Source organism: Arachis hypogaea, chromosome 17 (genome assembly GCF_003086295.3).
Source record: "Arachis hypogaea cultivar Tifrunner chromosome 17, arahy.Tifrunner.gnm2.J5K5, whole genome shotgun sequence".
In the NCBI taxonomy this organism is placed as follows: Eukaryota; Viridiplantae; Streptophyta; class Magnoliopsida; order Fabales; family Fabaceae; genus Arachis; species Arachis hypogaea.
The window spans coordinates 56,809,089-56,881,177 of record NC_092052.1 but is presented as its reverse complement, the minus strand read 5'-3'; the positions used below and the strand labels follow the sequence as shown (position 1 = coordinate 56,881,177).

General features: G+C 37.1%; 1 protein-coding gene, 2 long non-coding RNA genes and 1 other non-coding gene across 5 annotated transcripts; 1 reads left to right on the top strand and 3 right to left on the bottom strand.

Annotated features, from left to right (window-relative positions):
• Positions 1-16,845: 16,845 nt before the first annotated feature.
• Positions 16,846-20,048, bottom strand: LOC112762434 (uncharacterized). Of its 2 annotated transcripts, XR_011875262.1 has the most exons (5): positions 19,866-20,048; positions 18,778-19,519; positions 18,346-18,397; positions 18,079-18,110; positions 16,846-17,104 (listed from the first exon to the last, which is right to left on the bottom strand). It is a non-coding gene; the product is annotated as an uncharacterized lncRNA (long non-coding RNA). The 2 variants fall into 2 exon arrangements; XR_011875261.1 differs by lacking the exons at positions 18,079-18,110; positions 18,346-18,397.
• A 3,168-nt stretch (positions 20,049-23,216) lies between these two features.
• LOC112768331 (small nucleolar RNA R71) lies at positions 23,217-23,324 on the bottom strand. The gene has a single exon (XR_003185766.1). It is a non-coding gene; the product is annotated as a small nucleolar RNA R71 (small nucleolar RNA).
• Positions 23,325-42,883: 19,559 nt separating this feature from the next.
• LOC140180801 (uncharacterized) lies at positions 42,884-45,166 on the bottom strand. The gene is made up of 3 exons (XR_011874768.1): positions 44,533-45,166; positions 43,130-43,301; positions 42,884-43,013 (listed from the first exon to the last, which is right to left on the bottom strand). It is a non-coding gene; the product is annotated as an uncharacterized lncRNA (long non-coding RNA).
• A 3,317-nt stretch (positions 45,167-48,483) lies between these two features.
• Positions 48,484-49,242, top strand: LOC112766018 (NDR1/HIN1-like protein 13). The gene has a single exon (XM_025811870.3). It carries the CDS (start codon positions 48,484-48,486, stop codon positions 49,240-49,242), a length of 759 nt encoding a protein of 252 aa, XP_025667655.1.
• Positions 49,243-72,089: the final 22,847 nt, after the last annotated feature.

The following is a 72,089-nucleotide window of genomic DNA, read 5'->3' as shown; positions in this document are numbered from 1 at the left end:
TGCATCTTAGAAATAAATCAAACACGGATCGAAGAAGAAATAGTAATACTTTTATTAATTCATAGGACTCAGCAGGGCTCCTCCCCACAATCTAGGAGGTTTAGAAAATCATACTGAAAGAAAAATACAATGTGAAACTTGAAATAATGCTGAATGATGGGTGAAACATCTTTAACAAAGTGTGATCTTCTACTTTAAACAATAAACTAATGACTAGTAAGGGTAAAACATTTTTTCTAGTGATAAAATCCACTTCTGGGGCCCACTTGGTGAGTGTTTGGGCTGAGCTTTGATGAGATCCACGTGCTATGAGGCTCCTAGGGTGTTGAACGTTGGCTAGGGGTTCTCTTTGGGCGTTTGGATGCTGGTCTCTGCTCTGTGGGCGTTGGACACCTGGAAGGGGGTAGGAAGCTGGTGTTGGACGCTAGTTTTGGGCCTTCTAATCAGAAGCATAGTATGGACTATTATACATTGCTGGAAAGCTCTGAAAAACAGCTTTCCATAGCCTTTGCGAGCGCTCTATTTGGACTTCTGCAGCGCCAGAAAGCTCTTCCAAATGCAAGGGGGTCAGATCCGGACAGCATCTACAATGCTTTCTCTGTCTTTGAATCAGACTTTTGCTCTAGCTCCTTAATTTCACCCAGAAATTACCTGAAATTGCATAAAAACACCCAAACTCAAAGTAGAATCAAAAAATGAGATTTTAACACTAAAACCTACAAAAACGTAATAAAAACTAAACAAAACATACTAAAAACTATATGAAAATGATGCCAAAAAGCGTATAAAATATCCGCTTATCATCTACCATTGCGTACCTCATGGTATTAGGTTTGGCCAAGTTAATACTAATGATTTATGTATATGAGAAAACTAACGGGTTATCATAGACGAAATAGAAGTAATAGATAATGCGATTCATAGGGATTGGGAGCGTTAGAGGTTATTAAGATAGCTTTGATTCTACGTATAATCTTTATTCGTGCTACAGGAACTTGTGCCATCTCTTTGTTTGCTATTTTCATTTGAATTCTTTATTTTGAATTTCCTCATCAGCCTGTGAATTTCTTGTTTCCCGACCATACTTTGTCATTCTTGTATACCTTTGCTTGCTTGTTGGTGCACGAATCCCAACACCTTCGTACAGCTGTACCAGCAAGTGCACTGGGTCGTGCAAGTAATACCTGAGCGAGTCAGGGACGATCCCACGAGGATTATGGTTTGAAGCAAGCTATGGTTATCTTGCAGGTCTTAGTTAAGCAAAATCAGAATTCAAGGGCAAACTATTCATGATTTGTATTTGTGAGATTCAGTAATAAGAATATGGTTAAGCATTGGAGTTGCGTTGTCTTTCTGAATTAACTCTGGTTTTACTGCCTTCTTTGCTTGAGAGTGATCTCTTCAATGGCAGGCTGTAAGTGATTAACACCTTTATTGAGAGGTCGTCAATACTCCTCTGGATCTGAACCCCAGGGTTAGTGTGGATCCATCTCTGCTTGAGGGTGAAGCTCGTACAGTCCATTCTCCTTAATGATGCTACTCAAAACGCCACAGACAAGGTCGGATCTTCTGGATCAGAGAATGTTGCATTCTTGGGTTCTAGCCTCTACCACAGAGAACCTAATCTCCCCATAAATTGGCTGAACTGGTGTCTCGAGAAGTTTCCAACGAAGTCGTAGATTAGCTGTCTGAGAGATGTATAATCAAGCTGGTGGTTTGTGCTTTCCACTGAAGTATTCACACGAACCCAAGTAGACGCAGGTATTTTTCTGGCACGTTCGTCTTAGTATGATGAACAGAGCTGATTGTCACTGATCATCCTATTCACCATGTTGAAGTACGAATATACATCTTAGAATTAATCACACACAGATCGAAGAGAAATAGTAATACTTTTATTAATTCATAGGACTCAGCAGGTCTCTTCCCCTCAAGCTAGGAGGTTTAGAAACTCATACTGATAGAAAATACAATGAGGTAAACAAAAATATGGTGTAAAGTGGCTGAAGATGTTCGAATAACATTAATCTAATCCCTTAAATACTAAACAAATGACTAGTAAGGGTAAAACAGTCTTTTTAGTGCTAAAATCCACTTCCGGGGCCCACTTGGTGAGTGTTTGTGCTGAGCTTTGATGAGATCTACGTGCTAGGAGGCCTCTAGGGCATTGAACGCTAGCTAGGGGGTACTCTTTGGGCGTTTGGATGCTGGTCTTTACTCCATGGGTGCTGGACGCCTAGAAGAGGGGTAGGAAGCTGGCGTTGGAAGCCCGTTTTGGGCCTTTTAATCTGAAGCAAAGTATGCACTATTACACAATGCTGGAAAGCTCTGAAAGTCAGCTTTCCATAGCCGTTGAGAAGGATCCATTTGAACTTCTAAAGCTCCAGAAAAGCTCTTCTGAATGCAAGGAGGTCAAATCCAGACAGCATCTGCAGTGCTTTCTCTGTCTCTGAATCAGACTTTTGCTCCAGCTCCTCAATTTCAGCCAGAAATTACCTGAAATTGCACAAAAACACAAATACTCAAATTAGAATCCAAAAATGTGAATTTAACACTAAAACCTATAATTTTTTAATAAAAAATAAACAAAACATACTAAAAACTATATGAAAATGATGCCAAAAGTGTATAAAATATATGCTCTTCACTTGTAAATCTATTTGCTTACTTGACTCTTTTCAAATCTTTATTCTTGTCCATGTCTATACTTCTGTCCTTATATTCTGTTTTCAATTATTTAAGTTCGAATTTATTTTATTATAACAATTTTCGAGGACGAAACTTTTCTAAGGTGGGTAGAATGTAACATCCCGAGTTTTTGAATAGTTAAATTTATTATATTTGTTGAGGATTTTATTTTAAGAAAATTATTTTACTGAAAGTAATTAAATAAAGCTTTATGTTACTATGAATTTAAAAAAAAATTAGGAGCTATATGTAATTTTTATAATAATTGGAGTTTAAATTAATTAGAATTTTTATATATAATCTTTATTGGATATTTGGTATAATTGAAATTATAATTTTAATAATTGTAAAATAAGAAAGAATTGTATAATTTAATTTAAATAAATTCTATTATGAATGAATTATGTTATTAATTTGAACTCTTAGAAATTAATTTATTAGAAATGATCAGATTAATTTTAATAAATGCTTTAGTTTAAGTCAATTAATATTTTTGTACAATTTTTATTCTAATTAGTTATTTTATAATTTGAAATTAAAGTTCCGGTGATAGAAAAATAATTAAAAGTTATATCAATTAATTTAAATAGTTAATATTTTGAGTTTAAACTATATTTGAACTTGCCAAGTCGCCGTCGACACTGTCACAAGAGGAAGGAAGAACCGCGCGAGAGCCAGTGGAGGAAGGAGCCTCTGCTGCGTTACTGCCATGCCTCCATCATCATCGAATCGCCTTGCCGTCGCTACTAGGGCTCATTGTGGGAGGTGTCGCCATCGCCCTCGTGCCCTGGTGCCGTCGAGTGAAGCCACCATCGTCACTTGGGAAGAACCCGAAGAGTGAGAGGGAGCCCGTAGCGAGAACGCGACAACCAGGGAGGAAAATAGTGTTGCTGCCATCACCGTCGTCACCGTGGTTGTCGCCGTCTCTGTCACGTGATGGAGGCGCAAGTTGCCCTGCCACCATCCGAGCTTGCTAGTGCAGTCGTTCGTACTGCTGCCGCTGCTTCTTTGTTCTGTTATTACTTTCTAATTATTGTAAGACATTTGCGTTCTAAATCTTCACTTGACATTTTTGTTTATTCCACTGCCATGTTTTTAGCCTTCCTCTTGTTCCAATTTGATTTTGCCCTGAATTTCTAGAATTGTTACCTTTATCCGATTCGAATTCATCGTTTCTGCTTGTTGCCGTGGCCACCTCACATTGTTGTTGCTCTGTCAAAGCTGTTGGGAATGCTGCTAACATTGGTAGATAAGGGATGAAGGAGTTGCTTCATTTTGGGTACAAACCAACTTATCATCGCACCACAATTCCGTCTTCAATTTCGACAATTTTGATATTCTGAGGTAGGGGATTTATTTTAAAATTAACTTCTATATTTATGAATGCCATTGAAGTCTAGTGAATGATTGCAGATAATTATTAAATGTCTTGCGTGATTAATTGATGAATTAATTTTGGGTTTATGACGGTAAAAGTGACTAATTTTATGAATATACGTTTGATTTTTTGATTGTTTGTGAATGCTAAAAAATTCGAATTGTTAGTTGGTTGTAATCGAAATTGTTGAGTTGAGGCTTTGAAAAGTGATGATTTAATGACTAGACTAATTTTCTGTGTCATAATTTATAGATTCTAATTGTGGCTGTAAGCTGTGATTACTTTTGAGGTCATTATGATAATGATCAATGGTTTGATTATTTTACTGAACCCTATTTAATTGGACTGGCTGTGAATACGTATCTTTATGCTTTGGTTAAAGTGATGTATGAGTTGAGAATTGCTTGATGGGCGTTTGCCGGAAATTTTGATTTTTGCTTGTTGGCAGTATATTGGTTGTTGAATTGATTTTGATAAGTCAGGTTTAAACTTTTGGTTTGTAAAGGGATCGTAAATTGATTGTTAAACTGATTTCTTAAAAAATTGGTTTCTTGACTAAAGCTGTAACTTGATGATTCACGAATAATTTTATAAATGACTAAGGAAAGCAAAATAATTAATTAAGAATCTTCTATTTGATAAGTGCTGATAAAAGACTGATGTATTGTTGAAGTTTGGAAGGGATAATGAAAAATGATAAAAAGTGAGAAAACCCCACGAATTGCTAGTTGTTAAACTACGGGGAAAACTCACGAACTGATAATTGGTTGATTATGTCAGAATTAAGAATTATGACTGAATTTTTAATAATTACGAATTGTTAAATTTCTGATTAATTTAGAATCTGTTGTGATCATTGTTGAGAAAGGTTTGATGAGATGTTGAGAAAGAAGGAACCCGTGAGGGTGGCTAAGTCCGAGTTTTAGGGGAGGTGTTGCCAAAATTTTTATTAAAGAAAGAATTATACTATTTTAAGTTCAATTTATGTATAAAATAATTATGTTTTGATTTCGATTTATTTAAGAAAAAGGATTTCGTTAAAGAGTTGATTTTAATATGAAAAGAGTTATGTTTTGTGCTTGAAATAGAGGATTACCTTTTGAGGAGTTTGGTGAATTTATAATATTTTAATTTAAATGGTAAAGAGAGATGATATTTGAGTCTTTAGGAAGTTAGTAAACTTGAGAAAGAGTTTTATTTGATTTCCTTTAATGAGAGGGTTATGTTTTGAAAAGTATTTAATAAATTAAAAAAAATAATTTTCTTGAGTCTTTTGATAGAGAATTAAACTGAAAAATAATTTTAAAGTTGGTTTGAGTTAAAATTGCTACAGTAGAAATTATGAACTGATTAAGATTTTTAAGGACAAATGCCTGAGGAAGTTAAGAAAGGTTTAAGAAAATATGTTAAGAATTCAAAGGAAAAATAAAATAGAGAACTGATAATTGGTTAAATACGCGTGGTACCCACGAACTAAATGATCATTGGTCCCGGAGAAACCTACGAACTGTTAACTATTTTATATGCGGGAAAGACCCACAAATTGATAATCATTGATTACAGGAATAACTTATTGACTGTTGTGTGTTGATCCCAGGGATAACTCATGAACTGAGGATCTTTCTTTCATTGTGTACTCATCTCGGGGGAACCCACAAACTTAGGATCTCTGTTTTGTTGTATATTTATCTCGGGAAAACCCACGAACTGAGGATCTTTGTTTTGTTTGTGTGTTGATCTCGGGGACACCCACGAATTGAGGATCACTATTTTCCCTTGTGCGTATATTATGGGGTCGAGCTTTGCGCTGACTGCCAGTAGTCACGAAGGAGTGGTATTCTTAACCACCGACGCGTATGCACTATGGACATAAAGGGAAACCATATCTGGGACATGTTCCTAGGTAATGTCGGGCTGTAGGGTGTAAACTGACACGTGAGCTCATGGCCTGCTTAGGACAGACATGCATCATAATATTTGCGCATTTGTATTTGGTTGTGTTTACTTGTATTACTTCTCTATGATTGTGTTGCTTGTGTTATTGTGACTTGTTTGTGTGTTGAATTGAATCTCTTACTTGTGCTAGTAGTTTGTGAATGTATTGAGATGATTAATAACTGTTGTTGTGACTGAGAATCAATTATGTGGCTGAGAGATATTTAATATGACAAGTTTTATGATTGAGATCTGTTTTGGCTTTAGAAATTTAAAGAAAGTAATTAATTATTTAAAATAAGATTAAAAAGTATTTTCAAAGGTTCGACAAAAATGGTTTTATTAAGTAAAGTTAATTATTTGCATGTTAATCATTACTTTTACGACATTCCCATTCTCTACTGAGAACGTGTGGTTTGTTCTCACCCCAAAATTTTCCACCCTTTCAGTGACACAGGTTCGAAGACTCAGTTTGAAGCTACTAGCGATTGTTAGACTTTATGTATGAGTGAAGTTACATTCATAGAATTCCCTCGCCTTTGTTGACTTAGAATTCTATTTTATACAAAGGGATAGGAGTTGTATCTGAGTTTTCATTAAAACTCTTTTGTATAATATTATTATTAATAGTAATTATGTGGTTATTATTACTTGGTGAACTTTGATATATGACTTTGATAAATAAAAACAAAATTTTCTCGTATTTTCTTAAAAACTTAAATGCAATATCGAACTAAAGGCTCAATATTAAATAGTTGATTTTAGGAAAACAGGTTAGTAACGCCTTACTTTTGGTACGATCATGACGTACTGGAAGTTGGGTTGTTACAAAAACCACTCTTTTGAGCTTTAGATAAGTTTTGACCCTCCTAACCATTGATGCTCAAAACCTTGCACCTTTTCTTTTGATTTTCCTTTTCTTTATCAATTCTTTCTACTGTTTATTTTTTTTCAAGAATCAATCTTTTTCTTATTTCAGAGAATCAATAATACTTCTCTAAGTTCCTTTTCCTAACCAATATTCTCAACTCCAATATCAAATATGCACAGTTAATGCATACATTCAGAATTAAAGATAATGTCACCACATCAAAGTACTTGAAAACTCATAATATATAACTCAAAATCTCATGCATTTCACTACTTCTTTTTCTTTTGATAAATCTTTAAACTCGGTGCATAATACATGAGACATATTTTTTTTAAAATAAATATAAAATACTAAAATAAAAAACTAAACTAGAAAGCAAGGAAATCCTAATGGTGATCATACAAAAACTAGAATAGAAAATAGGAAATAGAATGAAATACTGAAAAATAGAAATAAGATAAAGGAAGGGTGAATAAAACTCAACCACCTCAGTGATGGTGGCTACTGCTCCCTCCAAAAAATCCTCTAGAGTGCTTAAACTCCTCTATATAACCCCTACCTCCTCTGCTCCTCTATCATCTGATGGATGAGTGCAGCGTGATCCTAATGCTCTAGCCTCAACTGATCAACTGATGATGTCAGCTCCCCTATAGATATGGTCAACTGATTTCAGTAGTCACGAAAATGGAAGTAAACTCCCTGAGGCATCTCCGGAAGATTCTATGGAAGCGGTGGAACTGGCTCCTGCTGTGGTCCTGCCCAAGCTCTCTAGCATGCTCTATATCCTTCTTTGTGATTGGTCTCTTAATGGAAATTGGGATATCTCCATCGACGTGAGCTCCAGCTGTTGCACATAGGCGGTAGGAGAGATGAAGGAAAGCCAGTCTCGCAGTGGTGGAGAACTTGTCAGCTATCTTGTAGAACTCCTGAGGGATCACCTCGTGCACCTTCACCTCATTGCCGAGCATAATACAGTGAATCATCACTGCTTGCTCAATTGTAACCTTGGAATAGTTACTCGTGGGAAGGATGCAGCGTTGGATGAACTCCAACCATCCTCGAGCAACTGGCTTGAGGTCATGCATACCTAGCTTGTACGGCTGATGGAGGGCAGAAATTGGCCGATTAAGAAATCAATATAGAAATACGTTGCGAGTATAATTCTTAACCAGCAAAAATTCACTCATCAATTTAGAAAGGTTGTCACAAAATTAGAATAAAAATACTGGGAGTATGAATACCAGGTCGTCTCCTAACGAGTTGACAAAAGGGTGTTATCTTATTAATCAGGAGTTTTCCGAGAATTTTTTAGAGTTGAATAACAGGAAATAAATAATTGTAAATTAACGCAATGAAAATTAAAAGAGATTTATATATTCTAATTAAAAAGCCTTGACTGGGGGAATGATTAATTGGAAGTTCTGTCCTTGTTGAAATTCTCTCATGTGTAGTATAAAGAGGTTGTTATTTTCACTTAGTTAACCCTTACTAAATAAAGAAAAGTCAAGTAATTGAGCTAACTCTTATTCGCAAATCCTAGTCCTCTTCCTTGGGAAGGTCTAGCATTAGTGAATAGAGAATTAGCCAACAACTTCCAATTTAACTAATCACTTGAGCATTCTAACTCTAGTGTCTCTATTTAATCAACCCCCAAGTCAAGTTGGGAGTCTACTCCATTGACATGAATATAACTTGCACAGAATTAAAAAGAGAATAAAAGGAAGACATGATAAACAATAACTGAGAATTAATTAAAGGTAAAAATAATCCTTTGCATTAATAAATTCTAAAAATAATCCAATTGTAACTCTGAACAAAGATTAAGGATATGGAAGAGTAAGGGGATAAAAAAACAAACTGGGATAATAGTAACTTCAACGGAGGTAATGGCTCTTCTCAATATCCAAAGCAAAAGCAAAAAACTAAAGATATGAATGTGAAAGAAAACCTAGAGGAAGAGTAATTTCTCTCTAAGATTTCGATCTAAAACTAAAACTACGCTAATGAGAATGTATCTTGAGTCTCTGTTCGTTCCCTGGCTCTAGTCTGTGTTTCTGGGCTGGAAACTGGGTCCAAACTTGGCCCGAAATCGCCCCTAGCATTTTCTGTTATTTCTGCAGATCGCGCATGTCACGCGTACGCGTCAGTCACGCGTACGCGTCAAGCACGCACACGCGTCGTCTACCAGAACTTCAATCCACGCGTACGCGTCAGGTACGCACACGCGTCACTGTAAAAATCTCCAGATCATATGCACGCGTGAGCTATGCATGCGCGTCGATGCTCACTGGTTGTCTCCTTTATTTCTTGTACTCCTTCCATTTTTGCAAGCTTCCTCTCCATTCTCTAAGCCATTCCTGCCTTACAAAGCCTGAAACACTGAACACACAGATCACGGCATCGAATGGTAAAAAGGGGAATTAAAATATACAAATTAAAGCCTTAGGAAACAAGTTTTCAATCATAGAACAGAACTAGGAAGGAATTATAAAATCATGCAAATCATATGAATAAGTGAGTAAGGACTTGATAAAAACCACTCAATTGATCACAAGATAAACCATAAAATAGTGGTCTATCAACCTTCTCACACTTAAACATTAGCATGTCCTCATGCTTAGCTCAAGGAGATCAAAAGAATAGATAGTGAAAAGTAAGACTCATGAAATGCAACCTATGTATGAATGCAACTATATGCTAGGATGATTCCGTATACTTGGTTAAAAGTAAATCAGTTCTTTAAGGCAAACGTAAATCAGATATCACTAATTTAAATCATACAGTAAACACAAGTAGACTTGTAAGTAGACAGCTCATGAAAGCAGGAAACATAAAATCAAGCATTGAACCCTCACTGGTAGTGTATATACAGTCTAATCACTCAAGTGTATAGGGTAATCCACTCTAGTCTTCTCTAGTCATCCTTTCTAAACTTTGTTCTTCACCTAACCAATCAACAAATATTTAATGTACCAATACAAATATCATGAGGTCTTTTCAAGGTTGTAATGGGGCTAAGGTAAGGGTGAGGGTATATATATGGCTGAGTGAGCTATAAATTAAATCCTTGACTAACCTAAGCTCTCACCTATATACACTCTATATTCTTCTTAAATCATGCCTAGCTACCCAAAATTCCAATTTTTTCATCTCATACTCATGCATCAGCTTTTCTTTAATTGTATCACATATGCATTGATCTTTCATTAACTTAATATTGGGGTAATTTTGTCCCCTTATTTATTTATTTATTTATTGAAATTTTTTTTATTAAAAGTACAAAAGTAAACATAACATATCAATGCACATGGATTTTTAATTTTTCTAGTCTCACATGAGTAGGTACCCAAATTCTTAATATTTTATCATAACACATTCCCTATTAACCCATGTTCCCATAGTTTTCCCATACTTAGTTGATACACAATCTCTATCTTAAGCTAACCAAAGATTCAATTTGGGATAATTAATTTGTTTTTCTGCTTAAGACTAGTGATGTGGTGAAATTACAGAATAAATGGGGATTAAAAGGCTCAAAGTGGCTAACAAAGGTAATTGAAGGGGTAGGCTATTTGGCTACCCATTATTTGAAAAGAATTCTAATACTTTAACCAAGCAAACATACATGCAAACAATTATTATCATGTAATATATTCTACCTAACAAAAGAAAAACTAAAATATTAGTGTTAAGAAAAAGAGGTTACCTCCAGAAGTCAGGTACTGACCGACCTCCCCACATTTAAAGCTTGGCACCATTTTCGGTGCCATCAGTTAGGATCAAAGGGGGGCTTGTAACAGCATCTCCACCGTCGGGGTTGTCATGGCTCCCGGTGCTGGTAGGTGAGGTGGAGTACGGAGTGTCTGGTTCTTCTTCAGGTGGTGGTTGCCAACAATCAGCTCTTTGAGGTACGTAAATTGGCGCTTGTTACGGTGCTCCATTCGTTTTGCCTGCCGGTCAAGCCGGTCCAACCTCTGAAGTATCTGTAGGAGTAGCTGATTTGTTGAAGGTGCTTGTGATGTGGAAGGAGAAGGGGTGTCTCCGGCCGGGTCTGCGGTCCGGCTGATAGTGGCTGCTGGAGGTCTGATGTACTTCCCATTGGGGACAATCTGATCTTCCCGCGAAAGTATAGTGTTGGTGTCCCCAGCTCTGTAGGAGATTCCGGCTGTCGAGACTAGATCTGAAACCAAGGCGGAAAAGGGTAGGTTGCCTGTAATCTGTACGTGTCCTATGGCGTCCCGGAGGTGTCTTGGTAGGTTGAGAGGCTGGTCTGTAAGGACTCACCAGAGGAGAACAGCCATATCTGCAGTGAAGGAGGACTCGTGAGTGCTCAGAAAGACGTAGTGAGACATAATCTGTGCCCACACTCGAGCCTCCAAGGTGAGTACTGAAGCCAATATTTCCTTAGGTCGGGATCGATGGTATCCATAGATCCATCTGCTGCCAGGTTGTGCTATAACTTTGAGAACGACGTCCCACTCAAATTGGTATGTCTGGCATTTGAAAGAGGCTTCTTGATATGTGTCCAATCCTTCTGGAGTATGGGGGAGATCAAAAGCTCGCTGAATGGCCTCTTCGGAAATAGGGATATTCTTATGACGAACATAGACAGACTGTAGGGTTGGCATGTGGAAATTGGAGTAGAATTCAACTACCCATGAAAGGTTGACCTGCCGTGGCTGTCTCCGTAAGAATCTTCATTGTCTGCGCTCAATACGGGGCTCTACAAACTCAATAATGTGGGTAGGGAGGATGAGTAGGTGCTCATTGTTGTAGTTTCACTCAGCCAGGATGGGAAACATCTGCTCACAGTAACGGTTAGTGAACTGCGCAGTGTCCTTTGCTAGAAAGGCTTTCTCTTTTTCATCGACCTTGATGATCCTCTTGACTCGCTTTGTGGGTGGCTTGACTGATGTTGAGGGTGGTTCCTCAGCTAGCACTCTTTTTGTTCCTCTCCTTGCTGGTGGTTTGGGAGCAGCTTTCTCTTTACCCTTCTTGGTGGCCATCCTGAAAAGAGAAAAGGAAAGTAACATGTAAAGCCAAGGGTTAAAGCAAGGAGGAGGATAGTACGAGTGATAAGCACTGCATAGTAAAGAAGGATGTCGTTAACACGTGGTCGCAACTACATGTGATAAGTTCATCAATGGAAATATAGCATGTGCATGTTATGGCAAGTAGATGCAAGATGTTTATTAGCATGCCGGCAAAGGCATGAGTAGCATAGATCAAGCATCAAAAGTAAAATTGTATTATCACTCATAACAGACTAACCATCACGTTTGTATTGACAATTATATTCAATTAATAAAATATTGAAAGGGTTTTGTGAAAAACAGGCATTAGAGTAGAAGGGTAGAATAAGTAAAAATGCACAATGCCATACGGGCTTTTTCACAAACACTTAGTATGCATGGTAGATATATTATTGAAAGTATTAAAGTTGAACATGCAAACAACCTAATAATTAGTGATAATTGTCAAATAACTCCTTAATAATCCACAAGCAATTATGGAAGAAAACAATCACCCAATTAGATTTCTAACACCAAGTAAAATAATGCAAAAATAAATAAATAATAAGAAGAGAAGAAAGAAAATAGAAAGAAAGAACCTTGAGAAGGAGGTGGCAAAGAGATGTAATGGAGAATGTGAGGTGAAGAAAATATGATGGAATGGGAAAGAGGAAGAAAAGAATAAAGAAAGAAGAATGAGAAAAAGAATGGAGAATAAAGAGGAAAGAGGAGAAAGAAAGAAGAAAGAAGAAAGAAATTAGGATTGGAAAAGAAAAGATATGAAAAAGTGGCGGCGTAGGGATTTGGTGTTGTTGCGCGAGTGACGCGCACACGTACTCCACACGGACGCGTGGGTCGCGTAAATGGGGAGGCGACGCGTGAGCATCGGTTACGCGTACGCGTGACCGTGTTTGTGCTACTCGCGTGAAGGCAGCCTTGCGCGCGCACAACTCTCTGTTTGTCTCAGGATGTGTGCCAAAATAACATACGATGCGTGTGCGTCATTGATGCGTACGCATGAGTGGTCAGAATCTGAAATGACGCGCACGCGTCAGGGACACGTACACGTGAGTGACTTTGTGCCATGGGCATAGTTCCCGCACCAGGCCAGCACAACTTTCAGCCTGGCACCCTTTTACGTCGATTTTCCTAGGTCACGCGTGTGCGTCATTGACTTGTACGCGTGAGGTGCCAAAGATCCAAATGACGCGCACGCGTGAGGGACACCTGCGCGTGGCGATGCTTGTGCAATTGGCACACTTTCTGCATTGCTCCCACGCAACTTTCTGCCACTTTTTTTTATGCAGAATGCAGATGCAAATGCAGACTATATGCAGAAATTATGAGAAGAGGCACTAAACAAAACTAAAAAGAGAAAAGAACGATCATTCCATGGTGGGTTGTTCCCATCTAGCACTTTGCTTTAACGTCCTTAAGTTGGACGGTCCACAAGCTTATTCTGCTTCTGTTGGTGGATCCTCTAAGAGAAAGACCTCTAGCTCTTTGTGTTCCTTCATCTTCTCACCATGATAAAGCTTTAAGTGATGTCCATTGACCTTGATGAAATTGGAACTTGAAGGATGACTCAGGTGGAAGACTCCATATGGCTCTGCTTTCTCCACTCTGTAGAGACCTTCCCATATGGATCTCAGCTTGCCTGGCATGAGTCTCAGCCTGGAGTTGTAGAGAAGAACCAGATCCCCGGGTCTGAACTCTCTTCTTTTGATATGCTTGTCATGTACAGCCTTCACCTTCTCTTTGTATAATCTAGAGTTATCATAAACTTCAAGTCGAAGGGTCTCCAGTTCTGCCAGTTGCAGCTTCCTTTCAGCACCAGCTTTCTCAAATCCCATGTTGTATTCCCGCACAGCCCAGAAAGCCTTGTGTTCCACCTCTACTGGAAGGTGGCAAGCCTTTTCGTACACTAAGCGGAAGGGACTCATCCCAATGGTGTCTTGTACACTGTTCGATATGCCCAGAGCGCATCAACAAGTCTGGTGCTCCAGTCCTTCCTATGAGGCTTTACTATCTTCTCCAGAATGCGCTTTATTTCTCTGTTAGACACCTCTGCTTGCCCATTGGTCTGGGATGGTAAGCTGTTGCTATTTTGTGAATGATCCCATGCTTCTTTAGTAGTCCTGCTAGTCTCCTGTTACAAAAGTGAGTGCCTTGATCACTCAGGTGATCCAAAGCAACAGATAATATGGTTTCTAACAAAGGAGATAACAGTGTTAGTGTCATCAGTGTGGGTAGGAATTGCTTCCACCTATTTAGAAACATAATCCACAGCTAGCATTATATAAAGGTAACCACTAGAGTTTGAAAATGGACCCATGAAGTCAATGCCCCAAACATCAAAAATTTCACAGAAAAGCATAATCTGTTGGGGCATCTCATCCCTCTTGGATATATTACCAAACCTTTGGCATAGGGGACAAGATTTACAGAAGGTAGTAGCATCTTTAAAAAGAGTAGGCCACCAGAATCCACAGTCTAAAATTTTTCTAGCTGTTCTTTGAGGGACCAAATGTCCTCCACTCTTAGAAGCGTGGCAGCCTCTAAAATGGACTGGAATTCTGATTGGGGCACACACCTTCTAATTACCTGGTCAGCACCATACCTCAATAAATATGGGTCATCCCATATATAATATTTAGACTCGCTTTTCAGCTTGTCCCTTTGATGCTTAGTAAAATTAGGAGGGAAAGTATGGCTAACTAGATAATTAGCTACAGGTGCATACCAAGGAAGTACTTCAGATACTGCGTGCAAGCTATCAAATGGAAAAGCATCATTGATAGGGGTGGAGTCAGTCTTAATGTGCTCAAGGCGACTCAAGTGGTCTGCCACTAAATTCTGGTTACCACTCCTATCCTTAATTTCTAAATCAAATTCTTGTAGCAACAGTATCCAACATATTAACCTTGGTTTGGACTCCTTTTTAGCTAATAAATATTTTGGAGTTGCATGGTCTGAGTACACTACCACCTTAGTACCAAGTAAATAGGCTCGGAATTTATCTAGAGCAAAAACAATAGCCAGAAGCTCTTTTTCAGTGGTAGTGTAATTAGACTGAGCAGCGTCTAAGGTTTTAGAAGCATAAGCAATTACGAAAGGATCCTTACCTTCGCGCTGAGCCAGCACCGCTCCTACTGCATCGTTGGAAGCATCACACATAATCTCAAATGGCTGGCTCCAGTCTGGTCCTCTCACAATTGGGGCTTGAGTTAAGGTGATCTTCAGCTGATCGAATGCATTCATGCAGTCCTTACTCAACTCGAACTCAACATCTTTCTGCAGCAGTCTGGATAAAGGCAATGCTACCTTACTGAAATCCTTGATAAATCTCCTGTAGAAACCTGCATGGCCAAGGAACGAACGAACTTCCCTCACGGAGGAGGGGTAAGGTAAACTAGAAATGACATCTACATTTGCTGGATCTGCAGAAATACTAGTACTAGAGACAACATGTCCTAGAACAATCCCTTGTTTTACCATAAAGTGACATTTTTTCAAAATTTAAAATAAGGTTTGAACTAACACACCTGTTTAATACTCTAGCTAAACTATCCAAGCAAAGGCTAAATGAATCACCATATACGCTGAAATCATCCATGAAAATTTCCATACAGTTCTCAATAAGATCTCAGAAGATATTCATCATGCATCTTTGGAAGGTAGCTGGTGCATTACAAAAGCCAAAAGGCATCCTTTTGTATGCATACGTTCCAAAGGGACATGTGAAAGTAATCTTCTCCTGATCTTCAGGAGCTATATGAATTTGAAAATAGCCTGTATAACCATCTAAAAAGCAGTAATGTGATTTACCTGACAGGCGATCAAGCATCTGATCAATAAATGGCAAGGGGTAATGATCCTTGCGAGTAGCTTGGTTGAGACGTCTGTAATCAATGAAAACTCTCCATGAATTCTGCACTCTAGTTGTCAGGATCATTCCATGCTCATTCTTTACTGTTGTGACTCCAGACTTCTTGGGCACCACTTGTACTGGACTGACCCATTCACTGTTTGAGATGGGGTAAATGATATCTGCTTCAAGTAGCCTAGTCACTTCTTTCTTGACAACTTCTAAGATGGTGGGATTCAGTCTTCTTTGGGGTTGACGGACAGGTCTTGCTCCCTCTTCTAAGAATATTCTGTGCTCACAAACTTGTGGGCTGATGCCTACTATATCCGCCAAGGTCCACCCAATTACTTTCTTGTGACTCCTCAGCACACTGAGCAGTTGCTCCTCCTGTTGGGGAGTGAGTTCCCTTACACTACAAAAAAAAGGGTTAAAATGGCAGTTTTTTAAGGTAATTACGGCGGTTACAACCGCTATTATTACCGAAAACGGCGCTTCCAAGAAACGCCGGAATTCTGGGCGCCATTCTGGTTATTACGGCGGTTTTCTGAAAACCGCCGTAATAACCAGTGGATAATACGGCGGTTTTCTGGCGGTTAAAATGGCGATTTTAACTGCCATTTTAACCAGATAAAATGGCGGTTTTGTTGTTGTTTAAAATGGCGGTTTGTAACCGCCATTTTTACCCGGATTTAATGGCACCCTTCTCGTTTAAAATGGCACTTCTAACCACCGTTTTTACCTGGGTTTAATGGCATCCTTCTCGTTTAAAATGGCGTTTCTAACCGCCGTTTTTACCAGGGTTTAATGACATCCTTTTTGTTTAAAATGGCGTTTCTAACCGCCGTTTTTACCAGGATTTAATGGCATCCTTTTCATTTAAAATGGCATTTCTAACCGCCGTTTTTACCAAGGTTTAATGGCATCCTTTTCGTTTAAAATGGCATTTTTTAACTGCCGTTTTTACCAGGATATAATGGCACCATTTTTGTTTAAAATGACATTTTTAGCCGTCGTTTTTACCTAATTGCAATTTTATACTTTTTAAAATGAGATTGAAACTATGTATTTAAAGTGACATTTTTAGAACTTAAACTTTAAAATCTCATAATAACCAAAAAGTATAACCTTAAATCAAACATCATAACAAGATTTTTAATTCATACAGTCTCTGAAAATAAAAAATCATAATCCAAAAACAAAAATATCAAAGATAACATTTTTCAATAATTTCAAAAATAATACTTAATACATAAAATCTTTATCATACAAGATCATGCTTCTTTGTTGCTCGCTCCAAAAGACCTACTTCTTAACTCTCTTGGTGATGGAATGTCACTCTCTTGATCCAATCCCTACAACAAAAATATAATTATGAGCACAATAAAAAAAAGATATAAAACTGAATCTGAAACTATTAATATGAAATTATTCAATCAAAAAAGAAAACTCACATACACTAACTATTTGCACAATAAATCCTCTGTTTTCTGCAAATTAGGAAAAGGAAACTCACACTAATTTAACTCTATTTCAACTATCGATCTCTCTCTGTTTTGTCAAATAAATATCCATGTAGCTACCCTCCAAATTATATCTTATCTTAAAACTGCCATATACCACATGCACCATCACCACCACCACTTCCAATATATATATATATATATATATATACAATCACACAAACTGCACTTTTATACAGTACTACTTGAATTCAGAGCTACTACTTCATTCTACTCTTTATCATAATCATAATGGCCAAGTTAAGTGCTAGAAGCATGAAGAAGAGTGCTACTAGTAACAGTTTCAGGTTTGTGGTGGAGAAACTAATTCATAAGAGTTTGTTAATGGGGAACAACAACAACAATAATGTTACTATAATTAGATATTAAAAAATCTATTCATTAAAAATCTATATATATTCTAAGGGCAAGAAATTTATTCTTTTATATGCAAATTAGATATTAAAAACTTACTTAAATAGTATTTAAAAGAAAATATAAAAAAATTATAATTACCTCTTTCAAATGATAATTTCTCTTCTTTTTTCTTTCCCAGCAAATATTAAAACTTGAAGCTTTCAAAGTAAAGTAGCTAACAGCAAAAGTTGAAGAAGATCTTTTTTTTTAAATTTATTTCTTGCTTGATAACTATTTTGACTAGTTGATCATAGTTAGCATGTCCGTAAAAGAATGGCTTTGCAATGAGAAAATGATACATCATGGTTATGGACAAGAAACAAATGTCAAGGTTACCAATGCAATGTAAGAATCAGAACTAAATCCTAAATAACAATCAAATTACATTTTAATGAAAGTGGATAACTTACCATTCCAGCAATTTCAATCCAGACTTCAGGTTCTGAAAAATCATATATATATATATATATATATAGTTAATAATATGAAGAGAAGAAAAATGCTCAAGTAAACGATACTATACCATAATCACTAAATAAATAAACCATGAAAATTCTGAAATTGCATGGCACGGTTAAGATCAATTCAGTTTTGCAAATTGTATCACATATTATAATATAATTGAAACTATTGTTGCCACGTATTCTCATAACATTATAGCAAATAATAAATATTACCTTTACTTAATCACATGTTTGTTCCTCTTTAATTTCTTGCAGTCAGGACCACCTTACAAATAAAACAATAATTCTTTCTTCAACTTTAATTTAATTCCCTCTAGCTATTTATCTATTTTCAGAATCCTTATTTACTATCGTGTGTTAATTATTCGTTGTATTCATATGGTAATTGTAACAGAGGTTATTAACGTGATTTTCAATTTGTTGACCAATTTTATAGTTATGACTTATGACACTCAAGTCTACAGCTTCCACTCTTTGATTAGAGGTATATTTATTAATTAAGACTTAAGAGTCCATATATAATTAAATTAATTCTTGTGAAAAAACTAATTAATGAACCAAATATATATATATATATATATATATATATATATATATATATATATATATATATATATATATATATATATATATATATATATATACCTGCCAAGGAACTTTCTGATGAATATTTCACTACAATATTGCATGTTCTTTAAACCTTAGCCAATGAATTCAACTTGCAATACCCTTCCCTTGCTGTGAACAAATCTTGATATCACCATCTACACACAAAAAAAGAATATATCACCATCTACACACAAATAAATATTCATGTAGCTACCCTCCATGTACGTATGAAAGTAAATGATTTGCTTTCTGTTATCATCCCTTGATTTCTTCTTAATGTTTCTTACTTTTACAAGATTTAGAAAAGCATAATAAAAACAGATTTAATGATTTCAACTTTTGTTTTTACAAAATCTTGAAAACAAGAGATACTATTTTGTTAAAAATCAAAGAAATAATGTTCAAGTAAATTTGATCTGTTGCACTTATTTAATCCTAAACCTGTTTTAGATTCCAACTATGAACCTTTCAGCAAATTTAGTCTTCAATAAAACAATTGAACGAGCTCATCAATTTAAAAAGTAAAATGTCTTGTACAAACAATCCTCATGCCACTTGTTGTCACTGCCCACTGGAGATTCAAAGAAGCAAAAAAGTTAGAGCTTCAAATTATCTATTAGAAATTTTCATCCCACTTGAGATTATTATTTATTTTTAATTAAAAAAATAGATGATAAAAACTACAATTCAAAGGAAGCTAAGTAATTGGAAATTGAAACAGAGAGAAAGAGACACAAGTTCAGAGAAGCTTAGCTTACTGAGAGTTGAGTCACATGTCCTGCATATATATATATATATATATATATATATATATATATATATATATATATATATATATATATATATATATATATATATATTTAACCATAGATAAGAAATTGAAGTTAGATGAAAAGAAATCCTCAACGAAGATAACAGCCAAAGGAAATATTATAACAAGGCTTTTCAATGATTTTTTTGTTTTGGGATTAAAGAGAAAATTAGACAGCAGAGGAGGAATACAAAGGACAACAAATTCTCTTTACAAAAATGAGCAATCAGAAGAAAGGGTCATCTAAGAAGTAAACAGCAAAGAGCAAAAATCAAAATTGAACAAGTAACATCAGATCTAGAAAAGCAAGGACCTTTTTAAGTCTTGCAACTTCTTCAAGGGTCTGTGAATTCACAATGGCAGCCTGCATACAGCACAAAAGTAGTATATTTAAAATGTTTATAATTTATTTTTTAAGCAGTATATTCACAATGTTTATTACACAGTAAATGGAATGGCCCTCTAATATGGTTGTTGCTAAGATCACTGCACAAGAAACAGAAAGTTTAATTTCTAGTTCAAATAATTACACAAGAAATAGAAAGTTTAATTTCTAGTTTAACAATCTCTTGAAATTTTGGTCCCTATTTCTAGTTTCAAGAAAGAACCACAACAAACCAAAATACAAAGGGTAACTTAAACCGCATTAGCATGAATGAAGATTGGTAATTGATGAGCAGATAATTTATACGTTTTTTGGCATTGTTTTTAGTATGTTTTTAATAGAATATAGTTACTTTTAGGAATGTTTTTATTAGTTTTTATGTTAAATTCATATTTCTGGACATTACTATGAGTTTGTGTGTTTTTCTGTGATTTCAGGTATTTTCTGGCTAAAATTGAGGGACTTGAGCAAAAATCAGATTCAGAGGTTGAAGAAGGACTGCTGATGCTGTTGGATTCTGACCTCCCTGCACTCAAAGTGGATTTTCTGGAGCTACAGAAATCCAAATGGCGAGCTTCCAATTGCGTTGGAAAGTAGACATCCAGGACTTTCCAGCAATATATAATAGTCCATACTTTGCCCGAGTTTAGACGATGCAAAAGGGCGTTGAAGACCAGTTCTACGCTGTAGTCTGGAGTTAAACGCCAGAAACACGTCACGAACTAGAAGAATTACATAAGTATTTCTATCTTTATTTTCTGTTTATTTATTATTATTATTCGAAAACTCCATAACCATTTGATATCCCCGTGACTGAGATTTACAAAATGACCATAGCTTGCTTCATACCAACAATCTCCGTGGGATCGACCCTTACTCACGTAAGATTTTATTACTTGGACGACCCAGTGCACTTGCTGGTTTGTTGTATCGAAGTTGTGACAAATTATGAATTAAGATTAGAGCACCAAGTTTTTGGAGCCATTACCAGGGATCACAATTTCGTGCACCAAGTTTTTGGCGCCGTTGCCGGGGATTGTTAGAGTTTGGACAACTGACAGTTCATCTTGTTGCTCAGATTAGGTAATTTTCTTTTTGTTTTATTTTCAAAAAAAAAAAATTTTCAAAAATCTTTCAAAAAAATTTTTCCTTTGTTTTCGAAAATTATTTTAAAATTTTTAAGAATGAATTCTAAAGTTTCAAAATGGTATGCTGAAGTTTGGCTAGCCATCAAGCTTTAGACTAACCTGGTATGATTCCTGGAATCTTGATTGAGGACTGTGAATTCATTGCTTCCTTTTCCCTATATGTTTTCAAAAAAATAAAAATACACAAAAATCCAAAAAAAAAAAATTTAATAAAATCATAAAAATCAAAAATATTTCATGTTGGTTGTTTGAGTCTTGAGTCAATTTTTAAGTTTGGTGTCAATTGCATGTTTTTATTTTTTCAAAAATATTTTCGAAAATTCATGCATTCATAGTATTCTTCATGATCTTCAAGTTGTTCTTGGTAAGTCTTCTTGTTTGATCTTCATATCTTCTTGTTTTGTGTCTTTTCTTGTTTTTCATATGCATTTTTAACTTGTTAGTGTCTAATTATTGAAAATCTCTAAGTTTGTTGTCTTGCATGTTTTTCTTTCATTGAAAATTTTCAAAAATAAGTCTTGATGTTCATCTTGATCTTCAAAGTGTTCTTGGTGTTCATCTTGACATTCATAGTGTTCTTGCATGCATTCATTGTTTTGATCTAAAAATTCTCATGCATTGAGTCTTTTTCATATTTTTCTCTTCATTAAAATTTCAAAAATCAAAAAAATATATTTCCCTTTTTCACTCATAAATTTTCGAAAATTTGGATTGAATTTTTCAAAAAATTTTAAAATTTAGTTGTTTCTTATGAGTCAAATCAAATTTTCAATTTGAAAATCCTATCTTTTTCAAAATCTTTCTTAAAAATCAAATCTTTTTCATTTTTCATATTTATTTTCGAAAATTTTAAAAATATTTTTCAAAAATATTTTTCTTAATTTTATATCATATTTTCGAAAATATCATCAACAATTAATGTTTTGGTTCAAAAATTTCAAGTTTGTTACTTGCTTGTTAAGAAAGATTCAAACTTTAAGTTCTAGAATCATATCTTGTAATTACTTGTGAGTCAAGTCATTAATTTTGATTTTTAAAATCAAATCTTTTTCAAAACTAATTTTAATCATATCTTTCTATCATATCTTTTTAAATCATATTTCTTTTTTCAAAAATTTGATTTTAAAATATCTTTTCTAACTTCTTATCTTCTTATCTTTTCAAAATTGATTTTCAAATATTTTTCAACTAACTAATTGACTTTTTGTTTCTTTCTTATCTTTTTCAAAACTACCTAACCAACTATCCCTCTCTAATTTTCGAAAATACCTCCCTCTTTTTCAAAAATTCTTTTTAATTAATTAATTGTTTCAATTTTTAATTTTAATTTTAATTTTATATTAATTTTCGAAAATCATTAACTCTTTTTCAAAATTAATTTTCGAAATTCCCTCTCCCTCATCTTCTTCTATTTATTTAATTACTTACTAACACCTCTCTTCATCTCATATCTCTGCTCTCCTCACCCTTGTGTTTGGATTCTCCTCCCTTTTCTTTCCTTACATTACATTCTTTTCTTCTTCTACTCACACAAAGGAATCTCTATACTGTGACATAGAGGATTCCATATTTTCTTTGTTATTCCCTCCTTTGTCATATGAGCAGGAGCAAGGACAAGAACATTCTTGTTAAAGCAGATCCTGAACCTGAAAGGACTCTAAAAAGGAAACTAAGAGAAGCTAAAATACAACAATCCAGAGACAACCTTACAGGAATTTTCAAACAGGAAGAGGAGATGGCAGCCGAAAATAATAATAATGCAAGGAGGATGTTTGGTGGCTTTACTTCACCTAATTCCAATTTACATGGAAGAAGCATCTCCATCCCTACCATTGGAGCAAACAATTTTGAGCTGAAACCTCAATTAGTTTCTCTGATGCAGTAGAACTGCAAGTTTCATGGACTTTCATCTGAAGATCCTTTTCAGTTCTTAACTGAATTCTTACAGATCTGTGATACTGTTAAGACCAATGGGGTTGATCCCGAGGTCTACAGGCTTATGCTTTTCCCGTTTGCTGTAAGAGACATAGCTAGAGTATGGTTGGATTATCAACCCAAAGATAGCCTGAACTCTTGGGATAAGCTGGTCACGGCTTTCTTAGCCAAGTTCTTTCCTCCTCAAAAGCTTAGTAAGCTTAGAGTGGATGTTCAAACCTTCAGACAGAAAGAAGGAGAATCCATCTATGAAGCTTGAGAGAGGTACAAGCAACTGACCAAAAAGTGTCCTTCTGACATGCTTTCAGAATGGACCATTCTGGATATATTCTATGATGGTCTGTCTGAGTTATCAAAGATTTCAATGGACCATTCTGCAGGTGGATCCATTCACCTAAAGAAAACGCCTGCAGAAGCTCAAGAACTTATTGACATGGTTGCTAATTACCAGTTCATGTACACTTCTGAGAGGAATCCTGTAAGTAATGGGACGCCTCAGAAGAAGGGAGTTCTTGAAATTAATACTCTGAATGCTATATTGGCTCAGAATAAAATATTGACTCAGCAAGTCAATATGATTTCTCAGAGTCTGAATGGAATGCAAGCTGCATCCAACAGTACTCAAGGGGCATCTTCTGAAGAAGAAGCTTATGATCCTGAGAACCCTGCAATAGCAGAGGTGAATTACATGGTTGAACCCTATGGAAACACCTATAATCCCTCATGGAGAAATCACCCAAATCTTTCATGGAAGGATCAACAAAAGCCTCAACAAGGCTTTAATAATGGTGGAAGAAATAGGTTTAGCAATAGCAAGCCTTTTCCATCATCCACTCAGCAAAAGACAGAGAGTTCTGAGCAGAATCCATCTAGCTTAGCAAATTTAGTCTCTGATCTATCTAAGGCCATTGTGAGTTTCATGAATGAAACAAGGTCTTCCATTAGAAATTTGGAAGCACAAGTGGGCCAGCTGAGTAAAGGAATCACTGAAACCCCTCCTAGTACTCTCCCAAGCAATACAGAAGAAAACCCAAAAGGAGAGTGTAAGGCCATTGAATTAATCACCATGGCTGAACCTACAAGGGAGGGAGAGGACATGAATCCCAGTGAGGAAGACCTCCTAGGACGTCCAGTGATCAACAAGGAGTTTTCCTCTGAGGAACCAAAGGAATCTGAGACTCATCTAGAGACCATAGAGATTCCATTGAACCTCCTTGTGCCATTCATGAGCTCTGATGAGTATTCTTCTTCTGAAGAGAATGAAGATGTTACTGAAGAGCAAGTTGCCAAGTACCTTGGTGCTATCATGAAGCTGAATGCCAAATTATTTGGTAATGAGACTTGGGAAGATGAACCTCCCTTGGTCACCAATGAACTGAGTGATCTGGATCAACTGAGATTGCCTCAAAAGAAATAGGATCCGGAAAAATTCTTAATACCTTGTACCATAGGCACCATGACCTTTGAGAAGGCTCTATGTGACCTTGGGTCATGGATAAACCTCATGCCACTCTCTGTAATGGAGAAACTGAGAATCTTTGAGGTGCAAGCTGCCAGAATCTCACTAGAGATGGCAGACAATTCCAGAAAACAGGCTTATGGACAAGTAGAGGACATGTTAGTAAAGGTTGAAGGTCTTTACATCCCTGCTGATTTCATAATCCTAGATACTGGGAAGGAAGAGGATGAATCCATCATCCTTGGAAGACCCTTCCTAGCCACAGCAAGAGTTGTGATTGATGTAGACAGAGGAGAATTGATCCTTCAACTGAATGAGGACAACCTTATGTTTAAAACTCAAGGATCTCCTTCTGTAACCATGGAGAGGAAGCATGAAAAGCTTCTCTCACTACAGAGTCAAATAAAGCCCCCACAATCAAACTCTAAATTTGGTGTTGGGAGGCCTCATCCAAACTCTAAGTTTGGTGTTGGGAGTCTATAAAATTGACCTGATCACCTGTGTGGCTCCATGAGAGCCCACTGTCAAGCTATTGACATTAAAGAAGTGCTTGTTAGGAGGCAACCCAATGTTATTTAATCATTTTTATTTTATTTTCTCTTTGTTATTTCATGTTTTATTAGGTTGATGATCATGTGGAGTCACAAAAACTACTGAAAAATTAAAAACAGAATGAAAAATAGCATTAAAAATAGAACACCCTGGAGGAAGAGCCTACTGGCGTTTAAACGCCAGTAAGGAGCATCTAGCTGGCGTTTAACGCCATAACAGAGCATGAAACTGGCGTTAAATGGCAGAAACAAGCAGTAGTCTGGCATTTAAACGCCAGGATTGCACCCAGAGGAAAGCTGGCGCTGAACGCCAGAAACATGCTGCATCTGGGCGCTGAACGCCCAGAACAAGCACCAATTCGGCATTTAAACGCCAGAATTGCATGCAAAGGCATTTTACATGCCTCAATGGTGCAGGGATGTAAATCCTTGACACCTCAGGATCTGTGGACCCCACAGGATCATCTCAGCATCTGTGGATCCCACAAGATCCCCACCTACCTCCACTCATACTCTTCACCACTCACATCCATCCACTCTTCCCCATAAACCTACCTCATAAACCCCACCTACCTTCAAAATTCAAAATCACTTTCCCAGTCAAACCCACCCCATATGGCCGAACCTTAACCCCCCTCCCTCCACTATATAAACCCCTCCATTCTTCTTCATTTTCACACAACACAACTCTCTCTCCCTCTCCTCCATTTCTTCTTCTTCTTCTTTTCTTTCTTCTCTTGCTCGAGGGCGAGCAATATCCTAAGTTTGGTGTGGTAAAAGCATAAGCTTTTTGTTTTTCCATTACCATAGATGGCACTTAAGACCGGAGAATCCTCTAGAAAAGGGAAAGGGAAGACAAAAGCTTCCACCTCCGATTCATGGGAGATGGAAAGATTCATCTCCAAAGCCCATCAAGACCACTTCTATGATGTTGTGGCCAAGAAGAAGGTGATCCCCGAGGTCCCCTTCAAACTCAAGAAAAATGAGTATCCAGAGATCCGACATGAGATCCAAAGAAGAGGTTAGGAAGTTCTAACAAACCCCATCCAACAAGTTGGAATTCTAATGGTTCAAGAGTTCTATGCTTATGTATGGATCACTAGGAACCATGATCAAAGTAAGAACCTGAACCCAAAGAATTATCTCACCATGGTTCGGGGGAAATACTTAGATTTTAGTTCGAAAAATGTGAGGTTGGCGTTCAACTTGCCAATGATGGAAGAGAACGCACGCCCTTACACAAGGAGAGTCAACTTTGATCAAAGGTTGGACCAAGTCCTCATGGACATATGTGTGGAAGGAGCTCAATGGAAGATTGACTCAAAAGGCAAATCGGTTCAACTGAGAAGACTGGACCTTAAGCCTGTAGCTAGAGGATGGTTGGAGTTCATTCAACGCTCAATCATTCCCACTAGCAACCGGTCTGAAGTTACTATAGACCGGGCCATTATGATCCATAGCATCATGATTGGAGAAGAGGTGGAGGTTCATGAGATTATACCTCAAGAACTCTACAAGGTGGCTGACAAGTCCTCCACTATGGCAAGGTTAGCTTTTCCTCACCTCATTTGCCATCTATGCAATTCGGCTGGAATTGACATAGAGGGAGATATCCTCATTGATGAGGACAAGCCCATCACTAAGAAAAGGATGGAGCAAACAAGAGAGCCTATTCATGGATCTCAAGAGACGCATGAAGAAGCTCATCACCAAGAAATCCCTGAGATGCCTCAAGGGATGCACTTTCCTCCACAGAATTTTTGGGAGCAAATCAACACCTCCCTAGGAGAACTGAGTTCCAACATGGGACAACTAAGGGTGGAACATCAAGAGCACTCCATCATCCTTCATGAAATTAGAAAAGATCAAAGAGCTATGAGGGAGGAGCAATAAAGACAGGAAGAGACATAGAAGAGCTCAAGGAAATCATTAGTTCCTCAAGAAGAAAACGCCACCATCACTAAGGTGGACTCATTCCTTGTTCTCAAATTTTCTGTTTTTCATTTTCTTTATGTTAAGTGCTTATCTATGTTAGTGTCTTATTACATGATCATTAGTATTTAGTAACTTTGTCTTAAAGTTATGAATATCCTATGAATCCATCACCTCTCTTAAATGGAAAAATGTTTTTAATTCAAAAGAACAAGAAGTACATGAGTTTAGAATTTATCCTTGAACTTAGTTTAATTATATTGATGTGGTGACAATACTTTTTGTTTTCTGAATGAATGCTTGAACAGTGCATATATCTTTTGAAGTTGTTATTTATGAATGTTAAATATGTTGGCTCTTGAAAGAATGATGACAAGGAGACATGTTATTTGATAATCTGAAAAATCATAAAAATGATTCTTGAAGAAAGAAAAAGCAGTGAATACAAAGCTTGCAGAAAAAAAATTTAGAAAAAGAAAAAGCAAGCAGAAAAAGCCAAAAGCTCTTAAAACCAAAAGGCAAGAGCAAAAAGCCAATAACCTTTAAAACCAAAAGGCAAGGGTAAATAAAAAGGATCCTAAGGCTTTGAGCATCAGTGGATAGGAGGGCCTAAAGGAATAAAATCCTGGCCTAAGCGGCTAAACCAAGCTGTCCCTAACCATGTGCTTGTGGCGTGAAGGTGTCAAGTGAAAACTTGAGACTGAGCGGTTAAAGTCAAGGTCCAAAGCAAAAAAAATAGTGTGCTTAAGAACCCTGGACACCCAGTTATGTGTCTGTGGCATTTATGTATCCGGTGGTAATACTGGAAAATAAAGTGCTTAGGGCCACGGCCAAGACTCATAAAGTAGCTGTGTTCAAGAATCAACATATTGAACTAGGAGAATCAATAACACTATCTGAACTCTGAGTTCCTATAGATGCCAATCATTCTGAACCTCAATGGATAAAGTGAGATGCCAAAACTATTCAAGAGGCAAAAAGCTATAAGTCCCACTCATCTAATTGGAGCTATGTTTCATTGATATTTTGGAATTTATAGTATATTCTCTTTTTTTTATCCTATTTGATTTTCAGTTTCTTGGGAACAAGCAACAATTTAAGTTTGGTGTTGTGATAAGCGGATAATTTATACGCTTTTTGGCATTGTTTTTAGTATATTTTTAATAGAATCTAGTTACTTTTAGGGATGTTTTTATTAGTTTTTATGTTAAATTCACATTTCTGGACTTTACTATGATTTTGTGTATTTTTCTGTGATTTCAGGTATTTTCTGGCTGAAATTGAGGGACTTGAGCAAAAATCAGATTCAGAGGTTGAAGAAAGACTGCTGATGCTGTTGGATTCTGACCTCCCTGCACTCAAAGTGGATTTTCTGGAGCTACAAAACTCCAAATGGCGCGCTTCTAATTGCGTTGGAAAGTAGACATCCAGGACTTTTCAGCAATATATAATAGTCCATACTTTGCCCGAGTTTAGACGACGAAAAAGGGCGTTGAACGCCAGTTCTATGCTGCAGTCTCGAGTTAAATGCCAGAAACACGTCAGGAACCAGAGTTGAACGCCAAAAACACGTTACAACTTGGCGTTCAACTCCAAAAGAAGCCTCTGCACGTATAGACTTCAAGCTCAGCCCAAGCACACACCAAGTGGGCCCCGGAAGTGGATTTATGCATCAATTACTTACTTCTGTAAACCCTAGTAGCTAGTTTAGTATAAATAGGACTTTTTATTTAGATCTTCGGATCATCTTTGATTAGTTTTATGCTATCTTAGACGTTTGGGGGCTGGCCATTCGGCCATGCCTGAACCTTTCACTTATGTATTTTTCAACGGTAGAGTTTCGGCACTCCAAAGATTAAGGTGTGGAGCTCTGCTGTTCCTCATGTTTTAATGCAAAGTACCACTGTTTTATATTCAATTCAACTTATTCTGCTTCTAAGATATCCATTCGCACCCAAGAACATGATGAATGTGATGATTATGTGATGCTCATCATCATTCTCACTTCTGAACGCGTGCCTGACAAACACTTCCATTCTACATGCAAACAAGCTAGACTGAGTATCTCTTAGATATCTAATACAGGGGACCGAGTTCGAGATATTAGAATCTTCGTGGTATAAGTTGGAACCCATGGATGGCCATTCCTGAGATCCGGAAAGTCTAAACCTTGTCTGTGGTATTCCGAGTAGGATCTGGGAAGGGATGGCTGTGACGAACTTCAAACTCGCGACTGCTGGGCGTAGTGACAGACACAAAAAGAGGGTGAATCCTATTCCAGTATGATCGAGAACCTCCAGATGATTAGCCGTGCCGTGACAGAGCATTTGGACCTTTTTCACAGAGAGGATGGGATGTAGCCATTGACAACGGTGATGCCCTACATAAAGCTTGCCATGGAAAGGAGTAGGAATGATTGGATGAAGACAGCAGGAAAGCAGAGGTTCAGAGGAACGAAAGCATCTTTATACACTTATCTGAAATTCTCACTAATAAATTACATAAGTATTTCTATCTTTATTTTCTATTTATTTATTATTATTATTCAAAAACTCCATAACCATTTGATATCCGCCTGACTGAGATTTACAAGATGACCATAGCTTGCTTCTTACCAACAATCTCCGTGGGATCGACCCTTACTCACGTAAAGTTTTATTACTTGGACGACCCAGTGCACTTGCTGGTTAGTTGTATCGAAGTTGTGACAAATTATGAATTAAGATTAGAGCACCAAGTTTTTGGAGCCATTACCAGGGATCACAATTTCGTGCACCAATAATTCCCTTAGAGACAAAGAATATGCATTAAATTAGCTAGTCAACATCCATGCTTAGCTAATCACTACTGAGTCCCATATTCTCATAGTTAAGCACGTTTATATCATACAAATTGACTGTCCTATCAAATCAAACACAAAGTAGCTTGGAATGAAGTCACCAAATGATCTATCTCAATGCAGCCAGAAACTGAATCACATACTCTTATGTAATAAGTTTCAAAAAAAATAAAATAAAAAATTAAGATCATCAAGCAGAGATTAAACCACCAATTTAGAAGCACACTAGAAGCTGATATACAAAAGTACCAATTTAGATACATTAACCATCACACACACATAAAAACAAACACATGGTGCTCAAAACACAATAAGATACAATTCCTGTCTCTCAAAACCCTAACAATCATATAATTAAGATGTCATGCCTAAACCTTAATTATTAATCAATTTGAACCAGCAACAGAAGAACAAATAGTAATTAATTATATTGTTATACCGCAAAAATAAAATAAAAAATTAAAGAAGGGACAAGAGAAAGGATGAGAGAGATCTATAGTACTTACAGAAGAATAGAGGAAGCAGGGGAGAGTTGTGCTTGTTCTGTTTGTGATGGCTTGGATTTAGAGATCTTTAATAGAGAGATGTCATCGGAGAAGACGCTGAAGATTTTGGCAGAGAAGGCGCAGAGCTAGGATGGAAAGGAGAGGAAGCTGGAGGTGACATCACCGGAGAAGATTACCACGGGAAGAGATATCGCCGAAGGAGGTCGTTGCTGGTGGAGATGTCACCGGAGATGATCCGAGATCAGAAAGAAGATCCGCAATCGTCGCACAACGGGGAAACAACGTGTGTGTGGCTTGGAATCTTCGATTCTGTTGAAGAGAAGCAATGGTGGAGGGTGAAAGAGGCGGTATAGCGATGGATTGAACAGGAGGAAGAGGGAGATATAGAAGGGAGATTCAGTGAGCCATCGTATGCATATGTATAGTGTTTCAGTTAGGGATTGCATTTTTCATTTTATATACGTATGATAAAGGTGGTTCAAAACCGCCATAATCACCAAAACCGCCACCAAACACATAGTCAATTATGGCAACAACTAAAAGTGCCATTATGTCTGAATATTATGGCGGTTCTTCAAAACCGCCGCCGTAATATAAATGCCATTTTAAACCTCCTTTTTTGTAGTGTTGCAATGATAACTGGGAGCTTCTGATTATCCTCAAGGTAAGTATACTTGAGGTGGGGTGGAAGGGGCTTTAATTTCAATTTCTGCTCATGGCTAGGCACTTGATCATCTGGAGCCAGTGATGATTGTAATGTGTCTTCATCTTGTCCAGGGGGTGTCCCCACACTTGCATCTTGCTCCGTGTAGCTCTCTTCTACTTCCTCCTGGTGAATTGCAGCTACTGTCTCATCAATGATGTCGCACTAGAAGATAGAATGATCTTCAGGGGGTGCTTCATAGCTTTATCCAGATTGAAGCTCACTGCTCTGCCATCTATCTCAAAGGAGTAAGTTCCTGAGAAGGCATCCAGCTTGAATTTTGAAGTCTTCAGGAATGGTCTTCCAAGCAGGATGGATGATGGTCTTCCTGAGTCATTAAGGGGCATTTCCAAAATATAGAAGTCAATAGGAAATGTGATCCCCTTAATGCTCACCAGCATGTCTTCAGCAATTCCAACCACAGAGATAATGCTTTTATCTGCTAAAACAAAACGAGCTACCGACCTTTTTAAGGGAGGGAGCCTCAAAGCATCATATACAGACAATGGCATTATACTAACACACACTCCTAAATCACACATACATTCAGGAAATTTCACACCACCTATAGTAATAGTAACCATGCATGTACCTGGGTCACTACATTTTTCAGGTATATCACCTACTAATGCAGAAATGGAACTACCTAGAGGAATAGTTTTTAAATTCTGTAATTTATCTTTATGCATGCACAAATCCTTTAGAAATTTAGCATATTTAGGTACTTGCTGAATGACATCAAAAAGTGGAATTGTTACCTCAACCTTTTTGAATATTTCTACCATTTTAGGGTCTAGTTCCATCTGCTTTCTGGATTTCCTAGCAAGGTGTGGAAATGAGATAGGAATGGCGCCACTTGTAGCTTCTGCATCCCTTGGTGCTCTATTCCTTGGCCGTGCTGCTTCTTCTTCAACCAAGTCTTGTACTACATCCTCTTCTTCAGCATCCTCTGCCTCCACAACGCCTTCAACTTGTATGTTTTCCTTTGAGCTTGGCTCTTCATGGTTCTTCTTTTGTAGTGTGGTTTCGGACCTCAAAGTGATGGCATTGATGCCACCCTTGGGGTTGGGTATAGGTTGAGAAGGAATTGTACTGGAGCTTGAAGGTTGAGTGTTGGAGGTACTCGACGATCCCATCTGAGAGACGAGAGCTTATATAGCAGAAGTCAGACCAGTAAGTGTGTTTTCCATGGTTGTTTGTCTTTGTACAAGAGAGTGAAGCAACTCGACATTGGGAGAAGAAGATGGGTAAGTAATTTGAGGGACCTGCTGTTGGTTATTCTGAAGCGCTTGGGACTGCCTTTGGTAAGGTGCTCTATAAGGCTGGTTTTGATTCTGCTGTCTGTTGTTGTTCCACCTCTGATTTCCATTATTGTCTCTGCCTCCTCTGTTGTAGTTGTCCCTCCATCCTTTGTTGAAATTATCTCTCCATCCCTGGTTGGGGTTGTCATGCCAACCTTGATTATGGTTTCCACCTTGGTTGTAATTTCCACCTTGTTGATTGTATCCTTGATTCGGGCGGTCATAGAAATTATGAGTAGCTGCCAAAGTGTTGTTTTCTTGTTGGAGCTGCGGGCACTCATCAGTGTAATAAGTGTAATCAGCATATACCGCATACTCTTTGAGGAACTAACTATTAACTTTGTTGTGGTGAGGGAGACTGATGTTGTTGTTGATTCAGCTGTATCTGCTTCAATAAGTTAGTCATTTCACATATAGCCTGTGTGAAAGCAGTAGTCTCACTACTAGAAGAAACCTCCGCAACAGTTTTAGGGTGGTTGTTCCTGTGCCTGTGATTCCGAGTGGACTCAGCTAGGTCACTGATCAGTTGCTACGCTTCATCTGCAGTCTTGTACTTTTTCAGAAAACCATTACTTGCACCATCCAATGTTGTCTTATCCCGAGGCTTCATGCCTTGAGTGAAGTAGGTGATCAACACTAACCTGTCAATCATGTGGTGGGGCATGCGTCCAGAAGATTCTTGAAGCGCTCCCAGTACTCATAAAGAGTCTCTGATTTGCCTTGAATAATGCAAGAGATCTCTTTCCTTAGTCTATCTGTAACTTCAGCTAGAAAGTATTTTTCCAGGAATTCTCTCCTGAGCATATCCCAGTTAGTAACGGTCGCTTCAGGTTGATTGTAGTAACACTCCCTCGCCTTTCCCTCAAGAGAAAATGGGAAAGCAGTTAGCAAAATAGAAGTTTCATCTGCACCATGACGCCTAACAGTAGAACAGGCTGTCTTAAAATCCCTTAGGTGCTTGATAGGCTCCTGAGCATGTAAGCCATGAAACTTAGGCATCAAGTTGATTAATGCAGTCTTCAGTTCAAAATCTACAGCCATATTTGGATGACGCACTTGATACGGTTGCAGAGTAAAGTCTGGAGCTCTAGCTTCCTGGAGAGTGATCCTCCTGGGCTCCGCCATATTACCTACGCCTAAATCAACCGAATTAGTAGAAAAGGAGCTTGTTTCTTCCTCAGATGGCGCTTCAGATTCGCCTTCAGATGAGACTGTGAATCGATAACAACCACTTCACCACCCTCAGAGGCTAGCCTACGCCGAGCTCGCCTAATACGTGAAAGAGTTCTTTCAATTTCAGGATCAAATGCGGCTAAGCTCGGATTAGGCAACGAACACATCATTCAATGAAAGAAACATACAGCTCATGGTAATAAAATAAAATCAAATACGCGAAAATTAAAAATATGTACACTAATTAATAATTTAGCACACAATTGCAACTCCCCGGCAACGGTGCCAAAAATTGATGGAGGGCAGAAATTGGCCCATTAAGAAATCAATATAGAAATACGTTGCGAGTTCTTAACCAGCAAAAATCCGCTCATCAATTTAGAAAGGTTGTCACAAAATTAGAATAAAAATACTGGGAGTATGAATCCTAGGTCGTCTCCTAACGAGTTGACAAAAGGGTGCTATCTTATTAATCAAGGGTTTTCCGAGAATTTTTGAGAGTTGAATAACAGGAAATAAATAATTGTAAATTAATGCAATGAAAATTAAAAGAGATTTATATATTCTAATTAAAAAGCCTTGACTGGGGGAATGATTAATTGGAAGTTCTGTCCTTGTTGGAATTCTCTCAAATGTAGTATAAAGAGGTTGTTATTTTCACTTAGTTAACCCTTAATAAATAAAGGAAAGTCAAGTAATTGAGCTAACTCTTATTCGCAAATCCTAGTCCTCTCCCTTGGGAAGGTCTAGCATTAGTAAATAGAGAATTAGCCAACAACTTTCAATTTAACTAATCACTTGAGCATTCCAACTCTAATGTCTCCATTTAATCAACCCCCAAGTCAAGTTGGGAGTCTACTCCATTGACATGAATATAACTTGCACAGAACTAAAAAGGGAATAAAAGGAAGACATGATAAATAATAACTGAGAATTAATTAAAGGTAAAAATAATCCTTTGCATTAATAAATTCTAAAAATAATCCAATTGTAACTCTGAACAAAGATTAAGGATATGGAAGAGTAAGGGGATAAAAAAACAAACTGGGATAATAGCAACTTCAATGGAGGTAATGACTCTTCTCAATATCCAAAGCAAAAGCAAAAAACTAAAAATATGAATGTGAAAGAAAACCTAGAGGAAGAGTAATTTCTCTCTAAGATTTTGATCTAAAACTAAAACTACGCTAATGAGAATGTATCTTGAGTCTCTGTTCGTTTCCTGGCTCTAGTCTGTGTTTTTGGGCCGGAAACTGGGTCCAAACTCGGCCCGAAATCGCCCCCAGTATTTTCTGCAGATCGCGCAAGTCACGCGTACGCGTCACTGGTCATCTTCACGTGTCATGCGTACGCGTCAAGCACGCGCACGCGTCGTCTAGCAGAACTTCAATCCACGCGTACACGTCAGGTACGCGCACGCGTCACTGTAAAAATCTCCAGATCACGCGCACGCGTGAGCTATGCGTGCGCGTCGATGCTCGCTGGTTGTCTCCTTTATTTCTTGTGCTACTTCCATTTCTGCAAGCTTCTTCTCCATCTTCTAAGCCATTCTTGCCTTGCAAAGCCTGAAACACTGAACACACAGATCACGGCATCGAATGGCATAAAGGGGAATTAAAATATATAAATTAAAGGCTTAGGAAACAAGTTTTCAATCATAGAACAAAACTAGGAAGAAATTGTAAAATCATGCAAATCATATGAATAAGTGGGTAAGGACTTGATAAAAACCACCCAATTGAGCACAAGATAAACCATAAAATAGTGGTCTATCAACGGCTTACCTCTAGAATCCCTCCTCTACTGAGCTCTGAGGAGGCAAATGTCAGCAAGAACTTGATCCAAACGTTGGTCAGTGTTGACCCTACGAGTGTATGAATGAGGGTCCTTTCCAGATGTTGGTAACTGCAATACCACCCTCACACTCTCTGGGCTTAATTCCATGATATGCCATCTGACCATGGTGCACCAATTCTTCGGCTCCGGGTTCATGCCACTGACATGCTTGTATGTTACCCAAACATTGGCGTAAAACTTTCGCACCATCAATACTCTAATCTTAGTCACAGTGTTGATCATAACATCCCAACCCTAACTCAGAATCTGGTACAGGATCTCCGGGTACTCACCCTGCTTTAGATCGAAGCGGACCTCGGGAATCACTTTCTTTTTATGCACCACCTCATAAAAGTGGTCCTCATGTGTCTTGGAAAAGACCCGGGTGAAGTCCCATGGGTCGGATGTAGGAGCCTTCTCTTTTCTCTTTCTTGATGAGGATTCTCTGATCTTGGGTGCCATGGACATAGTAAAAATGAAGAAAAAGCGGAGTGCCCAACACCAAACCTAAAAGATTTGCTCATCTCCGAGTAAAATAAAAATAGAAAATAAGAAATAAAATGGATAGGAGGGAATAGAGGGGAAGTCTTCGGCATTGACTAAGGGGAAGGGGAAAAGAAAGAAAAGGGAGTTTGTATGGTGAAAGGTAAGTAAAAAGAAGAGAGTAGTATAAGGTGTGATAAAAGTGGAGGAAGAGTGGGGTATTTATAGGTGGGGAGGGGTTGGGTTTCAGTTATGGGGTATCGGTGGGGGGATGAAATTGAAATTTGAATTTTGGGTTGTTTGGAGGAGAGATTGATGGGATAGATGAGAGTGGATTGGGTGGAGTGGGAGGTTGGTTGAGAGAATCAAGGGAGGTGATGGGTGATGGAATAGATGAATGTGGATGAAAAAGTGGGTAAGGAGGAGAAAGAATGCATAAGTTTGAATAGATAAAAGTGGTTAGGGAGTGGGGTAAACCATTGGACAAGACCTCCTTCAAATTTGAAACAGCTCTGTTGGGTGCTAAACGCCAGTTCTGGCATTTAACGCCAGTTCTAGCGTTTAATGCCAGCAGAGGATCAACCTCCCTTTTTTTTATAATTGGGATGAGCACCGCTGGCGCTAAATGCCTGGCATTTAGCGCCCCAAGGGTAGTGCTAAATTAATGTAAAATTCCCAAAGTGGGAGTTAGACACCCATATTTGCTGCTCCCCCTATGGCGCTAAACGCCCTCCCTGGTGTCTAGCGCCCCCAGCATGTCTTCTCCAGGGTGTGCTATTTTTCTGTCTAAGTTCTCCTGTTCCTGTTCTAATTGCTGTACATGATCACAAACGTTAGAAAAACTAGAAAAACTCTAAAGATCAATGAAAAATGAAATAAAAACAAACTTAAAACAAAACTAAAATAAAACTAAAACAAACTAAAGGATACTTATGGTTGGGTTGCCTCCCAACAAGCGCTTCTTTTCCGTCAATAGCTTGACGGGTAGCTCCTCTAAGGAAAAGGATCATAGGGGCTCAGATCTTCACCCCTCATTCTGAACTTCTTTCCTGTGCTCTCACGAATCAGCTCAACAAGCTCCAGAGACAGGATCCTGTTCACAGTATGTGTTATGATTGGACTTCTAGTGAACACCACCATCATGCAAGCAAGTACCTCCTTTGTTAGAGATTGATGGAGGTTTAAAAACCTTGAACAACAAATAGTCCTCATGCATCCTCAGGCATAATTCTCGTCTCTCAACATCAATCAGGGCTCTTCCAGTGGCTAGGAATGGCCTTCCTAGGATGATAGAGTCATCTGTATCCTCTCCCGTATCAAGTATCACAAAGTCCGCAGGGAGGTAAAGGTTTTCAACCTTTACTAGAATATTCTCCACCAATCCATATGCCTGCTTCCGAGACTTGTCTGCCATCTTCAGTGCTATTCTTGTAGGCTACGCCTCTTGGATCCCCAGCTTCTTCATCACAGATAGAGGCATCAGATTTATGCTTGAACCCAAATCACGCAATGCCTTCTCAAATGTGATAGTCCCAATAGTACAGAAAATTAGGAAGCTTTCAGGATCTGACAACTTCTTAGGTAGCCTCTTTTGAACTAGTGCACTGCAGTCCTTGGTCAACACCACAGTTTCATCTCCCTTGAAGGCCTTCTTCTCAGAGAGTGCGCTTTTCAAATTGGCCTTGTAGGGAGGCATCTTCTCCAACACCTCAGCAAAAGGAATATTGATGTGCAACTTTTTAAAGATTTCTAAGAATTGAGTCAACTCCTGATCCTTGGTCTCCTCTTGAAGCTTCTAAGGGTGTGGTGCTTCAGGCTCCTGTGCCACCAATGGGGCATGTAGCAATGTGCTTCAAGTTTTTTCTTGAGCCTTTTCTTCCTTAAATTCCTCAGTAGTATGCATCCCTCTAGGCTCGGCTTCCTTGCGCATGATGAGGGCCTTGCACTCTTCTCTTGGGTTTACCTCTGTGTTACTGGGAAGAGTCTTAGGAGGTCTCTCAAGTATCTTCTTGCTCAACTGACCCACTTATACTTCCAAGTTCTGAATTGAAGCTCTTGTTTCTTGTATAAAGCTATGAGTGGCCTTTGAAAGTTTAGAGACTATTGTGGCTAAGTCAGAGATTATCTGTGTTTGAGAGGGCTTTTGCTGCTGCTGAGAGGGCTAGAACTGTCGGTTGTTAAACCTGTTCTAATTGGATCCGCCCTGGTTATTGTTGAAGCTCTGTTGGGACTTCTGTGGCTACTCTCTCTACCCAAAGTTAGGGTGATTCCTCTATCCTTGATTGGAAGTATTGGCCTAGGAATCATTATTGGGGTTTCTGGAGGAGTTTCCCATGTAATTAACTTGCTCAGTAGTGGGTTGAGCATAGCCAAAAGCGTCCCCTTGGGTGTTTGCTTCTAGCAATGTCATAGGATGCATCTTGAGTTTTAACAACTGAAACTTGTATCCCGGTCAAGTGCTAATTAGATTAATAAACCTGATTTGAAGGGGGCAAGCTTGTGTCTTACTAAGAGCTTGAGAACCTTGAGTGCTCGAATGCTTGAATGCTTGAATGCTTAAGGACAGAGAGTTTGAATGTTGCTTTGAGAGAAGACAAAGATGGTGAGAGTCAAGGGCTTCGGAGATGTTTATACTTTTAGAGAAATCAAACATTGTTTACTTATCTTGAAGTTTGCAAAGATCTTTCACGACAAATCTTAAGTAATTGATTTCCAGTTCATTGGCTCCTCAGTTTTTCAAGCATTAATTAGTCGTTAATTAATTAATAAATAGATTAAGCACAAAACTGTTTTTAGATTCAAATAAGATTTAAAAGTAGTCCTTAGGTCAAATTATATGTCACGTATTCAAGCTAGTCTTATCCAGTTAAATCTTAGAAGAAAACATAATTTGCAAAGTTGTTCTAATCCGAATTATATGTCACTTATTCAAAATTGAGTGATTGGAAACCATGTATGTGTCGCACAATAATTGAACCATTATTCCTAGCCAAATTCAAAGAGTCATGTGAAAGAGTTTTCAAACTTTAATTCAAATATCAAATTTTCCAATTATAATAAAAGAATTTAAAAGAGATTAGCATACCTTTCGATACTACTAATCCAAATGAAGAACGAATAACTCAATCATGAAATAGATTAATGTAAAACTTCAAAATAAAGTGAACATAGATTAATAACCCAAAGAAAACATAAACAGAGCTCCTAACCCTTTGACAAAGAATTAGTTATCCATGAAAAAGTGAAAGAAAAATAAGAAAAAAAGATTACGGAAGAACCGGATGTCTCTCTGTGAACTAGGTTTACTTATTTACATCCTAATTCTATAATTCAAATTCAAACTAAACTAATCTTTCTTTACAGAGAAGAAGATAAGATAATTATCATAATCTTATCTTTCAGATAAAAAGATAAGCTAACTAATTACTGACTTATAATTTTAAAATTCGAAACAATAATTCAAATCAAATCTAACAATTGAATCTCTTATGTTTCTAGAAAGAATTAATAACAAATCTTCTAGAATTAATAACAAATTTTTCTAATAATATGGATAATTAAGCTTGGGTCTTAATTGTGCTTCTTGAGAGTTATAATTATTTTTAATCCGAACTTGTATTAGAGAATATTGGGCAAAAGCCCGAAACCTCCTTCTAGGATGCACACACACGCCAGGTGTAGATGTTGGTCCGCCGGGCATACTGGAGCACGAGGATGGGTCCGCTAGGCGTGCTTCCTTATCTGCCAAGCATGCATGCTTCAGTTCTTTGGGCCACGCTTTTTCTCGTTAAGCCACGCTTTTGCTCTTTTTGAGTTTTTCTTTAATTCTTCTGTGTTTTTAGCTAGAAAACTTTTGAAAACATAAAAATACTATCCCAATTCCAAATATTTGATTATTTATTAAATTTTATTAGAAAACATAAAAAATTTGATTTAAAATCTAAGAAAATAAATAAAAAATAATCCTAAAAATCACTTAAAATGACGTGTCATCAACAATCGATTGGTTAAATGTCAAATCGATTCGAACAATTGATTTCTTAAGCAGAAAATTGATTGGTTTTAAAATAGAATAGAGTTATTTATTTTGGAAACGAACCAATTAATTCGAATAGTATGTGAATCTATTAGCAATCACAAAAACAATCGATAGGATGCATCAACCAATCGACTAAAGGGAGTACAATTAATATTTCGATTCTATAATCGAATACAATAAATTGGAGGATTCAACCAAACGATTGGTATCTCAAAAAAAATTCATTAGGTGCTTGAAACAATTAGCTAGAGGAGTAAAAATTTAAATATATTAGAATACAACTGTTTAACCAATCAATTGGTTGAAGAAACAATTGATTGGATACATATCAAAAAATCTGTAACGACTAGTTTTGACATAACGGTTCATTTCCACCTACCTTATAATGTCTCTAAGGTTTGATATCCTATAAAAAGAGAGATTGAAGCTATCTTTAGTAGCCAAACTTCCTTCTATGCATTATTGTGATTCAATATCAATTTCTATATATTTACAAGGAGATTTTACATAAATATGATGGACACATATAGTTTGGTTCATAGAACTTCAATTGTATTAATCTTTTTGGTTCATAGAACTTAAATTATATTCATCTACTCTTTCAAAAGAGTTTTGATTCTTATTCTTGCATTGTGTGCATCACAAGTATAAGTAAAGAGTTGTGTAACAGTTTCTTCGATCTTGAAGTTGGGATAGCCTCAAGGCGTCCTTAGAGGTAGCATATTTTAAAGAATTTAAGGTTTTATTATATATACTTGTAAAAGATACCGTATGTGTCAAGTGCTCATTGTTATGAAGAAAGAGTGGTGTATCACTTTCTTTTTCTTGAAGTTTGATTGTTTCAAAGTTCACTTGGAGTCAACTTCCTAGTTAACCAATTAGACAAAATTATAATCAAACTCATTAGAAACTCAAATTAACCAATGAATTCCTTTGTTTGCAAGATAAAAGTGAAAAAAAAAAAGTTTTGTTATACCTCATAAAATGGAGCTAACATTGTTGAACCTTTAAATTAGAACAAATAAATTCAACTTTTGATTTTTATAGACATTAAAAAAATTAAAAGATTAAAACTGAAAGAAATATTTAAAATAGAGCTCATATGGAGAATAGAGAAAGAGAAATGGAACAAGGGACAAACAAGAGAACTGCAGATTGAAGAAGGGAAAGCCATAGATTGAAGAGAGTCAAAAAAATATTGAAAATAGTACCAGAGCTAGTGGGATGATGAATCAAAGAAGAGGACAAAAACATCACAATAGAGCTCAAGGAAGTGGACAGCAATGATGCTGGCCAAATGAAGGTGGCGGTACTCGAGGAAAAGGTAATGGAGTCATGGAGAGGAAACTCGACGGTGGTAGAGAGACGCAGTTACAGAGAGACGACGACTCGTGGACAACAATGAAGCTCAAGGAGAAATGACTAGACTAGTGGAGTGAGAAGAGAACGATAGATGATTTTCCGGTTTGTTTTAATTTTTTATTTGGATTGAGGATTTTCTTGGGATCAGTTTAGATCTAAACACTCATAATTTGTGTAGCTTAAAATGATAGTGGTGGCCAAGGCAGAGAAAGTAAAGATTGTATATAAAATCAAAAAAATAAATTTAAGTAAGTAAAATATGAAATCCTAAAATTATTTGACCTAATATTAATTTTATAAAAATAGTTGACTAATTCAAAATCATAATATAAAAAAATTTTAAGAGTTAATTGTGATTTTAACTATTATGATAATGGCTACTTTCTAAAATTAGTAAGCTAAAGGTGGTCATTACTTTTTGGTTTTTATATATAGAGTGATGTTATAAGTACAAGTATTTTTATAACCATGTTCAATTAAGTTGGTGTAAAATTTAACAAAAAAAAAAAAACGCATGCATACGTCAACACTTTTTATTTTTTGTGATTTCTCCAGTACACAAATTTTTGTTGGAGAGCATAGAAACTTATTGATATAGTACACAAATTTTCGAAGTATAACACAAATTTATCGATATAATACATCATTTTTAACATATAGCATACAAATTTTTGCACATAGCACACAATTTTTTATTGCAAATATATTTTGTTAGTTATGTAAATCAGTGTTCTGAGTATGAAATTTTTCAAAAATTTTTATACTGCACATCAAAATTTCTATGTTATGTATTAAGATCACTACAAGAAAACACGTCTTTTGCCACGCTTTTAAAGCGTGGCGAAAAGCTGAAAAAAGCGTGGCGATAGCTTTTTGCCACGCTTTTTGAGCTATCGCCACGCTTTCGAAAGGGTGACCTATCAAAGGGTGGCGGTTGCTCTATCGCCACGCTTTTTGCAATCTATTGCCACGCTTTTTGTTTGCCACGCTTTTTTACAAACAGCCACTTGGAAAAGCGTGGCTGTAGGTGAGAAATACGGCCACGCTTTAAAAGCGTGGCGATAGGTAGAGATATGGCCACGCTTTTGAAGCGTGGCAATAGGGAGAGATATGGCCACGCTTTAAAAGCGTGGCGATAGGGAGACATACAGCCACGCTTTAAAAGCGTGGCGAAAGGCTTGTTAAATTAAAAAAAAAAAAATTTCTTTTCCTTACTTGATCTTAATTACTACAATATAAATTTTCAATCTTTTTTTATTACCAAACCTATAAATATAGTATGCAATTTTTATTGCAAGACAAATCAAACAGTAATTAGTGACAATTTTTGCTTTAATTATTTTATACATTAATAAACTAATATTCAAATACAAAAATAAATTTCGAGTTCAAATTCCAAAACTAAAAACGGTAGAAAAATACAGAAACAATATAATTTAAACACTAAGTCCTTTGTTGTTCTTTGTTGTTCTTTGTTCCTCTAGCCCTCTCAAACTTCCTTCCCTTAGATCGTACATAAAGCTTGGTATGGTTGTGAGGAACACTAGGACCAGGACCAAAATGTTTCACAGCTTCTCTGAAATAGCAAAATCAACAAGGGAACAAAAAACATGTTTAAGTTACAAAAGATAAAGTAAGACATAAGACAAGAAGAAGCAAGAGTGTAATACTCCAAAATCCCCAATTTTCGGCTGAATTAGGACATAGCAAAGCCGAACTTACAATCTGACTGGGCAGAACAAGTCTTTTTCCATCAACACATCATTTCTGATTATAGTAATCCATTGACTCCTCAGCAATTGGAGAGAACTGCAGCACATTTAACTTACCAAATATAAATAAAACTGAGCAGCATAAAAAGAAAGATGGAGTAAATGTAAAGCAGGTTCATTAAATTTAGAAGAAAACGTTTAGATACTACTCACCTTCAAGAATAATAGAAGACTAGAAATCATCAACCTTGTTCGTTCCAGCCTTACAGTGGACAACCACAACATTCTCAATATCTAACTTCAACCACGAGTATGCACTATGACAGAAAGAGATAACCAGTTGAAGTGGTGGGCAATTATGATCATCAAATGGAAAGCTAGCCACCTGAAGAGGGAATTTGATATTGCAGATGAAAGCAGCAGTTGGTTTGTAAAACAAATCTAAGTGCTGAAAAAACCTAAAACTCAAGTGAAACAGAAAGCTGACACATGTAGTCTAGGTGTTGGAAATTAATCAAGACATCTGCATGAACACTCTATTTCCTCGGAACATTTATGATCACATTATAAGAGATAATGTTGTTAAGTAGAGTAATATTATATGGTCTAGTAATCAATAATTATTCCACGATTTCCCAGGCTGAGAAACCACGTTAACAATATGGGCTATGATATGTAACAATAGACAATATAATAATAGTGCATGATTGAGAAATGCAAATACAAATTCAAATGGCTGTTCAGAATTTCAGATTATATTAGATAATGGCAGCACAATGCAAGCATCAGAAACCACATCAAAGTAGGGACACAATGTTTTCTATCACAAACAAATGAATAACCTCAATCTCTCAGAATTAGCAGAAATCCTTCTCATTGAAAACATCAATTTAATTTCTATTTACTTTCAGATATCCAATGTTTTAGGCCACAGTCCCATGTGCTTTTGTACAATGTGAAATTAATTTAATTATTTACTTAATAGTGAAAAGAAAATGAAAAATAAGATCCATGAATAATTGTTGCAAAAGAATCCAAGTGCAATTGCATGATCACACAACAATTTCCCAATGCCAATCAAATTTAGGCAAACACCCCCCCAAAAGAATCCAAGAATGAACATCATATATGCATGCATAGAAAGTGAGAAGAAGAGGAAATGCAAATTGAGAAATCAACAGCAGCCAATGATTAAGGATGTAATGAGCATGAATGCATAATAAGCACAAAGAATCGCAACAAGAAAACGAGTTGCTAACACATGGCACGAAGCAGCAACACTTATTAAACAGCAGCAGTAAATAGCATGTTTCCCAGGTTCAAGCAAGCAGCAAACATAATTCATATGACTTAACCAGTTCCACAAACTGAAATCATTGCAGTTCATATAATATGGACCAAGCAACAAGCAGAGCAGAACTCAGCAACAACCAACCAAGAAAAATTAATGAAACAGTAACACTTCCACAGCATCTATTTTGGACAATGAAAAAAAATACAACAAACAGCAATCACAAGTCCAGAATCAACACCAAAACAGCACAATAAACAAGTTCATCCAGGGCAACTTTCAGAGGAAAGACAAATTCATTCCAGAGTAAGGACTGAGGAGTTACATATTCAGAAATAGCAGAATTGGGATTGAAACTGGAAAAGGGCAGTACTGATTCGAAGACAAGAACAGAGGAGGCTGTGGTGGATCCTTCTGATGGCAGCTTGGACGGTGGCAAAGAGACTCACGGTGACCGTATAACCTGGCACAGACAACCTCAGCGACAACTCTCACGATAAAGGTGAACTTAACGGATAAAGAAGCTGGAGCAGGGTTAGGGCTTACCAACAGACACAGGCTTGAAAGGCGGTTTCCGGGGCCAGCAGCGGCGGCGAGGAGCTCCGGCAACGCAGCAACTGCGCGGGCAGAACGACGGCGAGCCCAGCACGCGGCGACGACGGAAGCTCCGCGACGATTTCCCTTGCGAGCGATCTCTGTTCGCGACTCCAACGGCGGCGATTTGAAGACGATAACACGCGGTGGTTGCAGCGGCGTTCAAGCTTCAGCTACGGCGTGGATGGACCCTCGACGGCCATGGTTTCCCCTGCGCGAAACTGACAGTGCGAACGGCTGTGATGCATGGCACAGTGGCGACGCGAGACAGGGCTGAGCGCGGTGGCGCAGTTGGACGAGTTCGACGGTGACGCGGCTTAACGGCGGGGTCTCCCTCCAAGGCTCGGCAAGGTTGCGACGGCGGCGGCAACACCCAGCAACGCCGGCGTGTCTCCTTCACCTCTTCTCTTCTCCCCCGTCGCGGCCCTCTCTCCCCCTCCTTTCTCCCTTCTGTTCCTTCGTTCCCCCTCTCTTTTCTTTTCTTTTCTTTCCTTCTTTCTTTAGTTTTTGCCAAAGCTGATAGGTGTTAGTGCTGTTAGGAAGGGAATGGCGGTGGAAAAAGGGTGAGTGACGGTGAGGTGGTGGAAATTAGGGTTTGTGGGGTTTAATTTAGAAATTAGGGTTTAATTTGGGATAAAAATAAAATTAGGAATTTTGGGTAAATTGAAATTTAATAAATTTTAATAAAATTAGAGTATATTATATAAAATTCTTATTATTTTACATTTGCTAAACTTTATAATTTGAAATATAGAAAATAATTCGATAATTATAAAATCAGATAAAATCTTAAATTACTTTAAACTCAATTAGTCAAAATTTGTTTTAAGTATCTTCAATAAAATAATTTCAAAGATTAAAATACTTAGTGATAAATAAATCTAAATTAGCTATTAATAAAATCTTCTAAAATTTCTAAGTTTTACAGGGGGCCTCTCGCCACGCTTTTAAAACGTTATTGTTGCTCTCTACGGCCACGCTTTTGAAGCGTGGCAGAAAAGAAACTTTTGGCCACGCTTTTAAAGCGTGGCAAAAGTGTACCAGCATATAGCCACGTTTTGTAAGCGTGGCCGCAATGAAACCCTGTCGCCACGCTTTTAAAACGTCCTTGTTTCTCTCTATGGCCACGCTTTTGAAGCGTGGCAGAAAAAAAATGTGGCCTTTTCTCTAATCAATTGCCACCCTTACAAAAGCGTGGCCGTTGATCTTTTTCGCCACGCTTTTGAAGCGTGGCAAAAAAAAAAGTGGCCAAATCTCTAATCTATCGCCACCCTCATAAAAGCGTGGCCATTGACCATTTTTGGCCACGCTTTTGAAGCGTGGCAAGAAAAAAGCGTGGCCATAGGCCTTTTTTCTTGTAGTGGATTTTTGTATTGTATACCAAAATTTATGTGTTCTGTATATTTTATTGGTACAATAAATAAATTTTTGTATGTAACACAAATTTTTGCACATAGCATAAATATATTTTGTTGCGATTGTATTTTGTTAGTTGGATGAGTCAATGTTCGGAATATGTAGTTCTCCAAAATTTTTATGCTGCACATCAAAAATTTTGTGCTATGCACCAAAATTTTTGTAAAGTGCACCAAAATTTATGTGTTGTGCATATATCATTGATACAATATACAAATTCGTGACATAGCATACAAATTTTTGCAAATAGCACACAACTTTTTGCTGCGAATATATTTTGTTAGTTGGGTGAGTCAATGTTTTGAGTATATAGTCCTCCAAAAATTTCTGTACTGTACATCAAAATTTTTGTGTTATTCCCTAATATTTTTATGTCGTACACCAAAATTTATGTACTATGCATATTTCACTTGTTGGGAGAAGAAGAATATGAAAATGATGACGATGCATATTTCACTTGTTGGAAGAAGAAGAAGATGAAAATGATGACGACGACGATAATAATAATAAAAGAGGACAAGGAGAAAAAAAAGAGATAAAAAAATTAAACAACAATAACAACATCAGAAAACCGTGGCGATAGTGATGATCACCACGGTAGCAGTGGCGGTAGTGATGATGACAAAGACATTAAAGAAAGAAACATGCAAAAGAAGAAGATGATGATGACGACGATAAAAAAGAAGAATCAAAAGAAAGAGCGTGCGAATACTTGGTTAGTTCAAGAAATGCTTGTCTAGCATTTCTCTTTTATATATATATAAGTGTGGATAAATGAATTTTAAAATTAAAAAAATCAAATCAATAATAGTGAATGTTAATAAAAGAAAATAATAAGTGAAGTTATTTTTAATATAGGCAAAGAAAAAGAAAATTTATTGCAAATAATGAATATAAAAAATTTAGTGGGTACCGACCAAACAACTTAATTAAAAACTAAGAATATGTACACCATAGAAATTAGGTTCCGTTTAGTAACAAAGACACAAAAGAGTGTTCTTGGGTCACGAGGGGTGGACACTGCAAAATGCTAGGCCACGAAGGGTGGATGATGATGATGCTGTGAGTTGTTGGATTGCGAGGAGTCGACAATGATAACTTTGCAATGGCGCGGCGACTTGCTATCTCTAAAGGTTGGACGGTGATGGCGCTGCTATTTTGCTGTTTTGCTAGAGTTGCATGGCGACAACGTTGCGACTATTTTAGTGGTGGGTAACAAATCTGAACGAATGACAAAGAGTGGCGGCATCACAATGATGGTAAAGGAAGGCGTGATTGAGGGGAGAGGATAGTGAGAGATTAGAAGAAGATGGAGAAATGAAGAGGGAGAGGGAAGAAGCAAGGAAAAAAAAAGGAGAAAGAAACATTATTAGACTTTAGAGTTAAAATTGAAATTTAAAAACTATTCAAGGAGAAAAAGGAAAAAAAATCAGTGTTTTGTGTCTATATTTTAGTATCTCAACTTAAAAGTGGTATATAAATTTTGTGTATTTATGTCCATCTATATCTTTTTATATTCATTAAATTTGTGTCTCACCAAACCAAACGAAAGATGTGTGTTACTGTGTTCGTATCTTAAAGGAACATGAACAATAACAAAACACTATATCTAAGAGCACATTAAGTTAAGTTAAAGAAATAAATAAAATAGTCTTTAATATTTATTTTTGTTTGACAATACAATTTTTTTCAACTTAGTTCAAAAAGTGAAATATAAAACAACTTTTAAAAAATTTAAAAATTTTTAAAATAATACCTGAAAATTTTAATTCTAAAATAATTATTTTCATTAAATAGATTAAATTAAAAAAGTTATATTATATAACGAAAACAGAAATATCTGATATTAGAAACTTTAGGAACCAGTAATTACTCTATTCGAAAATATGTCTAAACAGTAAACATAATAACAAAAGGAAATAATTTACTTTTTTTTTTCGTCAACGAAACAATTTCGCTTTGAATCTCAACCGCGAGTTAAGTGACAAAAATTAATTGGGACACAAAAACATCCTCAAAATCTAATCTAATATTGGGATATCTTCTGAATCTCACTTTTTTCGTTTCTTTAATTATTTTTTCTCCAAAACCTCAATCTCACATTTTTTTAACCCAAAATTCTCTCCAAATCTCATCCTCTCCAACTCCATGCAATGTGCATAGCATGCACAAACCCCACTTTTACCTCCCACGCAAATAATTTTGACTATTCTCTCCTCCGATCCCTTCTCCTTCCTCTCCACATCTCACCGCTCCCCATACTCCCATGGAGGAGCGGACTCCATCATTTTCATTGCCACAATCGCCTAAAGTTGACCCCAATCAGAACCAACTCTGCAAACTCCAATTGGAAAACATCAACAATAATGGAACCTATGTTATCCAAGTCCCTAGGGACCAAGTCTACCGTGTACCTCCTCCAGAAAATGCCCGAATCGCTGAGAAATATCAGAAAACAACTGTAAAAGTCGATAGAAAGAGACGATGTTGGATCTACGCAAGAATTGTTATGTACATTGGCATTGTTTTATGCATTGGTTGCCTCCTAATTGGCTTTTACATCATGTTAAATAAGCCTAAGGATCCAAGATTCGTAATCCAACAGTTTAGTTTCCAGAACGGAACCAATCCAACATACAACATCACTTTACAAGTCCACAATCCAAATTCAAAAGCAGGGATTTTGTACAAAGAAGGGCAGGTTTCACTCTCGGCAAAGCAACAAGAAATCGCATCGGGTGCATTTCCAACTGTCTTTCAAGAACATTGTAGCTCAACGACGATGACGTTAAAATTGAAAGAGTTGAAAGATAATAACCTACCTAAAGAAGTCCAAGAGAGCGTGACAAATGTGAACAAGAAAGTGCATGTCACGTTTTCTTTAACCATGCAATATCATGCAGGAATCACAACATGGAAGTTACGTGATGGGAAAAAGAAATACCATGTTTTGTGCCAAGTAACGGTGGATTCATTAACCGAAGACACAAATGTTTTATCTCAAGATTGTCAAACCCTACTATAACACAGCAACTTGCGCCTCCAGAGTTAGGTGGGGTGTTGTTTTCTGATCTCTTGGTTCTTGAACACCTATTGTCAACCTTTGGTCATTGAGAATTTTGATTCTTAGATTTATCTATTTGTTAGGTGATGTAAAATTTTCATATCTTGGATATTGTTTGGTTTAACCAAACATGTGATATTTTAATCTTAATAGGTAATTTAGAAATTTCAATTATCTGTCGTTTCAATTTAAATGTCATGATGCTATTAGTTTCTAGTATAACTTGTATTTATATATGAAAGAAAAGTAAAAGTTATTTAAAAAAACAATAATACTAAATATATATTAAAATTAACTATTAAAATTAATTATTAATATAAAAAATATATAAAAATATAAAATATATATTAAAATAAATTAAATTATATATATTTATACATAAATATATTAGACGATTTTAGTAATTAAATTTAGTGTGTGAATAGCACTTTTAAAAACCGAATCAAATATAACGTTTAGGACTAGGATGGCTACCTTTTATAATTGATTATTAAATCATCCAGCTTTAACTAATATCTTATGTAGACTTTTAATTAAAAATAAAATTAATTATTCTGGCTTAATTTAATAAAAGTCTTGCTAATCTCGGCTCATATATAACTCATTTTTTTTTTTTTTCGTTTTTCGATGGTTATAGTGGCGTTGGAAAAGATGTAGAAAAATGAAGAGAGTGATTTGGGTGTGCAAAGAAGGGATTCGAATAATGGAGTTTAAGGATAAAATAAATAAATAAATAAATATTTTCAGTCAACTATTTAATTTTTATAATTTTAAATAGAGTTAAATTTTAAAGTGGTTTTTGATATTTAATATTAGTGTTGTGCATTAAAATTGTCTAAAAAATTCTAGTTATACTAATTACGTTGCTAAAATTAGTAAAAAGGCATGATGTGTTAGTTTGTTATCCATTTTGGTTATTAGTGTGATGATGTGACTTGATTATGTGGACCGTAACATTTTGTTTTTTACGTTACAGTTGCATATGCAACGAGTTTTACGTTTTATTTGCATAACGTTTATGATAAATTTTCTTTTGCGATATTTAAATAAAATGAATAATAATGTAATATTAATATTATGTTATTATTTAATTTTATTTGACAAAGGATGATCACTTCATATTAGACCGAGAAAATTAAAAAAGTTCGGCTTTACTCATGTCATTTATATTAGTAATTTATCCAATCTTTATTCTAATTAAATACTACCACTTAAGACAATTATTTGAGTTTTTACCGTGTCTAATTACTTTGATTACCTTTCAAGATATTTAAAAATTTAATTTTATTGACTCGGTAGCTCAAAAACTCAAAAATTCAATAGCTCAAAAATGCGACACGTAGCGCTTAATGCGTCACATGTTGCGACGCATGCCTTCTCCACCTAATTAAGTGACATGAGTCACTAATCACACATTATATAAGGCATAAATTTCTCTCTCTCCCAAAAAGAAACAGCCGAAGCCGTGCATGGAGCATTTTTATTAATTTTCCAACTTTTTGAGTTCTATTTCTTGTGATCCATAATTCTAATAAAAAATCTAATCCAATAAAAGTGTCTGTATCCTCTTTCTTAATGCGTGAATATCTTATACTCTTTTTTATTGTATTTTTTAGTTATTTTTAGTTAGATTTTATTAATTTTTACTATGTTTCAGTGCAAAATTTATCTTTGGATGTTATTTTGAATTTTGTGTTATTTCTATGATTTTAAGTGATTTTTGGACAAGTTTGGCAGAATCTTGTTCAGAGACGAAGAAAGCATAGTAGATACTATCAATCCTGACCTGCATTCCAACGAGCATATCTTGAACTATAGAAGTCCAATTAATACGGTCTAAATGGTGTTAGAAAGCTAACTTCCAGAGCTTTCTAACGATATATAATAGTCTAAACTTTTCTTTCAGAATGACTATCAAAACTGGTGTTAACCGACAAGCTTGGGCGTCCAACGTCCAAGAAGGACTGACCTCCCAAGTTGAACGCCAAAACTGGCATTCAACGCCACCTAAGGAGTAAAAAACAGCAAGCACGCTCCCCTCTCCAAGTTGAACGCCCAGAACCTGAGTTGAACGCCAGGCATCAGCCCAAACACTCACCAAGTGGGCCCCAAAGTGGATTTTAGAATTTCTTAGGCTTTTCTTATTTTATTTTTGTAATTCTTAAATTAAATTGACATTTTTTAGGGTTAGCGTTTACTATTTAAAGAGGAGATCACTTAGGTTTTTGATCATCATATACACATTACTTCAGATCTTCTTTTTGTTTTCTCTATAAAGTATGAGTAACTAAACCTCCTGGTTAAGGTTAGGAGCTCTGCTTATTCCTATAGATTAATATTATTACTCTTCTCTTTTAGTTAATGTTTGATTCAATTCTAAGGTGTTATTTTCGTTCTTAATCCTATGAATTTGGGGTGGAACGGAGGTATGACCCCTAATTCTACATGAGCTCTTGTGATACTCTGACCAAGGTCACTTGAGCTACAACTTGAAAACACTCCTCTTAAACTGAGAGTTACCTGTGGCTGATTGGGATATGTGACATGAAATTCTGTCAATTTTCGGTAATTAAGGTTTTTGTGGCGCTAAACTAGAATGCTGAGCTTCACCCTCGTTCGAATCGAATAACCACTGACCCTGGCTTTTGATGAGAATCAGAGGAGATTAAACTGCCAAGGAATTGGGGTTTAATTACTTATAGTTTGCCATAGAATGAATCATTCATTGTTAAAATAGTCCGCAAGAAGTATTAATCCGGAAATATAAGCATATCTAAAACGTTAACTACTTCCATATATTATCTCTTTAACAATCTTTAATTGCTTTTCTTTACTTTCTTGATTTATGCGGCTACAACAACAACAATTCTCTTTACTTTTCGCCTGACTAAGTCCAGCAAGATAACTATTACTTGCTCAATCCAACAATCCTGGTAGGATCGACCCTCACTCACCTGAAGTATTACTTGGACGACCCGGTGTACTGGCCGGTAAAGTTGTGCGAGTCCTAATTGCGAGCACCAAGTTTTTAACATTGTTGCCATGGATTGTTCGTGATTGACAACTACCGGTTGTCTTGTTGCTTAGATCAGGTATTTTTTTTCTAGTTTTTGTTTAATTGTTGTTCTTCCTGATTTTTGAAAATTGATCTTGCTTGCTTTCTTGAACATTTGATTTCAATCTTGTTTATATTTTTCTTTTTTTTCTTTTTGTTCAAATTTTTTTAGTTATTTCTCTTATTTGATTTAAAAATTTTTAAGTTTTGTGTTCTTTTAGTGTTTTTCCTTTAAATTTTTAAAATTAATATTGTTATCTTTTCCTTTCAATTTTTGAATTTTTCTTGTTATCTTATTTTAATTTAATTTTAAGTTTTAAGTTTGGTATCGCTTTAGTGATTTTCTTTTTGGTTTAATTAATTTTCCTTTTCAATTTTCGAATCTTTATTTTTCTTGACTTTCAAATCTTTATCTTATTTATCTTTTCCTTGATTCTCAACCTTCTTTTGATTTAATTTTATCTTGATTTTCATTTTAATTTTTGGTTACTAGTTTATTTATTTTTCTTAAATTTTCGAACTTATCTTATTTATCTTTCTCTTTATTTTGAAAATTTTGTTTTAAGTTATCTTATTTTCATTTAAATTCAAATTTTAAGTTTGGTGTTTCTTTAGTGTTTTCTCTTTTTTTTTTTTTAATTTTAAAAATTTTAAAATCCTTTTCTTTCTAATTTTTAAAATTTTTTTTGAAATTTCTAGTTACTTTTTTATTTATTTATTTTCAAATTAAAAAAATTTCTTTCTAATTTTCGAAACTTTAAGGACTAATTCTTGCATTCTTGTTTCGAATTTTCTTGTTAATTAGTTACTTTATTTTAATTTTATTTCTTTTGGATATCTCACTGGGAGCTCTATAGACCTTGACATAGAGACTCCAACTTTTCTTTGTCTCTTGTTGGTACAAGAACACCAAAATCACTATAGATCTAATTGGAAATGCACAACCCAGAAGAACCCTGGGATCTTACACAGCTCCCACTTCTAATTTCTATGGAAGGAGCATTAGTGTACCTCCTATCAGAGCAGACAATTTTGAACTCAACCCACAATTGATCACACTAGTGCAGTAGAACTGTCAATTTCATGGACTCGCACAAGAAGAACACAATGAGTTTCTCGCTAATTTTCTGCAGATCTGTGACACTATGAGGACCAACGGAGTAGACCCTGACGTCTATAGGCTGCTGCTCTTCCCATTTGTTGTAAAAGACCAAGCAAAGAGATGGTTGGATGCTCAACCCAGAGCAAGCCTGAACACATGGAGTAAAGTAGTGAACAATTTTCTGAATCAATACTTTTCTCCAAGGAAGCTAAGTAAGTTGAGAATGGATATGAGAGAGCGAATCTCTTCATGATGCTTGGGGGAGATACAAGTCGATGCTCAGACGATCCCCTACTGAAATGTTCTCAGACTAGGTTAAGCTGGATATTTTCTATCATGGACTCTCAGACATGGCCAAGATGTCCATGGATAACTCTACAGGTGGTTCAATACACATGAGGAAGACGACCGAAGAAGCGAATGAACTCATTGATATGGTCGCTATCAATCAATATTTATATTCATCCAGTGAAACCTCAATGAAGGGGGAAGTTAAGGTCGTATCCACTGAACCCACCATTCTTGAACAAAATGAATCCTTAACCCAGCAGCTGAGCTTTCTCACACAACAAGTACTGAGCCTGCAAGAAGTATTACAGGAGACCCGAGCCTCCAGCAAGAATATGGAAGCACAGTTGAACTAGGCCAAACAGCAAATGTCTGAACAGATAAGGAAGGAGTGCCAAGCAATTCAACTAAAGAGTGGTAGAACTATGAACACCCAACCTCAGAACAAAAGGGCGCAGGATGTAGAGGAGACACCAGGGCATGAAAACACCACAACCCAGAGCACCATTAGGGGTGCTGAACACCCAAGAGGGGGTAGCTCAAGCATTCAACGCCCAGAGAAGGGAGGAGCTATAAACGCCAATCCAAGGGATGTATTTCCCAGACACCCTGATAACCCCTTTTTCGTTACCCTGGATACTCATCCTGCACTGCCAAAGGCCCCAAAATATCAGGGCAAGCTGCCATACTCTCAGAAGCTCCAGAAGGAAGAAAATGACAAGCAAGTTGCCAAATTCTTAGAAGTTTTCAAGAACCTTGGGATCAAAATCCCCTTTGCAGAGGTTTTAGAACAAATGCCTTCTTATGCTAAGTTTATGAAGGACATATTGAGTAACAAAAGGGATTGGAAATAGGCAGAAATAGTTGTTCTCACAAAGGAGTGCAGTGCAGTCATTCAAAGGAATCTACCGGAGAAACTTCAAGACCCGGGGAGCTTCATAATACCCTGTACCATTGGAAACACCTGTATAAAGAAGGCCTTATGTGATCTTAGAGCAAGCATAAACTTGATGCCATTGTCATTAATGCGGAAACTCCAATTTCAAAAATTAAGCCCATCAGTATTTGCCTCTAACTTGCTGACCACTCATTCAAGTTTCCAGTGGGGGTGGTTGAAGATATGCTTGTGAGAGTAGGACCTTTTATCTTTCCTGTGGATTTCATGATAATGGATATAGAGGAGGAAAAAATGCATCCATTATTCTATGAAGACCTTTCCTTGCCACAGGACGAACCATCATTGATGTCCAAAAGGGGGAAGTGACACTGAGAGTCAATGATGAGGAGATTGTACTGAATGTAGTTGAGGCTATGCAACATCCAGATCTCCCAGAGGAATGGATGAGGATAAATGCTATAGAGCCACTGGTTGAAGAAGTGTTTGCAGCCGAAAAACCTGAAGAGGACCTAGACACGATTCTTGAAAACATTCTGCCTGAACTGGATGAGCCAGGACTTCAGAAGGAGACGCTAAACACACCTAGAGAAGAAGATAAGCCTCCTAAACTCGAGCTCAAGCCCTTGCCTCCATCCTTGAAGTTCGTGTTCCTAGGAGATGGCGACACTTATCCAGTGATTATAAACTCCGTCTACAGCAGCAGGAAGAAGAAGCCTTGATTAAAGTCCTTAGAACCCACAAAATAGCGCTCGGATGGACCATAAGTGACTTAAAAGAATCAGTCCCACTCGGTGTATGCCCAAGATTCGACTTGAAGATGATGCTAAACCAGTTGTGCAACCACAGAGGCGGCTGAATCCATCTATGAAAGAGGTGGTCCAAAAGGATGTTATAAAACTTTGGGAGACTGGAATCATATATCTTATCTCAGATACCCCTTGGATAAGCCTTGTGCAGGTGGTACCAAAAAAGGGGGGTATGACAGTGATCCACAATGAAAAGAATGAGCTGATTCCTACAAGAACGGTCACAGGATGGCGCATGTGCATCAACTACAGGAGGCTCAACAACGCCACAAGAAAGGATCACTTTCCCCTACCTTTCATATATTAGATGTTGGAGAGGCTGGCTGGCCATGCGTTTTATTGCTTTCTGGACGGCTACTCAGACTACAATCAGATTGCAGTAGATCCTTAGGACCAAGAAAAGACGGCATTTACATGCCCATATGGAGTATTCACCTACAGGAGGATGCCGTTTGGTCTCTGTAATGCCCCAGCAACCTTTCAAAGCTGTATGCTCTCCATCTTCTCAGATATGGTTGAAAAATTCCTTGAAGTATTCATGGATGACTTCTCTGTCTTTGGTGATTCCTTTGACTCCTACCTTAACCATCTAGCCTTGGTTCTGAAATGATGCCAAGAAATAAACCTGGTTTTAAATTGGGAAAAATGTCACTTTATGGTAATTGAAGGAATTGTTCTTGGGCATCGGATTTCAAACAAGGGAATAGAGGTTGATCAAGCTAAGGTAGAAGTAATTGAAAAACTACCACCGCCTACTAATGTTAAGGCAATCCAAAGTTTCTTGGGACATGCAGGATTCTACAGGAGGTTTATAAAAGATATCTCCAAAATTGCGAAACCTGATGCACGATATTTTGTCAGTATAAAATTTTTCAATAGGATTTTGTCGTGAGTATAGTCTAAACCAATAAGCTATACAAACTTAGAAAATGTGTCACCACAATTCAAAATCAATAACCGGGAGTAGAATCCTGAGTCGTTCTCCCTAGGAGTTGCCCTAAGATGCACATCATTGGTTAGGAGTTCTCTTGGTAGTTTGAAGTTGAATACAAGAAAAGAAAATGAACATGAATTAAAGCAATGAGCAATTAACAATTGAACTAAGGAAAACAAGAACATAAGCTAGCAAGTGAATGACTATCATCAATATAAAATCCTTGGCTAGGGGTGAGAATTGGAATTCCTATCCTTATTACCTCCAACAATTGTGATAAGAATTGGTTATTACCCCACTTAGTTAACCTCTAACTATGAAGGAAAGTCAAGTAGAGATAATCAATTTGAGTCCACAAGTCCTAGTCAAATCCTAAGGAAAGACTAGAGTTAGTGTCATTCAAATCAATTAGCAATTTCCAATTATCAATCAACAAAAGTCTTTGACAATTCAGGCGTCTCCAATTACCCAACCCCCAAGCCAAGAGTGAAAATCTACTCCATAGCTATAGTTGACATTTTCTCAAACATTTGGTGAGCAATAATGAAAGACATTATGGAATTGAGAAGAGAATTTGAAATAAAGCTATCTACTACAAGTAATTAACAACAATCAAGAAATTAACAACAATGAACATGAAATTCCTCAATGCATTAATAGAAATCAATGTAAACAAGAGCCAAATCCTAGATCCAAAATAATTAGAGTAAGAAGAACACTAAATGAGAGTAGAAGAATGAGATCTACAAATTGAAGCAATGTAAAATTGAAATTAAATTCAGATCTAATCAAAGGATCAAAGTGAAATTGAAATTAGAAAGCCAAAACCTAGAGAGAAGTTAGAGTTTCTCTCTCTAGAACCACCAATTCAAAAACTAGCTCAAAATTCCCTAATGTGTCAATCCCCCCTTCCCTCCTTGGTCCCTTGGGTCTTTTCCCTCCAGAATTCAGCTCAAATTGGGCCTGGAGCACTTCAGAAATCGCCAGCCACGATTTCACTAATGAGGTCACGTGCCGAGCGTCACGTGTACGCGTCGTCTGGGTTTTTGCAATCCACGTGTACGCGTCAAGCGTGCATACACGTCGATAAGATTTCTGCCCTGCCACGCGGATGCGTCAACTTTTGCGTGCCAATCCCAAATCCAAGCTCCCACGCGTGCGCGTCGGTGCTAATACTCCAAAGCTCCATTTTTCATGCTCCTTCCACTTATGCATGCTTCCTTCCTCTCTTCTAGATCATTCTTGCCCCTATAAACTCTGAAATCACTCAACAAACAGATCACAGCATCGAATGGTAATAGAGGGAGATAAAAATATAGCATATTTAAGGCATAAAAAGCATGTTTTCAATCATCAAGCAAAATTAGGAAGGAGACACTAAACTATGCATATGGATAAGTATGATAGAATATTGATAAAACCCCCCAAATTCTCTACAAAATAAACCCTAAAATTGGAGTTTATCAAATCTCCCCACACTTAAACCAAGCATGTCCTCATGCTAAAACGGATTGAAAGACCAAAGGATCATAAGAGAACGGGAATTTATTAAATGCAAATTACCTATATGGATGCAACTAATGCAAATGTATCTATCTACTTGGTTAAAGGTAAATCAACTTCCAAGAATATATATGAGCACATAGGGCCAAGATGAAAAAATAATCCATGACTCTACCAATTCAAACATCAAGGTGGAGTGTAAATAACTTTCATGAAGAAAGCTCGTGAAAGCCGGGAACAAGGAATTGAGCATCAAACCCTCACCAGAAGTGTTTGCACTCTATCCTCTCTAGTGTTTATGGTTGACCACTCAATTCCCCTCTAATCATGCTTTTCCCGATTTGTTCGTCATCTAACAATCAACAATTATTCAATACATGCATACACCTATCATGAGGTCTTTTCATAGGTTGTAATGGGGCTATGGTCAAGGTAAGGTTATATATAGCTAAGTGAGCTCAAAATTTGAATCTTTGATTAACATAAGCTTCCCACCTAACCTATATAACAATCTATAGGAATCTAATATAAGCCTAACTACCCATTCTTCTCTTCTTCACACATTCATGCATTTTATTTTCTTTATTACCCCCTATATGCATTGATTATTATTGAACCTTACTTTGGGGCATTTTGTCCCCTTTTTATTTCTTTCTTTTTTCTTTTTCTTTTTTTTTTAAATTTTTTATATTTTTCCTTTGTATATTTTTTTCCTTTTCTTTCTTTTCGAACTACAAAAATATACAAGAGCATCAATGCATATGACTTCACATTTAATGCATGAATATGTACCTAATTCCCAAGATTTTCAATGAAAATTCTAAATAGCCTTTTACCTCAACCAATGTCCGAAGTTTTCCCACACTTGAATGATACACACTCACTAGCCTAAGCTAATCAAAGATCCAAATAAGGATATTTATTGTTTTTCACTTAAAGGCTTGTAATGTGCTGAAATTAAGAACAAAGGGGTTAAAATAGGCTCAAAGTTGGCTAACAATGGTCGATGAAAGGTAGGCCATTTGGGTAAGTGAGCTAAATAAAATGATGTCCTCAATCATATAAATGCATGTCTACATGGAATAATGGACATAAAAAATCAAACAAATCAAAGATCATAATCATAGAGAGAGAATAATCACACAAGAATGAAAATAAGTGGTTATAAGATGTATCCACACAATTAGGCTCACATCTCACATGCTTGTGTTCTTAGCTCAAAAACCATGTTCCAAAATAAATTCTTTAAGCAAGATTAACACAAAAATTTTCCAAATTGGTAGGGTGCCCTAAATATGATTTCTTGAAAGATAAGTCATCACCCTAATCAAGTAGTCCTAACATGCAAAAAGTGTTCAAATACAAAAACTAACCATGCAATCTATTCTAACTGATGAAAGAAAAATCAAAATCATGGGTGTTGAAAAGAAAAGAGTACCTACGAAAGTCGGTAACCGACTTCCCCACTATAACGACCCAATTTCTGGTACGTCATGATCATACTAGAAACTGAGCGCTACCAACTTGTCTACCTAATTATTATCTATTATTTATTATATGAGCCTTATTCGTTGTTAAAAGCGTAGTTATTTTACAAGGTACTTTTTTTAAAAAAAAAACGTTTGGATTAACAAACAGTATCATTCATAATCAATTCACAACTGATAATATATAAAACAATTATAAACAACCACACATAAATACATCACAAGCAGTTGATAATATTCGGTGATCCAGCCTTTATTAGAGTATAGACTTTTAGTTAGAACACCCCTAGACATAGCTAGATAATAACTATATAGTATATACATACAACATCCCAGGTCCTGACCTGTTCAAGAAGTCCCTAAACTGGCACCCAGGCTAGCCTAAACTCTATACTCACCTAGTCCCCCTATACCACTAAAGCGAGGGAAAATACATTCTAAGTCTTCAAAACTCAAGTCATGTGGAACGTCATCAAAAGGTGGAACATCTTCTACAACTCCTCTGCACGATCATACATCGTCTTAGAATATACCTCTGGTACTTTATTGAGTGGCCGCATAACAGCAACGTCGTACGGGGGACTTAGTTTAAAGTTCATAGATAAACAGGGCATAGATGTCGGCTGGTCCCATGGTATATACGTATAAACAGATAATGGAGTTCAATCTATATTCAGAAGACTACCTAGGGCGGAATTCTCTTTACGGAACGATCATCAACGAACTACGGAAGGATACTCTTGCTTTCATCTGGAGGGGGAAGGGAGAGAAAAGGGGTAAGAACTGGGGAGTTCTTAGTAGGGTCGGGGTTATTAGTTAAGTTCATTAATTCCGTGTTGTTTAGCAGACAAATAACATAATATAGCGAAGCATTAAACAGAAGATAAAGATAGAAAGAGAAAGTAGAGACGAGAGAAAGTAAAACACAAACAAAAGAATACAATAAAACACATAAATAGCATGCAAGCAGACAAACATAAAGAAATAGACCACACACAGAAAGGAATGCAACAGAGAATGATGCGCAGACAAGAATGATGCATGTCTAGCCCTAGTGCAGGTAATGAGCTCATTTGTCGATTTTTACCCGCTCCCGACGTAACCCAAAGCAGCTGAAACGGGTATGGCTTTCCAGTTGGCTATACCCCTGTGTACAGGAAATAACCCCTCTGCCACCACAGGGTCCACTACACGCAGGAAATAACACATCTGCCACTGCAGGGATGTATGCCGACACACCTTCTGTATACAAGAAATAACCCCTCTGCCACTACAGAAATGGAACAGGTGGTCACGGTACTTCTGTAGCAGGAAATAACCCCTCTGCCTTACAGAAATAAAATATGGATCTGTACCGCAGGAAAGCGATCTCAGTGGTCGCACCACTATCTATCTGACTGCCTTCACGCAGTAGATCATCATACAAGTATATCCGGCGTTGCCTTAGCGCAACAAATGAATAAACACATCTCTTGGGCCTACAGAAATAGCACTCCCGTAAGTGAACTTCGGCTTACAGGGATAGTCTAAACACAACACAACAACTTTCTGTAGGTGAACTTCGGCCTACAGAAATAACACCTCTGTAAGTGAACTTCGGCTTACAGAAATAGTGCCCTTGTAAGTGAACTTCGGCTTACAGGAATAATATAAACACAACAGAACAACTTTCTGTAGGTGAACTTCGGCCTACAGAAATAACACCTTTGTAAGTGAACTTGGGCTTACAGAAATAGCGCCCCTGTAAGTGAACTTCGGCTTACAGGTATCACAACTCTCTGTAGGTGAACTTCGGCCTACAGAAGCAACACCCTGAGATACACAATTGATATTCACTGCAGGTGAACTTCGACCTACAGGAATAACAACTCACTGTAGGTGAACTTGGGCCTACAGGACCTCTAGGGCCAATGGAAAAGCAGCAGATGAACATCCAACAGAACATCATGCTACAAGGCTTAACTCTTTATTCTTATACTCTTCTCTTTATATCTCTTTACTCTGTTCTAGTTTCTCTTTTCTCTATATCTCTTTACTCTGTTTTAATTACTCTGTTATCTGTATCCCTTTTCTCTTCTCTGATTACTCTTTTCATCTGTATCTATATTATTCTTTTTCTCTTTATCTTTTTACTTTACTCTGGTTACTCTGTTTTCTGTGTTTCTCTACTCTGCTATGATTTTTCTGTTTAACGTATGTATTTAAAGCTTATGTAAATTTCGGTATGAATAGTTAGCCTGTCCCAGGTATAGGTTCATTCAGTCTATACTGAAATAGTTTAACTTTTCATATAACACCTAACCCTAGTCGCAACTCAAGTACTAACTAAGTTGCCCTAGTTCGTTCACTAATCTCTGTCTGTTTTTCTGTCATTAAAACATTACAGACTTTTTCTTCGACTTTTATCTTTTCTTCAACTTTTTATCTTTCTTTTATCTTTGCCTCACTAACATGTTATTATCACTCCCTAAGTGTTTTATGAAGGTAATTATGAGATTCTGCGCTTAAAGTTGTCTTTCTAAAGCTTTTACAGAAAACTGCCTTTTCCGCATTATTTTTAATTAAATATTATTATTTAATATTTTATTATTTTTTATTATTTTATCATTAAATTTTAGAAAATTAACTTACTTTTACTTTTAACCTTTAAAATTCACTTTTTACCACCCGTAACTTTTAATATTTCTACTTTTACCACGCTAACTTTCAGAAATTACCAAATAACTCCCAAACACCAAATTAATTACTTCCTTGCCCTTTTATGAATCAAAAAAGTGTTCTTAATTGTTCTTCATCACACTCAAAGTGTTCTTCATGTTCTTCATAAATTCTTCAGATTCTTTCTCTGTTTTTACCCGTTTTTCAGTCTTTTCAGCAACCGATTTTTACTATAATTCATAATAAATTAGCAGCCACTAAAACCCCATCTTTTCTACATGATTTCAACACAAATTTAACCTCAATTTAAGCTTAGGGTTTCGTTTTTCCAGCTGCCCAAGAACATGAACTTTAAAGCTTGAATTTTATCAAATTTCATCAAAATTTTACCAAATTTTCACCAAGAATCAATCATATATGCAACCAATTTTTAGCACAGCCAATTTATACAACATTCACACAACTCAAACACAAATAATCAAGATTAATTTCGTGACACCCTACCTGGTTTTGCTGCTCCTAATTCAGTTAGACTTTCAGGTGGTCCTTAAGCACTTTTTCCTCCTAAATCACATCAAGAAAACACATATTTAACCATGTTTCCTTGAAACCGAATCAAAAGAGAGATGGTGCAGCCAACTCACCTTGATTCCAGCCTTGATAAGTCATATGATCATGTAGAGAAAGAAGAGAGGATCATTTTGGTCGGATTGGAATTTTGATTTGAGTTTTAGTTCAGCAGAAATCAAGCTTTGAAGATTTGGAACTAAGAACTTTTCTCTCTTTTCTCTCCTTTCAATTTCGGCCAAAGGGAGTAAATAACCAGCCTTGGAGTGTCTTGGGAGTGTAAGGTGAGTTGTGATTGGTTGGCTTGGAGGTGGATTAAAATAATATTAAAATATCTCAGGTGTATAACTACTAAAACTAGGTGTATCGGAACACTTGTAAAAATATCTCTAAAAATTATTTTCTGAGCTACTAGCATAAATGACACTAGTAACATATTTATTATGAGAATAAAACATGAATAATGAGGCCTTAGCATTGCTAAAGTCATCAGAGAGTGCTGGTGCTAAGCTGCACCAGTAAATTGTGAACCCGGTTAAACCGGTTTTCTGTTTTTAACTAAAACAGACCAGGTAACCTTATAATATCATTCAAGCATTTTCTAATACTAATATAATGATAATATTATACTATTATCTCTCTCCTCTCATGAATCGAGTCTGGTTCGTCAAACAGAGACTATTTACAAAAAACAGAATCAAATTCTTAACCGATACGGTTCAAAAACTGGGTTTTTCGTGACTACGTTATCGAGCGTGCCTCAGAAAAGGTTCTATCTTAAAGATTACATAATGATAATGAGGATTGAGATACTTGATGATATATCAGAGGTTCTCTCCTTACTGATCTTCCGGAGGGTTCCATGCCTTCGGAAAAGATCTCGCATACTCGAAAATCAGGGTTGTTACATTCTACCATCCTAAAAGAAAATTTTGCCCTCAAAATTTCAGCCGCATGCAAGAATTCATTTTCAAGCGGTCTATTTCCTTCAAGCTGTCCTAACGAAGAGATCGGTTTGTTCCTTACAGCATCCAATTCTCACACAACCATAGCCATGAAGATCATAACAACTATGAAGATAGCTGTGGCTCACGTCGGTTTGCCTTTTGGAGCTCGATTAAACCATGCCTATTCACAGTCATTGAGGTCTTTTCCGCACTACACAATCAATATTAAGGTGATCAGTCTTAATATCTCAAGTTAAGTACGAACATTCCCAAAATGAGCACTCATAGACATTCATGCTAAATGTATCTTGAAGATACCCTAACAGCATGAGACACACAAGCAGAGTATGCAATGAAGCATAGTCAGTCCACTTCCCAGGCTCTACTAGGAACGAACTGCTCTGATACCAAATTGTAACGATCCAATTTCTGGTACGTCATGATCATACTAGAAACTGAGCGCTACCAACTTGTCTACCTAATTATTATCTATTATTTATTATATGAGCCTTATTCGTTGTTAAAAGCGTAGTTATTTTACATGGTACTTTTTTAAAAAAAAAAAACGTTTGGATTAACAAACAGTATCATTCATAATCAATTCACAACTGATAATATATAAAACAATTATAAACAACCACACATAAATACATCACAAGCAGTTGACAATATTCGGTGATCCAGCCTTTATTAGAGTATAGACTTTTAGTTAGAACACCCCTAGACATAGCTAGATAATAACTATATACATATATACATACAACATCCCAGGTCCTGACCTGTTCAAGAAGTCCCTAAACTGGCACCCAGGCTAGCCTAAACTCTATACTCACCTAGTCCCTCTATACCACTAAAGCGAGGGAAAATACATTCTAAGTCTTCAAAACTCAAGTCATGTGGAACGTCATCAAAAGGTGGAACATCTTCTACAACTCCTCTGCACGATCATACATCATCTTAGAATATACCTCTGGTACTTTATTGAGTGGCCGCATAACAGCAACGTCGTACGGGGGACTTAGTTTAAAGTTCATAGATAAACGGGGCATAGATGTCGGCTGGTCCCATAGTATATACGTATAAACAGATAATGGAGTTCAATCTATATTCAGAAGACTACCTAGGGCGGAATTCTCTTTACGGAACGATCATCAACGAACTACGGAAGGATACTCTTGCTTCCATCTGGAGGGGTGGTGCACAAAATTGTTACTCTCTTACAATTTCGCACACATGACCAGCAAGTGCACTGGATCGTCCAAGTAATACCTTACGTGAGTAAGGGTCGAATCCCACGGAGATTGTTGGTTTGAAGCAATCTATGGTTATCTTGTAAATCTTAGTCAGAAAGTCAATTATGTTTGTCAGTTTAAATAGTGGAAAATAAAGGAGTGCGAATTAAATACTTGTTGTGCAGTATTGGAGAATATGTTGGAGTTTTGGAGATGCTTTGTCCTTTGAATCTCTGCTTTCTCCCTATCTTCTTCTTCACGCACGCACGTCCCTCCTATGGCAAGCTGTGTGTTGGAGGATCACCGTTGTCAATGGCTACCATCCTTCCTTTCAGTGAAAATGGTCCAGGTGCGCTGTCACCGCACGGCTAATCATCTGTAGGTTCTCGATCATACCGGAATAGGATTCGCTATCCTTTTGCGTCTGTCACTACGCCCAGCACTCGCGAGTTTGAAGCTCGTCACAGTCATCCAATCCCAGAATCCTACTAGGAATACCACAGACAAGGTTTAGACTTTCCGAATTCTCAAGGATGCTGCCAATGGATTCTAGCTTATACCACGGAGATTCTGATTAAGGAATCTAAGAGATATTCATTCAATCTGATGTAGAACGGAAGTGATTGTCAGACACATGTTCATGGATTGAGGAAGGTGATGAATGTCACGGATCATCACCTTCTCCATAATTAGGCGCGAATGGATATCTTAGATAGGAACACGCATGCTTGAATGGAAAACAGAGATACTTGCATTAATTCATCGAGGCACAACAGAGCTCCTCACCCCCAACAATGGAGTTTAGAGACTCATGCCGTCAAAAGGTACAAAGTTCAGATCTAAAATGTCACGAGAGATCCAAAATAAATCTCTAAAAGTTGTTTAAATACTAAACTGGTAACCTAGGTTTACAGAAAATAAGTAGACTATGACAGATAGTGCAGAAATCCACTTCTGGGGCCCACTTGGTGTGTGCTGGGGGCTGAGACTAAAGCTTCTCACGTGCCTGGGCTGTTTTGGGCGTTCAACGCCAGGTTGTAACCTGTTTCTGGCGTTGAACTCCACTTTGTAACTTGTTTCTGGCGCTGGACGCCAGACAACAGCATGGAACTAGCGTTGAACGCCAGTTTACATAGTATATCCTTAAGCAAAGTATGAACTATTATATATTGCTGGAAAGCCCTGGATGTCCACTTTCCAACGCAATTGGAAGCACGCCATTTGGAGTTCTGTAACTCCAGAAAATCCATTTTGAGTGAAGGGAGGTCAGAATCCAACAGCATCAGCAGTCCTTTTTCAGCCTGAATCAGATTTTTGCTCAGCTCCCTCAATTTCAGCCAGAAAATACCTGAAATTACAGAAAAACACACAAACTCATAGTAAAGTCCAGAAATGTGGATTTTTCCTAGAAACTAATGAAAATAAACTAAAAACCAACTAAAACATACTAAAATCTATATGAAATTAACCCCAAAAAGCGTATAAAATATCCGCTCATCACAACACCAAACTTGAACTGTTGCTTGTCCTCAAGCAACTAGACAAATAAAATAGAAGACTAATAAGTCAAGAAGTAATAATATCTCAGAGTTTTTGAGTGAAGCTCAGATTCTAATTAGATGAGCGGGACTAGTAGCTTTTTGCTTCCGAACAGTTTTGGCATCTCACTTTATCCATTGAAGCTCAGAGTGATTGGCATCTATAGGAACTTAGAATTCAGATAGTGTTATTGATTCTCCTATTTCAGTATGATGATTCTTGAACACAGCTACTTTATGAGTCTTGGCCGTGGCCCTAAGCACTTTGTTTTCCAGTATTACCACCGGATACATAAATGCCACAGACACATAATTGGATGAACCCTTTTAGATTGTGACTCAGCTTTGCTAAAGTCCCCAATTAGAGGTGTCCAGGGTTCTTAAGCACACTCTTCTTTTTGCTTTGGACCTTGACTTTAACCGCTCAGTCTCAAGTTTTCACTTGACACCTTTACGCCACAAGCACATGGCTAGGGACAGCCTGGTTTAGCCGCTTAGGCCAGGAGTTTATTCCTTTAGGCCCTCCTATCCACTGATGCTCAAAGCCTTGGGATCCTTTTTATTTACCCTTGCCTTTTGGTTTTAAGAGCTTTTGGCTTTTTCTGCTTGCTTTTCTTTTTCTTTCTATATATATATATTTTTTTTTTCTGCAAGCTTTGTTCTTTGCTGCTTTTTCTTGCTTCAAGAAACATTTTTATGATTTTTCAGATTATCAATAACATGTCTCATGTTCATCATTCTTTCAAGAGCCAACATATTTAACAGTCTTAAACAACAAAATCAAAAGATATATGCACTGTTCAAGCATTTATTCAGAAGACAGAAAGCATTGCCACCACATGTTACTAATTATAATTTTTTTTTCTTATTAAAACTCGAATTTTATTGCCTCTTATTCAAAAGATCTGCTATTTTATTCATGTTTACTGATGATGAGAAAAATAGACTATAACTTAATTGGAGATAAAATCAAAATAGACACTAATTACTATTATATGACTCCTAAGGTAAACTCTTATAATGACAACTATCACATAGTTAAAGCAGAAATTGGAATTTAACAACCTTTGTTCTGGGAAGTGGATGTTCCTCGGATCTGTGGGGTGCTTGGTCCTTCCAGAGATGACTTCTGGCACTTTAATTCCCTCAAGTCGCGCCCTTGCTCTTCCTGTTCTTTAATCAAGTAGCAAAGAATTTGACTTTGTTCCTTCTGTTCCTTTATTATTTGTTCCATAGCTTCTTGCATCTTGGTAACTGATGTTTCAAGATACTCCCAATATTCAGATTGAGGGATTTCTGGGAGGAATTCCTGTGTTTTCTTCTTGATGGGGTCATTCTGTGCTTGTTGTTTTTCCATTGATGCTTTGGTGATTGGTTTCTCAATTGAGATATACTCAGTTATTCCCATCCTTACTCCAGCGTCCTTGCAGAACAGAGAAATCAAGCTTGGGTAAGCCAACCTGGCCTTTTTAGAATTTTTGTTAGTAATTTTGTAGAATTCAGTTGAAATCAGTTGATGAACTTCCACTTCTTTTCCCATCATGATGCAATGGATCATCACTGCTCTTTTAACTGTGACTTCAGAACGGTTGCTAGTGGGCAGCAGAGAATGCCCAATGAAGTCCAGCCAGCCTCTGGCCACTGGTTTGAGATCTTCTCTTTTGAGTTGATTAGGAACACCCTTCGTGCTGGTGGTTCACCTGGCTCCAGGGATGCATATGTCCTCTAGAATCTTATCCAGGCTCTTGTTTGTTCTCATTATTCTCCTATTGAAGGAGTCTGGATCATCTTTCAGCTGAGGTAGCTTTAAGATCTCTCTGATCTTGTCAGGGTGGGTATGAATAATCTTTCCTCTGACCATGGTTCGATAGTCATAGATATCAGATCCAGATAGTCTTTGCCTGTCTGTATGCCACATATTAGTGTAGAACTCCTGGACCATATTCCTTCCCACTTTCGTTTCAGGATTAGCTAGGATCTCCCAGTTCCTGATTCGGATTTGCTCCTGGATCTCCGGATATTCGTCTTCTTTCAGATCGAATCTAACTTCCGGGATCACTGATCTTAGACCCATTATTTTATAATAATGGTCTGAATGTTCTTTAGATAAGAACTTTCCTTGATTCCAAAGTAGTTTTGGAACGCTTTGTTTCTTGCCTCTTGAAGTGGGTTGTTTTCCCTTAGGAGCCATGCTCTTAGTGATCACGGATAAACACACCAAACTTAGAGGTTTGCTTGTCCTCAAGCAAAGGAAAAGAAAGGAGAGGGATAGAAGGAGAGCTAGGTGCAATTGTTGATGGAAGGGGAGGGAGGCCGAACCCATATTTAAAGGGAGGGGGGTGGGTTCGAAAATTTAGATAAGATATGAAAAAAAAGATTGAGTTGGAAAAGATAAGATAGAAGATATGATAAGAGAGGATATAGTTTAAAATTGAAAAGATATGAAAGATTTTTGAAAAAGATAAATCTAATTTTTGAAAAAGACAATGTGAAGATTTGAAAAAGATATTAGTTGAGAGGATTTTAGAGTAAAAAAATAGATTTGTTTTGAAAATTTGAAAAAGAGTTGAATTAGATTGAAAAAGAGGGTTGGTGCTTATGGATTAAGATATATTTGATATTTTTAAGGTAGGGTTTTTAGAAATTAGGGATTTTAGAAATCAGGGTTCTTAACATGTTTATGTAAGAAATCATGAATTGAAGCATGGAAATTAAGATTAGAATGAAAAAATATGAAGAAAAATGAATTTACCTCCTCCCCACCATCCTGGCATTTGAACGCCCAAACGCTGCATGTTTTGGGCGTTCAGCGCCCAAATGCTGCCTCTCCTGGGCGTTCAACGCCCAGCTGCTGCTTCTTTCTGGTGTTGAACGCCAGGAATTCCTTTGTTACTGGGCATTTTTCTGAACGCCTAGGATGCTGTAAATCTGGCGTTAAACGCGTAGAAAGAGCTTCTTTCTGGCGTTTAACGCCCAGATGGCTATCCTCACTGGCATTCAACGCCCAGTGGATGCTTTTGTTGGGCGTTGAACGCCCAAAACAGACTTTTACTGGCATTTTCTTGCCAGTGAGCTCTTTTTCTCTGTTTTGTGTGCAGAATCCTTCTGTAACCCTGTGAACTTATACAATTGACTCTTTACCTTAGGATCAGTGAACTTTATATAAATAAACAAAAATAAAAATAGGGCAAAATGCTTAGAGGATTGATGCCCCATGGCTGGGTTGCCTCCCAGCAAGCGCTTCTTTATTGTCTTTAGCTGGACCTTGCTGAGCTTTTAGTCTAGCTTCAGCCTTGAGCACTCTTGCTCAACATTGCCTTCAAGATAGTGCTTGATTCTCTGTCCATTGACAATGAACTTCTTATCAGAATCAATATCTTGAAGCTCCACATAACCATATGGTGATACACTTGTAATCACATATGGTCCCCTCCACCGGGACTTCAGTTTCCTGGGGAATAGCCTGAGCCTGGAGTTGAACAACAGAATCTTTTGTCCTGGTTCAAAGATTCTAGATGACAGCTTTCTGTCATGCCACTTTTTTGTTTTTTCTTTATAAAGCTTGGCATTTTCGAAAGCAGTGAATCTGAATTCCTCTAGCTCATTTAGCTGGAGCAATCTTTTTTCTCCAGCTAATCTAGCATCAAAGTTCAGGAATCTAGTTGCCAAGTAGGCTTTATGTTCCAGTTCCACGGGCAGGTGACATGCCTTACCATAGACCAGTTGGTATGGAGAGGTCCCTATAGGAGTCTTGAATGCTGTTCTGTATGCCCACAGAGCATCATCCAAGCTTCTTGCCCAATCCTTTCTACGGGTATTTACAGTCCGTTCTAGGATTCTTTTTAGCTCTCTGTTAGAGACTTCAGCTTGTCCATTAGTCTGTGGATGATATGGAGTCGCCACCTTGTGGCGAATCCCATACCGGACCATGGCAGAGTAAAGCTGTTTGTTGCAGAAGTGAGTGCCCCCATCACTAATTAGTACTCTAGGGACCCCAAACCTGCTGAAGATATATTTCTGGAGGAACTTCAGCACTATTTTAGTATCATTGGTGGGTGTGGCAATGGCCTCAACCCATTTTGATACATAGTCAACTGCCACCAGAATATAAGTGTTTGAGAATGATGGTGGGAAAGGTCCCATGAAGTCAATTCCCCATACGTCAAACAACTCAATCTCCAAGATTCCTTGTTGAGGCATGGCGTAACCATGAGGCAGATTACCAGCTCTTTGGCAACTGTCACAGTTACGTACAAACGCTCGAGAATCTTTATAGAGTGTGGGCCAATAGAAGTCACATTGGAAGACCTTGGTGGCTTTTCACTCACCTCCGAAATGGCCTCCATATTGAGATCCATGGCAATGCCATAGGATCCTCTGTGCTTCTTCTCTAGGAACACACCTACGAATTATTCCGTCTGCACATCTCTTAAAGAGATAGGGTTCATCCCACAAGTAGTACTTTGCATCAGTGATTAATTTTTTCTTTTGTTGCCTGTTGTACTCTTTGGGTATGAACCTTGCAGCTTTATAGTTTGCAATATCGGCAAACCATAGTGTTTCCTGAATGGAAAATAAATGCTCATCCGGGAAAGTCTCAGAGATCTCAAGAGAGGGGAGGGACGTCCCTTCTACTGGCTCTATCCGGGACAGATGATCAGCCACTTGGTTCTCTGTCCCTTTTCTGTCTCTTATTTCTATATCAAACTCTTGCAGAAGCAACACCCATCTGATGAGCCTGGGTTTTGAATCCTGCTTTGTGAGTAGATATTTAAGAGCAGCATGGTCAGTATACGCAATCACTTTTGATCCTACTAAGTATGATCTGAACTTGTCAATGGCATAAACCACTGCAAGTAATTCTTTTTCTGTGGTTGTGTAATTTTTCTGGGCATCATTTAAAATGCGACTAGCATAATAAATGACGTGCAGAAGTTTGTTATGCCTCTGTCCCAATACTGCACCAATGGCGTGATCACTGGCATCACACATTAGCTCAAATGGTAATGTCCAGTCTGGTGCAGAAATAACTGGTGCTGTGACCAGCTTAGCTTTCAGCGTTTCAAACGCCTGCAGACACTCTGTGTCAAACACAAATGGCGTGTCAGCAGCTAGCAGATTACTTAGAGGTTTTGCGATTTTTGAAAAATCTTTTATAAACCTCCTATAGAATCCTGCATGCCCCAGAAAGCTTCTGATTGCCTTAACATTGGCAGGTGGTGGTAATTTTTCAATTACCTCTATTTTTGCTTGATCCACCTCTATTCCCTTGTTTGAGATTTTATGCCCAAGGACAATCCCTTCAGTCACCATGAAGTGACATTTTTCCCAGTTTAAAACTAGGTTGGTCTCTTGGCATCTCTTCAGAACAAGTTTCAGGTGATCAAGACAGGAGCTGAATGAGTCTCCATATACTGAGAAGTCATCCATGAAGACTTCCAGAAAATTTTCCACCATATAAGAGAAAATAGAGAGCATGTATCTCTGGAAGGTTGCAGGCGCATTACACAGCCCAAATGGCATCCTTCTATAAGCAAACACTCCAGATGGACATGTGAATGCTGTTTTCTCTTGATCTTGAGGATCTACTGCAATCTGGTTATAGCCTGAGTAGCCATCCAAAAAGCAGTAATAATCATGACCTGCTAGTCTTTCTAGTATCTGGTCTATGAATGGTAAAGGAAAATGATCCTTTCTGGTGGCTGTATTGAGCCTTCTGTAGTCAATACACATGCGCCATCCTGTAACTGTTCTTGTAGGAACCAGTTCATTTTTTTCATTATGAATCACTGT

What these genes read in the sequence shown, in the direction of transcription:
- LOC112766018 (XM_025811870.3), top strand. Translation starts at nt 48,484, where the DNA reads ATGGAGGAGCGGACTCCATCATTTTCATTGCCACAATCGCCTAAAGTT.